The 72,089-nt window shown below is 39.3% G+C and overlaps 1 pseudogene; it reads right to left on the reverse strand.

Annotated features, from left to right (window-relative positions):
* Positions 1 to 21,208: 21,208 nt before the first annotated feature.
* On the reverse strand, positions 21,209 to 21,895 carry LOC145813244 (secreted RxLR effector protein 161 pseudogene; annotated as a pseudogene).
* Between the last annotated feature and the right edge of the window lie 50,194 nt (positions 21,896 to 72,089).

Genomic DNA, 72,089 nt, shown 5'->3' on the forward strand with positions numbered 1-72,089 from the left:
GACTCAAAAGAGAAAGAAAATGACGACCTAGACAGGACTGTGGCATCTGGGTTATCACCCCCAGGAATACCGGACTCAGACTCAGTTGAGCTGGAACCTGATTCCGACTCACAAGACTCGGTGGAATCAGATTCCGGCTCACTACCTGACCCGATGCTGCTTGATAAAAATCCTTCTTCATATTGCCAGACGAGAGTGGGTGCGATGGATGCATCCAAAATAGTTGCTGGTAGGCTCGCAGCCGTTTCATTCCCGATCATGCATACCGAGGAGTTATCCCCCAAGCACTTCTACTCGATCGGAGGATCTGATAGTAGACATGCCAGTGCTACCCCTATTTCATTTTCAGCGTCCTCAGACTGCGCTTCCTTACTTTCCTCAACCTCAGCTGATAGATCTGTTTGTCCTTTGGCAGTGTCATCCTCAGGTAACTGTAAATCAAAGAAGATCTCAAACCCCGGTACACGCTTGTTCTCCACGTTCAGCCACGGCTCTGGGAAGCCACAGAACGGAAAGTCCTCCCCCTCCCGAACGAAGCGTCCGTTTAGGGTACCCTGAATGGGCCTATGCATCAACTCAAAAGGCTTCCCGGCCTTCTTTGCTCTGGCTCTCCCAACCATCTCTTTACCTTTCCTTACCCAGTCCTCTTTGGTGGGCATATAACCCAAACCAAAGTGTGAGGGTTGTGTGGCACTTCGGCCAATGCTGCGACGCCTTTCCGGCCGCTCTTTCCCAATCCCGTCCCGGGGATGTGTTGAAGCTTGTTCATGAGGTAGACGGATTGAGCACTGACGTACACCCCCTCGTTCACTGCCATAATATTCTGCACCACTCGAGCCTCAGCCAAAGTGAACCCTGATAAGAACACATCCTCAGTGCCATGCTCGATTTCTAAGACTGGTGTGGACACTTCCCGCGGCGGATGGATTGATGAATTCCTGAAGACAATAGCCACCCCCTTCCCGTGAGGGTACTTCAGCATCTGATGTAAAGTGGAAGAGACTGCCTTTACTTGGTGCAACCACGGCCGCCCCAAGAGCAGATTGAAGGTTGCGGGAACGTCCAAGACATGGAATTCAATGTTGTGTTGTCTGGGACCAACCTGGGTCTGAATTTTGACAGTCCCCATCACTTCCCTGCTAGTATTATCATATGCTCGGATCACCTGAGCAGTCGGCACGAAGTCCGCGAGTTTCATCCCGATTGCATACGCTGTTCTGGCTGGGCAGACATTGATGGCGGACCCGGTATCAACAAGTACCACCGGTATCCATTTACCTCTACATTTCACGGAAATGTAGAGGGGTTTGTTTTGATTTGTGCCCTCAGGCGGTAGTTCTTTGTCTGAAAAATTTAATGCCGGGGGACCTCCTCCCGGAAAAACTAGGCCCACCAGCTGTTCGGGCGTGGTGTCTACAGAAAGCTTGGCTTTGTCCATGGCTGAAATGACAGCCTGTCTATGTACTCGAGAAGCCATAAGCAGCCCCCAGATGGAGATGTCTGCTTGTATCTTCTTCAATTGTCTCAATACGGCCTCATCCTCGAGTTGCTTTTCTTTTTGCTTCTCTGCCTCCCTATCTTTTCCAGACGCCTCTGGTTGATCTAGGTGTGGAGGCTTGAAGTACCGTCCACTCCTAGTCATGTGATCGACTTCGCCGATATACCAGGTATCATCTAGTTGGTTACCCCCCCAATCCTCATCTGTGCGGGCAAGACATAGATCATCGTCCTTCCACCACATTCCATCTGCAGCTGACAAGCACCTGTCCGGTTCTGGCATGACTGTTCCGATACTTGCAGTACCTTCTATTCCTATGCTCGCGGCATTCTCCGTTTCTGTACTTGCGGCGGTCTCAACCCCCACGTGGGCTTTTGCCTTCCTGATTCTCTCAGAATCTTCGAATCTTTCCTGTTCTGACTGTGTCAATGCAGTAGATTGTTCAAAAATCCTTGTACTCAAAATGCTTTAATCCCGAGCGAAACTCTTGACGCCGGCGCTCTCCGGCGACGTACTCTGTTCTTCGACCCTCCCGGCTGTTACTGACATTCCTGCCCCTGCCGAGCCTTGTCCTGACTGAAACTCTCCTACCACATCTGGCTGATCGTCCAACCATCCAGTGGCCTCTGTCGATTCCTCATAATCGAACCAGTTGACGGCCGAGTCTCCTGGATCTTGGTTACTGTAAAACTGGAGCTTGGCGAGGTCCTCTTCCACAGCCGTTAGATCATCTGTTCCTCGCCCCAGACTGTCCCCTTGGATCACACATAGCTCTCCTCTTGTTGGAAATTCCACATCTGGTCCATTCCGGCCTATTGGTGAAATGTAGTCACTCGGACTATATGTCTTTTCAACACAACCCCCAGATTTCGCAGACTCTGGCTCAACAATCCTCTTCTCCTTTGGGACCTCCTCCCTCCTGTCCTCGGCAACCACTACCGCTGGCTTGGGTCGAATTATGGAGATGTCCATCATGCACAAGTCGGTGCAATCGGGAAGGAACACCTCCGGCTTAGGCAGGTGAGAAGGTGTGATATAAATACTAGGATTGTAGGACACGACCCCAGTATGGATGAAATTGATTCTTTTGGGTGGTGGAGCTTGGTTATGCGTGGGGAGAGGATTTGTAGTAACATTGGGTTTCTCAGGAGGTAAAATCACCCCGTTATCAATGAGATCTTGGATCTCATGACGTAATCGGAAGCACAGATCGGTGTCATGACCGTGCTACTGGTGAAATGCACAATACTTGGCTGGGTTGTGGGTAGCGGGGAGTCTTTCTGGTAAGGGCCGCGGCTCTAGGGGCTTCAGATGCCTTTTCTGATTAGAACCCCCAAAGCTTTGGATAGGGGCATATAAAGCGGAGCGAAGGTTCTGGTGTTTTTGGGAGGGTATTTGGCTGTTTGTGGGTTGCTTTCGGACGCATCGGAGAATGGTGCGGCTGCCATAGTTCTCGGGGGAGGGTTGGTGGTGACCATACTCACTTCGGAGGTCCTGGTAGTTGTAGCGCCACTCAGGCCTGCATTAGTATTACGATTGAAAGTTCTTCGGGGTTGCTCCCGGTCATTATCAATCAAGCCTTGCTTTAAGGCATCCTCAATCTGCACCTCTATTTCATGCAGATCAGAAAAGGTAGGAAAGGGGAGTACAATCATCTTTTGCATTAACTTCGGCTGAAGATTGTGCACAATCATCCGAATCTGGTCTTTATTAGTGGGCCTTAAGGTCATCATCGAAGCCTTAGCCCGCCATCTGGTTACGAATTCTGAGAAGCTCTCTTTGGGTTCTTGCCTTGTTGTCTCGAGATCCTGGGTCGTGATCTCGATTTGCGTATTATATGAGTACTACAAGATGAAGGCCTTAGCCATCTCGTCCCAACTTCTCTTGACATCATCCTTCAATTTGGCATACCATATGGCTGCTACGCCCGACAGGGTCCGGCCAAATAGAGACAGCTTCTGCAGTCTAGTGAGGCCCATTGGCCTTAGGATGTCTAAAAACAGTCGCAGGTGCACCATGGGATCCCCGGATCTGTCAAAATGATCAATTTGTGGCATCTTAAACCGATCTGGCAGCGTCACGGCTGCGTCGGTGTATCCGTCTTCAATGTCCGGAATGGACTTCACACCTTGAGATTTCTTGAACAGCTTTTCAAGCTTGCTCATTTTTAATGCCATGGGGTCCACCTCGGACTCGATGGGAGAATCCGGTTGATTGATAGGAGTGGGTGCCTTGGATAGTTGAGGTAGAATCGGGGGCGGAGCCGGCCCCGTCGGGATGTCTGTATCTTCTTGGACATTCCGGGCATTCGGTGTTTCTTCAGGTATCGGAACCCTTAGTGGGGGAGGGACTTGCTGTGAAGCAGATGCTCCAGTTTGCTGCTGCAATCTCACGATTAACTCTGCTTGCTCATTCATAACTGTGGCCTGTTATTTGGCGAATTTTGCCTGTCGGACAGCATCCTGCTGCATCACTTTCATGCTTTCTTGGAGTTGGCGCACCATCTCCTCTAAACTAGCCATACTGTTCTGTTCTGACTGAATTATCGGTATATGTTCCCTTTCTGTGGGTGAAACGGAATCCTGATCCCTACTGTACACAGGTGGGGTAGATAAAGCCCTCTGTACTGACTGTTGAACTGATGCCCTCTGCCTAGCTGTCCTCCGTCTAGTAACCGAGGGTAGAGAGTGGTACACCGGTTGTCCGTCTACCAGATCTTCAGATCGATGGAGCCGACGACCTCTAATCCAGAGTGCTTGGGGAATATCTACCGGGTTGGAAGCAATGGTGCTAAACTACCTAGAAAAAAGATAAATAAAGCAGTAAATAAACAAACAATCGGACAGCACAACGGCGTAAAATAAACACATACAACGCACAGTTGGGTATTCATAATACACAGTTGGTAAGCCGAACACACTGTTCCTCGACACTGATCACTGTTCCCTAGAATCACTGTTCCCAAAACTGAACCTGATACCCGCAGATAACTGATTCTCATAAACTGATACTGATGCCCTCAGGTCTAATACTCAATCTTGCAAACTGATATGTACGTTCCTGTAAAGATATACTCTAAAAGCACATAGCAAGTAGAGAGAGCCAAAACACCCCTATGTTGGGGTAGGGTTTTCCTGTCCTATTTTGTCAGGAGCTAGGGTCCCACTATGCACGCAGCAGTTTTCAAACAACCTAACATCGGGTAAGCAGCCTGTCCTAGCTTGGAATGGTCACTATGGATCCGAATATGCACTAGCTCGAATGGTCGAAAAGGGTGCCCCGGTAGAACCGGGGTTTGTGTTCCCATACTGTCAGAGCCCATAACCGGTCAGCCTTATGGTCATGCCTTGACAAGACAAGCCTCCGGCAAACCGTTCAGGAATGGCAGATGGCAAACACTGTGTTCCTAGGCGCACCAATGCACATGCAATGCAAAGAAACACATAAGTGTAATCAAAACAGGATATCACGAGTTCGAGTCAAGCTCTCTAAATCCCCAGCAGAGTCGCCAGAAACTGTAGAGACGCCCGCGAGGGGCCCTCGCTACTACAGTTTGGACTCGATTTTGTGTCACGGTTCTTAATCTGAACCAAAGAGTCCAAATTTGGCAAATCGTTTTGAGAAAACAGATTTTTAGAAAAAGAAGTGCCAAACATGGACTGCTTTGCCAGATACAGAGTCGCCACCTAAATATTTTTTTATGGGGGAATTTAGGAAACCCTGACTCGGTGCCGAAGGCCACATGTCCGTCATCACCAGAGTTGCCTCGGCTCGGGAGCTAGGGTACGATTGGGGAAGGTCAGCTATGAGCACCCCCTCTCACCCGATCCGAAGATCGGCCTCTACTAACAGTGATATCCGTTTTTGAAAACGTTATGTGTTCTTAAACCGGTTATTAGCCTAGAATTACTATGTTATGCGCACAGCAAACAAGTATAGACTAGGTTGCCTAATTTGGGAATAAGCATTGCATATCCGTTTGTTTTGGAAAAATGTTTTGGAATTTGCTACTCGCAAGTAGGTTAAAAAACATGGATTTCAATGAGCTATTCTAACTCAGGCAACCCAACCTTCACCCACAGGCATTCAAATAGTTTATCACATAAGCATCTAGCCACATGGTAAACATGTTGTCATGATAGCATTCACACACATGCGAGGATGCTAAAGCATAAATACTTACATCGTACTCCGTGCCAAAACAATAAACTAGTTAGCCAACATGCATGGTCCTAGTTTATATCAAATTGACTAATGCAACACATACAGGATGCAATTAGAGTAGGCTCGGCTAACCTAAACATGGCATGTGAAAGTGCACAAGTAGCATGTATTCAAGTTAGATTTGAAATACTAATGCAGTTAGCATGATGCGCCGAGCCCGGTGCATGCAATACTGATGAATGATGCACGCATGCATAGCATAAGGTATGCTAAATTAAACATGTCCTATTACTAACCATCAAAGCAGGTAAATAAAAGGGAAGAAAGACGTGGGGTTGGAAGACATACACACACTCACGCACACTTATTACATAATTGCCCTCACTCGGAGGGTCCGAATAAATATTACAGTCCGAATAATAAACGCATAAATTATTACAGAATTTCTAATTAATTAACAGAATGAATGCAAAAAAGAAAGGTGGCCACAGCCCCCGCCTTGGGATGCGCGAATGATGCATGCTCGAACCCGTCTCGCCCGGAAAGTCCGTACCATACCACTGCCGCCTCTGTTTACACTGCCCTGCTTCTCTGAAAATTGCCAAAGTTCTGGAACAGGTCCCCTGAACACTGTGGAACACCATCGGCTGAAGGAAATGTCCACCGGCCATTGAAAATACCCATCAGCTGTTTATGAAGTTATCGGCCCAAGAAGGATTGCCGGTCGGCACTGAACACTGCCGGTCGGCAGAAACTTCCTGCAGAAGACAATTTTGACAGCAACAGAGGACAGACAGTATATGGCATGGGATTTCAGGCACATGTGAGCATGGTCATGTTCCCCATCATGTTTTGAACTCAGGGAAGCATGGCCCTCGATCCTCGAGCCATCAATTGTGCATGATAGCCTAAGAGATCAAGCTTGCCATTTGATGTAAAAATGCATGCAACACACAAGTGAGGACCAAAACCCTATCATGTCGAAGTCAAAGGGCCCCGGTGACCGAGAGTTAAGACGCGTTACATCACTTATGGTATGAACGCTCCTTAACCCTCACACTTGGTTTGACACCCCAAACCAAGTAATGCAATGCATGTTATGCAAACATGACTCAAAGATACAACATAAGATTAAGATGCAAGGCATGCCAAATGCCATGCAACTACCATGGCAAGTATGCAATGCTAGGCATGCAAGATGCAAATGCAATGCAAACATGGATGATTTGAGCAATAGGATCATCATGTTACAACACCTAATGAAGCAGTCATGCAACAAACATGAGACAAGCATGCAATGGTGGAGTTAAACCACAAAGGGGCAGACCTTAATCCACCCCAAAACAGTGGCCAAAAGTGCCCAAAATGGTGGACAAACACTCATGCCAACATGCAAGCCAATGGACCTAAGGCTAAGGCACAAAAGGGGGGGCACTTTACATCCACTAACATGACCATTCATGGCATGAATTAGACAAGCAAAAACAGAATCTTAGCATGTAAAAAAGGACTCCAAAACCCACTGATATGGCAGCTTAAGTGGCTCCAATGAGATGCATGCACCAAAACTCATTTTTAGGCATAAAAGGGCGCATCCTCAAAGCATGAAAGAGGTCACATATGCAAACATACAAACATGATTTATGGACTAAAATACGATCCTAAATGATGCCAAATCATGAGGATGGTCTAAGCTACGCATGTTAGAGGCCAATATACTCAAGGCTTACAAGCCAAAACACAAAGAGATGACACCAAACATGGCAAGCATGACTGAAACAGATGGCCAACAGGCCTTAAACATGGTAAAGTAATGCCAATACCTTCATGAAATTAGGCTAATACATGCAAGAATCATGACCTAAATACAAGATGCATTTCTAGGCCAAATAGAGGAATGTAAAGCAAGTATGTTAAGCATGCAAAAGGGCACAAATCCGACCAAAAACAGAGATAACATGTGACCTAGAGACACCCAAAAACCTCTGAAAAAGGGCCAAAATCAGTCAAGCATGCATGTTGCCCTTTAAGCTAAAAGGCAAGGAAATGAGGCAATGAAGGGAGAGGGGTGTCCCTCCCCTATACAAGACTTCAAACCACCTTCCTTACCACTGAAAATCCACTGGTTTTCAGTGGTGAGAAGACTAAGGCACTCAAGCAAACAAAGCCTCACCAAAGGAAGCACCAAAAAGGCCAAATAAGGCCTAAGAGGGTGAGTTTGAACTCAAACCACAAAACACCCTTAATGAAAGTTCTTAAGCATGAAAATATAAGCTTTTTTTTATGTTATGTACAAAGCCTAAATCAGCAAGCAAGACAGGTAAAAAAACTAGTGCAAGTTTGGGGAAACTAAAGCAAAGTGATTACCCTTGAAGAAACTTTGAAGAACAGATGATCCAGCCACCTTCTACTGATCAAAATCAGTCCAAAACCTCAAGAATCAACCCTCAAAGCCTCTCAATCTCGGAGCAAGGTGTAATGGTGTGTGTATTAGTGCAAAAGTAAGGTAAAAATGCACTTTTGGGCTACCAAACACACACTAAGGGAGAAGAGAGAGGGAAATATAGAGAGAGATGATATATCTAGCAGATATATGTATAAAAGCTCTGGTTTTTAGGTTTAAAACTCCCAACCTTTAACAATGGAGGAGGAGGGCTCTATATATAGCCTAAACAAATGGTTCTTGGCTTCTCCAAGAAGCCAAGTGAAAGGGGCAAAGGGTGCAAAGGAGTCTAGGCTTCTTGGAGAAGCTAAAACAGCTGGCCAAGCTTCTCCAAGAAGCTTAGCCAAGGGTTCATCCTTCTAGAAGGAACCAAGGGGTTCAAAGGCTCATACCAGCCAAAAACCGCACGGGGAGGAGTGCTGGTGCATTCCAGCTGGCACAGCTGGCATGCACCATGCCTCAAGGGTGCAAAGGAGTCACACCGGCCAGCAAAAGATGTCACCGGCAAAACAAGGTGCCGGTCGGCAGAATATAGTGCCGACCGGCCATTGATTTTAAGAGACCATGGCCGGTGGCACCCCTAAACAGCCGGTGGAATGTGGGGATGGCCAACAAGTCATTCTCCTCCCTTCAAGGCAAAAACACAAGTGTTTGGTGCCAAAGCCAAACACGGAACAGACAGGTCGAGAGATCCTGAGGCGAGGTGCGCGGCCAAGACTTCCGGGAACTCAAGACGAACACAAACATGGATAATCACCGAGTGTTCAAACGGTGACGTCCAAGTCTTGAGGACGGTCAAAAATGGGGTGTCTACAAGACCCTCGTTCACTTTGATATGCTTATCCACCATTTTTTAATGTTAATTGACTATATTATATTTATAATGTTTATAATTTTTGTAGTTTAATAGTCCAAGAGTTTCCATTGACGGGATTGTAGAGACAAACGCTAGTTGAGTTGGTGGGCTTCTCACCACACCACCATAATCTATCATCTTATCTCATTTATCTATTTATAATAAGAGGTCTTCCCTTTATATAGTTTTCTACCTGCTTAATTGATAGCTAGGATCAAATTGATCAAATAGATAACCTTCTAGAAATATTTTAAAATCTTTTTACATTTCTACTATATTCTAGTTTTTTTTTTTAATGCAACTATATTTTAGAGTTCTTTAAACTATTTTAGTACACAGTGGAGCTCTATAACATTTCCAAACTTTCTAGACATCTAGATATCTCCAAGTTTCTCCAATGTTTCGGATTCTTCTAGAATGTTCCAAAATCTTCTAGATTTCTTTAGAACTTTCTAAAATCTTATAAATTCATGTGGATATCTTCCCCCGTTTGCAGTAGTCTAATCACGGAAACGGTCCCATTATTTTCTATTGTAGAGACTAGATTGCAAATCATGTAGTTTGCAAATCATATGTCAAAAAATCCTTTATGGAATTGTATATTGTGATGTGATTGTTTACAATTTTTTTGACGTGATTTTGTCATATCGTAGAGCTCATTATCTAGACCACATTGTAAATGTTCATATTTTTTGATAATGTAAAGTTTCACATTATATTGTGCTAATGTGTAGATTACACAATGTGACTAGAGTATAGGGAAGTTTTCGTAACTTACAATCAACAAAACTAATTGGATTATAAGAAATAATTAGGATTAATTCAAACATAACTATTAGAAATAAAATTTTTATGAAAAAATTATCCAAAAAATTAAGTGTGAACACTTTTTTTTAAGAAAAATATATTAATTTATTCTAGGGAAAATTATGCATATAGTCCTTGTATTTTGATTTTTGTGTTATTTTGGTTCTTATAATTTCATTTGGCTTGATTTTGACCTTGAATTTATGACTTTATCTCAATTTAGTCCAATTGTTAACATTTTTTAATAAAAAATATACATATAAGTGACATATGTCATGTTTTTCAAGGCAAAATTATAAACTTGTTCAACACAGTGACTTAACTTCAATTAATTCAGTGATAATTTTTCATCAAAAACATTAACGACTTTGTCAATTAGACCAAATTGACACAAACTTTAAAATTAAAGGTCAAAATTGAGCTCAATATATAAAAGTGTATGGACAAAAATAACACAAGAGACAAAATTTAAGGACCATCAATATAATTTGACCTTTATTCTAGGTATAGCACAGTTAATGCTAGTTCAATTATTGTAAAAATTACATGATTATTTTATCTAAGCACATGATTATTTTATCTAAAAAAGACAGACAAAATAATCATATGCCTTAATTATTAACTGAAATACCAGATATCCAATAGGGGAAATGTACAAAATAATTTCTCTATAATCACACTTGGTCGAGGGTGCCACAAAGTGGAGTTGAACATCTACTATAACATATAAGAATTTTAGAAATTATCTTTTTATTTATTTTAAAAATTAAAAATTTTATTACAAAAAATATTAGGAGGCTAATTCCTACGGTAACAAGAGTCATCATTAAAAGGATGCTTCGAAAATTCAAAAAGACAAAAAGAAAAAAAAGACTTTCAGGAACTCCGGTCTCTTGGCAAAGGAAATTGACAAACAACCAACTTAGACGCAATCAATTAAAAAAGTTACATTTTTTTTTGAATTTTTTTTGTGTTTAGTGAATTTTTTCTTTTAAATTTGTATCATTTTTTTTCCCAGTTCATCTAGTGTAAAAGAATCTAAAAAAAAAATAAAAAGATGATTAAAAAAAAGTTCAGAGAAGACAACAAAATCAAAAAAGCCAACTTCGTATTTAGTAGACTTTTTTTCAATTTTTTTAATTCTTATTTATTTTTTTCAGTTCGTCTACTCCAGTAAAACCTAAAAGTTATTTTTTTTTTAAATTACTAAAGAAAACAAAAACAATTAACAAAAAGTCATTAAAAAATTCAATTTCAAATTATGCTTCTTGTTGCTATTTTATTTATTATTATAAAATGTAACGCCCTCAAAATAATACATAAAACCCATCACTTTAGACATGCATTGATATAAAAGAAACCAACCATTTCTATTCATCAGAGTAGTTCTTACAACAGTATTACATGTTAACAACAAAAGCAAATGCCCTATGGGCTTACAGCTTTCCAAGTCAGCACCTGGTTATACAAAAGAAGAGTACTAACTCTATACAAAGTAAGCCCTTGGCTTGATACACATGTAATACAAACAAAATAAACCAAAAAGGAGTCCTCAACTCTCATCATCATCCAAGCTATGTCCTTGGAGGTGGCATACTACCTGTACCTGAAAATAATGTCCCATATAGGGTGAGCCAACGCCCAGTAGAGATATGCTAAACATAGTATGGGCAGTAACTAAGACATTAGCAATTGATAAATGTTCTATTTCCATAAATCAATTCATAACCCATTTTCATTTCATGACCACTGTGTTCATGTTTCATTTCATTTTCCATTTCTTAACAATTTCACAATTTACATCAACGGCTCAGAACCTGACCAACCAATTATATGAGATGGTGACTCATATTAAACGTTTCCCATTTTACAATAGATAAACATACTAGTTGTATCAACATCTCAACAGATAAGCATATAAGCTGTATCCATATTTCAACAGATAAGCATATTAGCTATATCAATACTTCCAAAGATAAGCATATGAGCTGTATCAACACTTCCATAGATAAGCATATAAGCTATATCAACACGTTAACTGACAAGCATATGAGTTGTATTAGCGGAGTCCATCCCCTATCTCCTCCCAAACAACATCCGGTTTAGAGGTCCATCTCCTATCTTCCCCTAAACCGTGGAGTACATCCTCTATCTCCTCTCACACACACAACGTATACACACATAGGTCATATACACAATCAATCAATACATAACGTTAATGTTTTCTATCAACCGTCATACTCTATGACATATCCAATTGATTAGTTTTAGTTTGCCTAATCATCATGCATTGTCTACAACAATCAAAACTACCCTCTACCGGTAGCCCAAGCAATTATTTCTAAACAGATAATAAAAGCTCCAACAGATAAAATATCAATGTTTTCAAAAGTGAGCGATTAATAAATCCAACTCCACTATTCCACTATATAATGAGCCAATTTCATTATTTCCAACTCAATTCCATATAACCACACTTTTCCCAAATTAATCATACCAATTAATTTATATAACCAATTAGGGTTTTCTACCCCATTTCCCAATATTGACCCCATGGTCTATATATCAACAACCAATAACAATATCATTATTTTGAAACCCACAATACACATTTTTAGAATCAAAATAACAAAACCCTCTTTTAACATTTTGAAACCCTAAGTCCCAAAATTTACCCAACTTCAATACTTTATCAAAACAACCAAAATCTATGTCAAAGACCATAAGAGTGAGTAGGAATCCCTACCTCAAAAGTTGACACCTAACGAAGAAGATGAAGAAAATGGAAATGCTCCAAATCCCGAGATTCTTGGATCAAAAGATAGCCCTCGATGATCAACAACTTTTCTGTAAAGGCCAAAGGTGAGGAAACAACTCTTACTAGATCAATACCTAGAGACAAGGCAAGGTTCTAGAGAGAGAAGCTCTCAAATGGCATTTTGAAAAAGTAAGAGAGAGAGTGGAAGTGTAGAAAATGATTCAAAAATGCCTAGCTGCCCTCTGTTATACGACATTCCCGCTCGAGCGGAAAACACAACGCTCGAGCGTCAAGAACAAAAAACTAGGTACGCTCGAGCGCAAGAAGACCCGCTCGAGCTCCAAGACACAAGAATAAAGTACATCCGCTCGAGCGCAAAAACCAATCCGCTCGAGCGTAGATTTTCATCTCCTAGAACTTTTCAGAAAAAGAACTACCCGCTTGAGCTCCAACAAGCCCGCTCGAGCGCTACTCGCTCGAGCGCAGTAAACCCGCTCGAGCGTAGAAAACACACCTGCAGAAGTTTTGCAGGGACACAAAATACTAGAAGGGTGTAAACCACGCTCGAGCGCAGAATGACCCGCTCGAGCGGACCATACAAAAACTTATTAGCCAAAGTCACAAAATAATCCACTATGAAGACAAAAAAGAATTACACATTTAATTACCTAGCGAATTCATACCCGAATTGAACCAACCTTGACGTGCCTCTTCCACCACTGTCTTCAACTCGAATTTGTCTTGTCCAACGTTGAATCCACAATGCTGATGTCGAATCCACAACAATGAGCCACGTCGGAATCCATCAAAGTTTCAGGACCAAGTTCTACGTAATCCACAGGAGAACACATCTCTCTTTTATGAATTAAATAATAAAGACAAACCCCCTTGATTTGCATTTAAACACTCATAATCTCACTGAAACAAAAGAACGAATAAAATTATAAATGAAAGGAGTTTTGTCAAATATGATTGCCAATTATAAAAACCTAACACTTATCTTCAAATTATGCCTATGAAACCTTCAAAATGAAAGTTGTTGTGAACCCGTTTATTTCATTTTCATATTTAATGGTTTTTAGCAACCCTTTTTTTTTCCTTGTTGATTCTAAGTTTGTAATCATTTTTAAATATTGTTAGTGTTAGGAAAATTATCACTAAATTGGTTGAGACTAACTGAATTGAGTAAGTTTATCATTTTGCCCTTAAAAATATGGCACGTGACACTTATATGCATATTTTTTATAAAAAAAAAATATTGAGTTGTAATTAATTAAACCAAATTGAGACAAAATTATAAATTCAATGTCAAAATTGAACTAATTGAAAGTACATGAATTAAAATGACATAACGAGTAAAGTACAAAGACTCCCATCATAATTTATCATTTTCTAAAATATTACTTTAAAGATATTCAACTATGACTACTATATATTTAAGATTTTTTTTAAAACTTTAGGGTGAGAATAGCCCACACTAATCCCTCGATCCATCCGTCCCAATTAGATAATTTATAAGTAAATAATTATATTAAGGGTAAATTACACTGACACCCTCTCTATGACTTTGAAATAACACTATCATCCCTTTTATTTTTTGAAATACCACTAACCTACCTGTCAATTAACACTGTTAAAAATTAGTTAAAATTACTAAATTACCCTCATTTGACTTGGTCAAATTTTATGTAAATCAATTCAAATAAAAAACAACAATTCTATTTATACCGTCTGGGCGCAGCGCAGTTGGCGTAGGGGAAGGATCTCAAGTTGCTACTATACATGACACTTGGCGTAGGTTCGACTCCCCTCCGTTGCGCAAGTCCTGACTTAATTGAAGTTTGTATTGAGGGGTCGGTGCAAACTCCCAGGTTATAGTCTCTCGTTTGGAATGAACAACAGGATACCTTGATGATCTCAACATGAGCGCTGCCTTTGTAACGCTCTCAAAATAACAATATTAAACCCATCAGATAAGACATGCATTTACATATAAACTAACCACATTCTTTTATTCTTTAGAGTTCCATTACATAAGTATTACATGTTAACATCAAAACAAAATGCCCTACGGGCTTACAGCTTTCCAAGTTAACACTTGGTTACAACAAAAAGAGTACTAACTCATACACCTTAAGCCCTTGGCTTGTATTTACATGTAATACATCCAAAAGTAAAATGACAACATTATGTCCGCCTCAAGCCTCCCAAGCTATGTCCTTGGAGGTGGCATGCTTCCTGTACCTGAAAATGATATTCCCATATAGAGTGAGCCACAGCCCAGTAGAAATGCACTAAACCAACCATGAACAATGACTAAAAGATTAGCAATTGATAGATGGCTAACACAGATACATTCACATAAATTACACATTTATGTCATACAACTTATGAGTCTAAGTTACCTTTCTTTTTCCCTTTTTCAACAGATAAGCATGCTAGCTCTATCATCATTTCCACAGATATGTATAAAACTATATCTCACATTCAGATAAGCATAAAAGCTCTATCCACATTCTCAACAGATATGTATAACAACAATATCCCACATTCAGATAAGCATATAAGTTGTATCCACACTTTACTAAGATAAGCATATAAGCTCTATCTTCACTTCTCTAGACAAGCATATGAGCTGTGTCTACGGAGTTCATCCCCTATCTTCTCCCAACGCTATCCGGTTTAGAGGTACATCCCCTATCTTCCCCTAAACCGCGGAGTACATCCCCTATCTTTCCCTAAACCGCGGAGTACATCCCCTATCTCCTCCTCTACACATAACGTATATAAACACATTGGTTCTATATACAATCACCCAATACATACAGTTAATGTATTCTATCAACCGTCAAGTTCCATGACACATTTCATTGATTAGTTTCAGTTTGCCTAATCATCATGCATTGTCTACAACAATCACGACTATCCTCCACCGATAGCCCAAAGCAGTTATTTCTAAACAGAAAATAAATGCACAATGGATATTCAATCAACATTTCATTTCCTCATTTCTCACAATTAATTATCCCAATTAATTAAACAATGTAATTAGGTCGTTATCCATAATTACCATTTCAACCCTTAGGTCCCATTTTCATCAATGATTCAACATTTATTCCATTTCTCTATGCCTAACATGCATCTAGGTTTATTATGAATAAAACCCCCAACTTTTGTAAAATTGCACAAAAGCCCCAAACTTTCACAAAATTACCAAGCCAAGCCCAACATCTCAAAATACCAAAATTTAAAGACAAAATCCATAGAGAGGAGTAGGATATCCCTACCTCGAAGTTTAAGCCAAAAAGGAGATGAAGACTCGAAGATCAACTTGCTCCAAATCCAAACTTTTTCAGATTAAATCAAAGCTCTCAACGCCCTCTATCTTTTTAACAAAGGCTCTAGGCTAGATTCACACTCTAGGGAGATCAAATCTTAGAGAGAGAGTAAGTTTAGAGAGAGAGGGTGTCGAATATAGGGTTTGATCAAAGAAAGGAAGTGAAAAAGTGATGTTTAAAACGCTACTGTCCGCTGATATAAAACACGCTCGCTCGAGCGAAGACTTGGTCGCTCGAGCGACCAGACACAGAAAACTCTCGCTCGAGCCAAGAAGTTCTCGGTCGAGCGAAAAAAAACCCAGACCGCTCGAGCCAAGAAAAGCTCGCTCGAGCCAAGAAAGGCAACTCTCAGGTCCAGAACCAGACGCAACACTCGCTCGAGCGAAGCCACTCTGGCTCGACCCACCAGACACAACTCAACTCTCGCTCGAGCGACAAACTCCTGGCTCGAGCGAAGGACCAAAAATCTGGGCAGCAACACTAGGCTCCCAAACACAACCAACCTGAAACAAACCTGCCCAACACATCCTATAACTCAAATACGAAGTAAAAAGGATGCAACAAGATAATAAACAACAACCAACATCCACGGACACATGTTCGGATCACTGTACAACAAGGGTAAACCCGGGATCGCTATAGCCTTAGACCTGTGGGAAGATGTGAGGATTTCCCTGTAACAAAAAAAAAAAAAAAATTCTATTTATCATTTTAACTTTCTTCTCCAAATAAAATGAAATAAAGATTTATAACAGTAAACAACTATCATACCACTGAAACCACCATTAGCCACCATTAGATGGTAGCACCAGTTTTTACTTTCAAATGGCCGCCACCAAAAGAAGTAGATCAATTTATAGCCATAAACCCTTTTTCGCACAATTTTTTGGTTACACCATTTACGATTTTGCACAATTTTTGCAGTCAAATGACAGCCACCAAAAGCCAATCCAGTGTTGTCCTAATGGAAATTTAATTATGAAAAATTTCTTTTTGAAACTCTAATACCACAGTTGAAAAAGGGAGAGGGGTGTGTTACTAGTTGTGTTGGTACACAAATAGAGGAATAGATTGAATAAACACTCCTTTTATTCAATCAAACACTCACACAAATTATTCAAACAGAGAAAACTCTCTGTAAACCCACAATTCTCTCAACTCTCTTAGAAATCTACCAAACTGGAGATGTTATTGTTCTCTCACTCTCTATCTCACAATTAATACAACACATAGAGAAATCTCTCCCTTGATTTCTCTCTCACATAGAGGATCTGGCACTTCCTCTTATTGCCATATATGGTCTCACACCTTCTCATACATCCTATAATCCCAATATAACATATATTTATATACTTTACTAAAGTATGAACATGAGCTGGATATAGTCAATCAAACACGTTTGTCTTCTTTGCTTCGTTGCTACGCTTTGACCATAACAACATCCATGAAGCTTCTTCTCATAGAATTCAATTTGGTCTTCAACTTTTTTAATCTTCCAGTAACTTCATCAACCTTCTTTACCAAATTGAGTTTAGATTTCCAACACCTCTCCTCAAACTCAATTTGTTGGATTCTCTGCATGATACCTCATATCTACTTGTGGATGACTTCTTGTCTAGTCTTTGTAGTCAATTCTCTATTGACTTTATCTTTCTCGAGACAACCATCTGTTGTTCGGTATTGTCAACCACCTATTGACTTTTTCTCTCTTACAGATCAACCATCTGTTATTTGGTGTATGGAACAACTACCTGTTGTCCACTGTAGTCAACCACCCATTGACTTATGTCTCTTGAAACAACCACCCGTTGCTTGTCTCGTCCATGATATCTGGGATGTCTTCTATCACTTATCCGTAATGTCTTATTTGTTGTATTCTTTAACTCCCACTTCAAAGAATATTTTCTTTTCCTTTATTTCTTCAAATAAAATATGTAAATTTTTTTGTATGTAATTTGCACAATTTGATCGTAGGGATGTGTCTAGAATATTCCAAATAGTTAAAAAACAATATTGGATCGTTAAAATCAAACCTCAAATGGCTTAGATTTAGCCAAAATAGATCTAATGGTTCAGATCAACCAGTTGTAACTTAACCGTGATGCATTGGATAAGTCCTCTTGAATTTTCTGTAACTTCAAAATTCTGGGAAGACAACGAGTGTTGTGTATGCGTTGAACCTCTCAGTAACCATATGGGTTCATTCAGAGTCCGTTTGAGTGGTTTTTTATATCGCCGAAATCCTCTAGATGAGTACTTCACACTAGTATAGTCAAAACTAAATTTTGACGATCTCGAAAAATTTCAATTTCTGGATGTTGCAATTATTGGAACTTCGGTTACTTCTTGGCTTTTCTGGTTGATGGGTCTGGACTCCTTCGAAATCTGGACAATATTTGAAATCATTATGTTATTCTCTGTTTTTGTTGAAAATTGGCCCGAATTGGCTTTGCTAGCTTCTTCTCTAGATTGTTGTGGCTCTGATGACTTCTTCTCTAGATCATTGTGGCTCTGAAACCACTGATGGAAATTTAATTATGAAAAAATTCCTTTCGAAGCTCTGATTCCACTGTTAAAAGTGGAAGAGAGGTGTGTTACCAGTTGTGTTGGCATACAAAGAGATGAATAAATTGAATACACACTCCTTTTATTCAATCAAACACTCAAACAAATTATACAAACAGAGCAAACTCTCTCTAAACTCGCAATTCTCTCAACTCTCTTAGAAATCTCCTAAACTGGAGATGTTATTGTTCTCCCACTCTCTATCTCACAATCAATACAACACATAGGAAAATCTCTCCTGTGATCTCTCTCTCACATGGAGGATCTTACATATCCTATCATTTCTACATACGGTGAGAATCTCACACCTTCTCACACATCCTATAATCCTAATACAACATATATTTATAGACTTTACTCAAGCATGAACATAAGCTTGATACAGCCAATCAAACACGTTTTTCTTCTTTGCTTCATTGTTAAGCTTTGACCATGGTAACCTCCATGAAGCTTCTTCTCATAGAATTCAATTTGGTCTTCAATTTGCTTCATCTTCCATCAACTTCATCAACCTTCCTCAATCTTCAATACCAAATTGAGTTTGGATTTCTAACACGTCTTTCCACCTTTATAAAATGAACAAAAATTAAGAGCTTGTTTGAGAAGTATTATCGTAACACACTTTTTTTTTTTTTAATCTTTGTCTTTTTCGGGTTATATCACTTCTCTATTTTTTTGCACTTCCTTTTATAAAAAGTCAAAAAATATACTTATTTAGCGCTTCTCAAACAACCCATAAGTTTTACCTACTCTTTTCTTAAACTAACAAACCCACATACACAAGTGGACCCAAAGTTGTAAATCTCTCTCTAGCCCTACTTCAAGTTGTCATACATAGCTCTTCAACATTTTAATTCAAGTTCACCCAAATCCTCTTACAGAGGCATCTTGGTGATACAGAGGTGGTTAAGTAATGCCGAAATCGCTTCTTCCGAGCATCATTGTTCGGCATCAAGAACTAAATTAACAATAATTCCAGTGTAGTGTTTCAGTTCAGTTGTGGGCTAGAAAAGCAGAGGTCATTCAGTTATGGTTGTGGAAGGGGTTGGCGTGGTAGACATGGATATGTGGTGGTTCTAGAAGGCTGGTGTAGGGCAAGAAGGTAGTTAGAGAGGTTAAGGGACTTGCTTGGTTAGGGTTTATATTAGAGTTTGAGCATTTTTTTTAGAAATGATAGTTAGAGCATTTTAGAAAAAGAAACCCAAAGGTGTAGGGAGACGAGAAACGTCGTAGCCTACCGCCTGTGCTAGAGCATCCGCATCAGGCTTGCTATATTAGTTTTGGGGTTATATTAGTCAAACAAAGTTTAAAAGAACCCTTGCATCAAGCTTGCTATATTAGTTTTGGGGTTATATTAGTCAGACAAGGTCTAAAACAACCCTTGCATCAGGCTAGCTACAACAAAATAAATTTTGACATTGCTACAGTTCATCGCTTGATGTAGCAATGTACTCTTTACAAGTTATACACTATTTTATTATTTATTCTCAAGAAAAGAGAAAATTTCACAAAGTGGTCGACCACTCGGTTATCCACCTGATTGAGCACTTGGTCGACCACCTAATAAATAGAGAAATTGAGCAATTTTCACCAAGTGATTGACCACCTAGTTATTCACCCAGTCGACCACCTAATATCTCTCAAAATTGGATAATTTTCACCAAGTCGACCACCCAATAAAAATGAATATTTTATAAAATTAAATTTTAGAATAGAGAACCTAATGAAGTGTGTATGTTATATAAAAAAAAAAAAATCCCTACTACTTGAAATACAAAAGTAAATTTTAACTTATAATTTGACTTAAATTTGCTGAGTCTAATGCGGATGCTCTTAGGTTTGCAGTGTAAGATTTAATAATACATGTAACCATAATAATAATGCGGAATTAAATTTTACAAGATCTTGAATTCAATACAACTCAAGAATAAAACGAACATACCTTTGTTAGTCATTGAATTAGAGAAGTTGAGAAAATACCCCTAATAGTTGAACCTTTAATTCTTGGCTCACCTTCTTTTCTCTGTCTCTCTTAATTAGGATGATTATAAAACTTAGAGTGATGGAAAAATACTCATGATATAAAAGGGGAGTCACCCATCCTTATATAGAGAAGAGAAGAGGGCCAGATAAACTCTATCAAAAGAATTCTTATCCATCAAGGTTTCCTTCTTATCTTAGAAGAGTAATTATATTACAATTCTAATTACTGAACTTTATATCAAATATTGGCTTTATCTAATTGTGGAGTCCAAATAAATTTAAAACATGTAGATATATGTAGGCTATTGGGCCACACTAGAGAATAAATCCAACATTCTCCCACTTGGCCCATTAAGCTGATTATGATGCAATTATGAGTTTTTCCAAAAAATATGCAATTTATAAAAAAAAAATTGACTCATTGGATTCCACACTAAAAACTTTGACACGTGATCATGAATTTTAAAAATAGCCAATAAGTTTAGATATATTAGAAATTATAATACTATGATTACTTCAGATCACCAATGTGAGTCATAGCGGTTATATAACATTTATATCATATTTTCTTCTATGCACTACACCATCGATATCCTTCACCAACCCAGTCCATTATTGGAATATGTAATTATTTGCCTGAAAGGCTCCTATAATTTGTCTTGTTAAGACATTTCCTGTTTATCAATATTCAAATTAATGTGTACACACACTTTTAGAAACAAGAAAAATAGAAACAAAATTATTATTGCGCAAATAGTGTCAAATAAAAATAAGCACTCATGATTAACCATACAAATCAAGGGTTGCTTAAAAGACCCATCTCGATAATATGCTCTTTGTATGTCTTTGGTGGCAATCCCTTTGTGAATGGATCAGCAATCATAAGAGATGTTCTTAAGTTTTCAATTAACAGTTGTTGTTTCTGGACTCTTTTTCTAACAACTAAGTACTTTACTTCCATGTGTTTGGAACCACTGAAGTACTTTTCATTCTTAGAGAAGAAAACTACTACGGTATTGTCACAATATATCTTCAGCGGCCTGGCAATTGAGTCAACAACACCAAGTTCTGAGATGCAATTTCACAACCATAAAGCATGATTTGTAGCCTCAAAGCATGCCACAAACTCAGCCTCCATAGTAGATGAAGCGATAGTGGACTGGTTCACACTCTTCCATGAAATTGCTCCACTAGCTAGTAGAAAAACAAAACCTGATGTAGATTTTCTATTATCAAGGCAACCAGCAAAATCTGAGTCTAAGTATTCGATCACTTCCAACTGTTTTGATCTCCTATAAGTGAGTATATAGTCCTTTGTTCCCTGAAGATATCTTATAACCTTCTTCACTGCTTTCCAATATTCTATTCCAGGATTACTTTGGAATCTTCCCAACATTCCAACTATAAAACTAATATCTAGCCTGGTACATGTATGGGCATACATCAAGCTCCCTACTGCTGATGCATATGGAATGTCCTTCATTTGTTTTCTTTCCAAGTCATTCCTTGGACACTATTTTTCACTGAATTTATCACCCCTCATGATGGGTGCATCACCAGCTAAACAAAACTGCATATTGAATCTCTTCAAAACACGATCAATATATCCTTTCTGAGATAGTCCTAGCAATCCTCGAGATCGATCCCTAAAGATCTCTATGCCAATAACATAGTTTGCCTCACCCATATCAACCATTTTAAAGTTCTTGGAAAGATATTCCTTGGGTTCATGCAATAAGCCAAGATCATTACTAGCTAACAAAATGTCATCCACATATAGCACCAAAATAATGAACTTACTCCCACTAACCTTCAGATATATGCACTGATTAACTACATTTTCCTTAAATCCGAAGGAGGTAATGGTATTTAAGGTTTACTCATTCTCCTTACTAACTGAATCATTATTTCTGTGTCCACTCATTCTCCTGTGTTGAAATTGTTTACAGTCTTTTGTCTTAATATGTCCCTATTTTATCTGTGTCTTTCCACTTTGCTATTAGCCACCCATCCTTCGTCCCAAGTCCTAGGTAAGTCCTTTGGTTAGGCTGTGTTGGATCTTAGGGGTTCTTCGAACTGGGTATGTGTGAAAACATAGTATGTGAAAACATGATAAAATTAGACAATGTATTGAGCTCACTGTAAACTATTTCAAGATAAAATGAGTCGATTATTTAGAAGTAATTCTTCGGTTAGTTCTAGGTCAACAACTTTGCCTTCTATACCTAATCAAGGTTTAGTAATCAATGAAGAAGATATAAAAATACAAAATGATAAAATTGATTTAAGTTGGAATATACCACGTTCACCAATTAAAGAAATTTATAAAACTACTTTTATACAAAATACATTTAATGTTAATCTCCATGTTAAAACTTTAGAACAAATCTATGCTTTAGAGAAACCTAGAGAAACATGTCAATTATTTGATACTAATACTATTAAACGTCATTTGAAAACTGGTCGTAATTTTATTCATTTAGGGTTAATTCAAGTTGGAATCAAACTATTAACACAATAAGGTAAAAATACTTCTGTTTTACTATGCTTACAAGATGCTTGTTTTCTTGATTATAATGATAGCTTAATGGGTATAATGGAAACTGGTCTCCACAAAGGACCCGTTCATTTTAATTGTTTTCCTGATTTCACTCTTAGTCCTCATATACTAGATGCTTTAACTCTAAATATTCAATTACATGGCTCATTTACAAATATGAAAGAAAAGATTCATAATATTGCTTTAATTTATCGTGTTCATTACAAATGTATTAAAACCAATTTAAATGTTCAAGTCTTACATAAAAGTCCTAAAGACAAAACCTTACTAATCCAAAGTAGTAATAATGATATTAATATAAATATTCCTCAAATGATTGAATGGAAAAATATTACTTTCCTTGACCAATGGGTTACAGTTAATGAAAATTATAAACATAATCAAAGACAATCTACTTGTCAAGATATTCATGATATACAACAATTTATTGATAGATCTGTTAGGATTAAATTTAATCGATCTCAATCTTCTCGTCATAGTACTTTTAGCATACCTACTGATGTTGAAACTGAAGATGAAATATTTAATACACCTTTATTCAGAAAAAATAGTCAAATTCATATTGGTCAAACTTCCCATAGTAAAATGAAAGGCGTAGATAACTCCACCACTTCTCAAATTAGTAAACCTGTTTATTCAACACACACACATTTACCTGAAGATGACACTGAATCTCAAGATTCCCCAACCCAAACTGATTTCGAAGTTATACCTCCAATTAATCCTCAATTAATGATTATTAGTAAATCTTTTGCTCCCGATCTTGATAAATTACACATTGAATTTAAATCTAAAACTAATAAAATCAAACGTCATGCTTATCGACTTAAATATAATTCTAATCAACAATCCATAATCACTTGAAAATGATACAAATTTATGACTAAACATAATATTGAAATTCCTTTCTTTGAATATTTAGAAGATCATTACAAAGAAGTTAAAACAATCACAAAACATAAATGGAACACTTCTCCTAATACTACTGTTCGTTCTAGTCATCCTCCTTTATCCACTATACTCATTGAACATCAAGGATTTACTATTCAGGCCTCTCCCTTTAAGTTAACTAGCACTGACCCTGAAATCAAAAAAGTTATTGAACAAAATAATTATACTAACCAATGTTTAAAAACGATTGGTAAACAATTAGATAAGATAGAAACCAACTTAGAAATTATTCAGCTAACCATACCTCTTATAGTAAACAAACTTTAGACCAACCACTATTAAATTTATCTAGTAATCGGTCTAAACGAGACAGTCTAATAACTAAAGATAATTCTACTGTCAAAGTTATAGAACAATTATTTTCTAAATTAACTACTGAACAGGCTTCTCCTTTTACTGAAAAAGGTCTTACTGTTTTAAATCAACAACCTACTCTAGAACCTATTTCTACTCAAACAGAACCTGATACAACTGATAATGAAATTAATATCTTAGCCCAACAATTTCAATCGACTAATCTTAATAAACTTCCTTATCCTAAACCAACTCCAACCACTCTTACCAAAAATTGGTATTCTCGACCCACACCACCTGATCTCCACTATGAAGAAACTAATCTTAATAATCAATTTTCTATATCTGCTAAAAAACTATACGAATGGAACATCGATGGTCTTAGTGAAGATCAAATCCTTCAAAAATTAAAGCATTTATCTATGGTTGCAAATAGTTATCTTGGTAATTACCTTGATTATACTCAACCTGAAATTGTCTCATTGATAACCTCTGGTTTTATTGGTATGCTCAAATCTTAGTGGGAAAAATATCTTACTGACGAACAAAGAGAATCCATTTTACATGCAAGTCAAAAAGATGAAAATGATTTACCTATATTTGATGAAAATATTGGCCATTATATACCTGATGGTATTAATACTTTAATCTATACCATAGTCCGACATTTCATAGGTACCCCTACTAATATTTATTCTCGCATACATGATCAACTTAGTAATCTTACTTATCCTACATTAAGTGATTTTAGATGGTATGAAAATGTCTTTACTTCTAGAGTTATGTTAAGAGAAGAGTGTACTAAATCATTTTGGAAAGAAAAATTTATTAATGGATTACCTAGTCTCTTTGCCCACAAAATTAGGGATGTACTTAGTCAACCTACAGGTGTTATTGAACATGATAATCTAACTTATAGTGATATTATTAGTACTATAAAAAAAAGGCTTAAAAATGTGTATTGATCTTAAACTTAGTCAAAAAGCTGCTAAAGATAAACATAAAACTAAATATGAGTTAGGTAACTTTTGCGAACAATATGGTTTACCTCCTGTAGCACCTTCTCGCCGTGAAAAACATAAATACAATAAACATAAGTCTTCTTCAAAATATTCTACTAAATATAGAAAGAATTATTCACCTTCCAAATCAACTGATAAATTTTATACTAAACCCAAAAAGAAATATTATAAGAAATCACATCCAAAATCTAAATATACTAAAGATATTACTTGTTATAATTGTGGTAAAAATGGTCATTATTCTAATAAATGCAAAGAAAAACAAAAATTAAAAGAAAAAGTTAATCAACTCCAAATCAATGATGAATGAAAAAATCAATTATTTGAAACCTTCTAATTAAACCAATTTGCTAGTAATTCTAATAATAATTCTAGTAATTCTCAAGATACATCTTCTGATTACCATTCATCTAGTAATAATTCTGATAATAATATTGAATTAGGATGTAATGATGTTTACTGTAAACCAATTAAACAACTCGTTGTCCTTACCAAACAACATCAAGAAGAAACTGCCCTTATTGAATTAATTAGTCGATTAAAGGATCCAGAATTAAAACAAAAATATACTACTAAATTAAAATCTTTATTAACTGATAAGAAATTGAAACCTAACAAACCAATTATTAATCTATCTAAAACTTTGGAATGATTTAAAAATAAATCAAAAGAAATTACTCTTCAAGATTTACAAAATAAAGATAAATTCTTAGAAGACGAAATTACTGTTCTAAAAATTAATAAAAGTTTAGATAATTTCCAGGCAAATGATGCCATTTCCCCAAAAGAATCTGATAGTGAATCTGAACATACTAATCCTAATAATCTTTTATTTGATAATCAATCCACTCATTCCTCTGATCATGAAAACAAAAGATTAAATCTTCTCAATAAAATACATATTCAAAAATGGTACTCCAAAATTAAACTAGTAATTAATGATTTTGAATTCGAAGTTATTGCTCTTATTGATACTGGTGCTGATCTTAATTGTATTCAAGAAGGATTAATTCCAACTAAATATTATGAGAAAACTAGTGAAAAATTAACTTCTACTAATGGTAGTCAAATGCATATTAAATATAAATTACCAAAAGTCCATATTTGCCAGAACAATGTTTGTTTTAAAACATCTTTTGTTTTAGTTCGAAATATGACTGATAAAGTTATTTTAAGAACACCATTTATATTTTTGCTATATCCATTTACTACTTCCAATCAGGGAATAACTACTCAAGCCCTTGGCCATACAATTGCTTTTAAATTTTTATCTCCTCCTGAAGGTTTTGAATAAAATCAATTAAAAGATTGTTCTATTTCCCAAACTATTAATCGTTTAACTTGCCAATTAAAATATCTCAAAGAAGAAGTTAATTATAAAAGAATTGAATAACAATTAACTGACCCTATTCTTATATCTCAAATTGAAGAATTTAAATTAAAATTAGAAACAACTGTTTGTTCAACTCTACCCACTGTTTTTTGGCATAGAAAAAAATATGTAGTTACACTTCCATATATTAAAAATTTTAATGAACGGAAAATTCCTAATAAATCCAGACCTATTCAAATGAATCATGAATTAGTTGAAATGTGTAAAAAAGAAATTCATGAATTATTAAAAATTAAAATTATTAGTCATAGCAAGTTACCTTGGTCTTGCCTCGCCTTTTATGTTAATAAAAATGCTGAATTAGAACGAGGTATCACTCGCCTAGTTATTAATTATAAACCATTAAATAAAGTTTTAGAATGGATTAGATATCCAATTCCTAATAAAAAAGACTTAATTAAAAGACTTAGTCAAGTTGTCATTTTTAGTAAATTTGATTTAAAAAGTGACTTTTGGCAAATCCAAATTCATCCTAAAGATAGATACAAAACTACTTTTACTACACCCTTTGGTCACTATGAATGGAATGTCATGCCTTTTGGATTAAAAATTGCACCTAGTGAATTTTAAAATATAATGAATGATATTTTCAATCCATTTAGTCATTTTTCCATAGTTTATATAGATGATATTTTCATTTTTTCAAAATCAATTAGTGAACATTAGAAACATCTTACTGCTTTCTTTTATACTATTAAAAGTCATGGTCTAGTCATATTTGCTCCTAAGATTAAATTGTTCCAAACTAAAGTCAGATTTTTAGGATATGATATTCACCAGAATACAATTCTACCAATTAGTCACTCTATTGAATTTGTTTTTAAATTTCCTGATGAAATCCTAGAGAAAACCCAGTTACAACGTTTTCTAAGATCGCTTAACTATATCACTGAATTTTATAAAGACCTTAGGAAAACTTGTCAACCGTTATTTGATCGATTAAAGGACAATTCTTCTTCTTGGTCTCCTACTCATACTGCTATTGTTAAACAATATGTCAAGTCTCTTCCTTTGCTTGGTATTCCTACTGAAAGTTCCTTTAAAATTATTCAAACTGATGCCTCTAATATTGGTTATGGTGGCATTCTTCTCCAAAAAATCACTTATCAGTCATCTGAACAAATTGTTCGATTTCATTCTGGTGTCTGGAATAAAGCACAAAAGAATTATAGTACTATTAAACAAAAAAATTTATCTACTGTTTTATGTATTAGTATATTTCAAGGTGATATTTTGAAATCAAAAATATTTACTTCGTGTTGATTGTAAATCTGCTAAGTATGTTTTAGAAAAAGATGTTCAAAATCTTGCTAGTAAGTAAATTTTTGCCCGTTGGCAATCTATATTAAGTATTTTTTATTTTGAGATTGAATATATTCCTGATTATCAAAATTCTATTCCTGATTTTCTTACCAGAGAATTTTTACAGGGTGGATAATGCCTATTCCCTCTATTTCATACCATAAACAAAAAATTAAACACTACAAATCCCTAATTAAGCGTACTGCTTCTCGCCTTACTTTTCTCAAATCAACCTATTCACCCACTAAACGTTCTCAATATATTCAGTTCCATCGGATTAAAGCTCAACGCCAGCAACTTTCTCATTATATTAATTGTTTATATTCACATACTGATCAATTAGATATCCTTTGTGGATACTAATTTCATTTATCTATTTCATAGATGTCTTGTCCCAGGCCTCCTTCTAAAGCCTTGGTCCCATCTAGTCAACCTTTTATTTCGCCTCCTTTAGAGTTAGTCACCAAATATCACCCGGTTGAATTGGTTAACCGTTACCAAATTCTTGGTAACATTCCTAAGCCTAGCTATACACCTGCTTTGGCTACTGATCCCTTTACTTCATCTAGTCAAGCAGTCACTCCTTACCCTCCTAACCCTATTAAATCTGCTCAGTCTGATTATGTTAAATCTACTACTACTAATCTCTTTTTCAAAGAACCTAGTCACCCAAAGAGTCATACTGTTCATAATCTGGTAAAATCTTATTTCCCTCTTGGATGGCATTCCGTTCCTCTCCATCCAGGAAAGACTATAGCGACCCCGGTCTTTTCTCTTTAAATTATTGTATCCGGACTTAGGTTCCGAGGATCCTGTCATTACTTATTGGTTGTTGTTGTCCTTTAATCTCTTTGTATTTGAAGTATAGGTTGTGTTGGGCGGGTCTGTTACAGGTTGGTTGATTTTAGATACCAATAGGTGATGCCCAGATTTTGGCCTTTACGCTCGAGCGGAAGTTTTAACGCTCGAGCGGTCCCTTCGTTGTTGCTTCTACGCTCGAGCGGGAATTTTTACGCTCGAGCGTGATTTTCCATCTCCCAGTATTTTGCTCTGCAGTTCTTCCGCTCGAGCGATAGTTTTTACGCTCGAGCGTGATCCCTTGTTTTTGCTCCTCCGCTCGAGCGGGGAGTTTGACGCTCGAGCGGGTGCCAGCGCCTGCAAAACTTCTGGAAGGGTGCAATCGACGCTCGAGCGGTTTTCTTCACGCTCGAGCATGATTCTGTGTCTTACGCTCGAGCGGGGCTTTCTACGCTCGAGCGTAGAGTCGATTATATCAGTCCGTGATTTCACTTTTTGGATCACTTTTTGACCTACTTTTCCTTCATAACCCTCTAAAAACCGCCCCTGGAGTGTTTTTATCTCTCTCTCTCCCTCTACACACCTTCTCTCCTTCGATTGATCTACTTAGAGTGAGTTTCTACCTTAGATCCTTTATTAAAAAGTTAGAGTGGGTTGAGGGCTTCGTTTTAATCTGAGAAACTTGGGATTTGGAGCACGTTGGTCTTTGGTCTTCATCTCCATCTTCTCAATACGGGTTATTTTCTTCGAGGTAGGGATTTTCCTACTCCAATTTATATGTTTTGTTCTAAGTTTGGTATTTTGATAGGTTGGGGACACTTTGAAAATTTTGGGAACAAAACCCTAGTTGAATTGCTAAATTGATTTGAGTAATTAATTTAAGGAAATTGGGCAATTTGGTTAAATCCATGAAATTGGGGAATTTATTGATTAAACGGTGTAGTTGGATAATATAAATCACTCGCCTATTGAATTGTTGGTATATTTATTTTTCGAGTCTAGAAATAACTGTTTTGGGCTATCGGTGGAGGATAGTCGTGCTTGTTGTAGATATTGCATGCGGATTAGGGAAAATTGAAACTAATCAATTTGTTTAAGACATAAATTTAGACTATCGAATGAATACAGAAATTACATGTATTGATTGAGCATTGCATATGCATATTGTTTGGGAGGAGATAGGGGATGTACTCCACGGTTTAGGGGAAGATAGGGGATGGACCTCTAAACCGGATTTTTGTTTGGGAGGAGATAGGGGATGGACTCCATTAGCACCATTTTTATGTGTGCTTATTATATTGAAGTGTTTTTACATGATTATTGGTACAGCACTAAAATGTGTATCAAATGGGAAGTATGAAGTGTTTTGATATGAGCATGAGTCTCGTTTGTTTTGTTGATATTGGAAGTAATGTGAATATGATATACAATTCACTGTTGTAAGTTGGCCAGGTTCTGAGCCATGTTGATAATAATGGAAAGTGAAATGTGTCTTAGACATTAGTGTCATGAGACTGTTTAATGGTAAAATTGGTTATCTTAGTTAACCATCTATTGAATGCTATAGCTTTATTCAATGCTTATATTTGGTTTAGTATTTTTCTACTGGGCTGTGGCTCACCCTTTATGGGAACATCATTTTCAGGTTCAGGTGATAAGCTACCTCCACGGACTTAGCCTGGAAGGATTTGATGTTTGGGATTTTGAAGACTTGTCTTTAGTTATATGTTTTATTTTGTTATTTTTGAGATTTCATGTAAACATTCAAGCCTAGGGCTTAACTTGTAAATGAGTTAGTACTCATCTTTTTTTTGTGTCCAAGTGTTAGCTTGGAAAGATGTAAGCCCTTAGGGCATTTATTTTGATGTTGCAGGATGTTACATATGATGTCTTTCAATAAGAATACTCAGTTTCTTTTATAAATGCATGTTAATGTTATGGTTATTATGGGTTTATTTTGAGGGCGTGACAACTTGGTATCAGAGCGTACCGGGTTCGAATACTTTGGGTACGTGGGAAGTGATTAGTATCACAATGGGTTCGTCTCGCTTGATAGAGACTTAGATGTACTGTTATGTGCTTATATGATAGCATGTTTATGTGATTATGTGGGTATGGAACGTAGTTTCTAGGATGTTAATTGGACCCTTGAGTTTCTAGTAGTCTTGTTGGAAAGGCACTTGATCAATGCTGTTTCCAACCGGAACTATAGTAACGCTTCGGGACTATTATTATCCAGGAATGAAATTCGTAGGTGCTTATGTGATTATGTGCTTACGTGGAATGAATTATTTTTGTCCAATGCATTAGGACGCGAGTGTTTAGTTTCGGCACATTTATTAATGTGCTAACGTCTTTGTTTGTTTCCTTTATTAGGATGTCAGGGCGAGGACGAGGACGCGGTAGGCGTGGTAGGCCGGGTAGGCAGGAGGTACCGGTGCCAGAGGAGATTCCGGCAGTTCATGAGGGAATTGGCCAGGCCAATGTGGCCGAGCCAGTAGGCCAGCAGGCTATGGGCGCTTTAGCCCGAGAGATAGCAGGGGCATTCAGGGAGTCAGTAGGCATTCTTAGGGCTGAGAATCAAGCCCAGGTTGTTGTTGCGGATGCAGGACCTTCCTTTCTGAAGAGGGAGTTCTTCCGGTCTAATCCGGATGAATTTGTGGGTGATCCTAAAGAGCCGCTTAAGGCAGACGAATGGCTCGAACAGACAACGAAGACGTTTGAGATGCTTGGCATCGAAGACGAGGGGTTGAAGGTGACCTTGGCATCATTCCAGTTGAAGGGGGATGCGGGTCAGTGGTGGAAATTCACTAAGGGGCGTATAGGAGGTACATGGGAGGCTTTTGTGAATGCTTTCCAGGAGAAGTTCTTATCTCCAGCAGTTAGGGAGAAGCTGAGAGACCAGTTCTGCCAGCTTAAGCAGTCGAGTTCTTCAGTGGCCGAGTTTGAGGCTGCATTTACTAGTTTATCCAGGTTTGCACCTGAATTGGTGGCGTCTGAGGAACGCCGTTGTATTGAGTTTGAGAGGAAGTTGAGGCGTGGCCTCAAGCTGAGAGTTGGGGGAACTATGATTCGGGATTATGGGCGTTTGGTTGATGCTGCAGCCCACATGGAAATCATGATGCAGGAGGAGGAGGAAGGACAGAAGGGCTCCAAGAGGAGTCAGGATGGTCAGAGTGATGGTAGGAGACAGAAGGGTTTTAATCCCCAACAGTCTCAGAGTAGCTTTTCTAGATCGACTTTTCCTGTACCGAGTGCTAGTTCGGGGAAAGGCAGTCAAGGAGGCATTACCTGCTTCAAGTGTGGCCAGCTGGGCCACAAGTCTCCAGTTTGTCCTCAGAGGGGAGGAGTGCAGAGAGCAGCATCATCTTCGGCTCGATCTCAGAGCCAGAGTCAGGGTAGAGGCCAGCCACTCTCGTGTTATCAGTGTGGTCAGCCAGGGCATATGAAGAGGTATTGCCCGCAGTTGGGTGGCACACCTGGTGCATCTGGTTTGAGGCAGATTCAGGGTCAACAGCCAGCTCAGTCGGGTCAGGCCTCGAGAGCCAATCAGGGGGCTTCATCGTCTCAGTCGGTGCAACAATCTTATGCTCCTAGGGGTGAACAGGTTGATCAGAGGTCATCTGGACGCGTGTATGCTGTTACCGCGCAGGATCTTGTACCGGCTCCATCTGTTGTGAGAGGTACTTTCTTGTTTTGCAACTCGGTTGCTAATGTTTTGATTGATACGGGTGCATCTCATTCCTTTGTGTCTGCTGCATTTGCATCTGTTTTGGAGTTGGAGTTAGCACAGTTAGCATCTCCTATTTGTGTAGTGTCGCCTCTTGGGGGTGAATTGATTTTGAAACACGGTGTTAGGGGTTGTGATATAGAGGTTGATTACCATAGAATCCCATTTTCCTTTGTAGTTATGCCTATGAGAGGTTTCGATGTTATTTTGGGTATGGACTGGTTATCGTCATACCGGGCAGTTATTGATTGCTACCGCCAGAGGGTCACTTGTTGTACTGTGAATGGTGAGTGTTTTCATTTTCTGGGGGACCGTGTTGGTAGTGTTTTGCCACCGGGGTATGTTCCGCGAGGACGGAGTGAGCTTAGTGGTCTACTTGCTAACCTTTCGATTAGTGAGTACGGTGAGACTCAGATTGCGTTGCCAAGGGTGGTGTGTGAGTACTCGGATGTTTTTCCCGAGGATCTTGTTGGTTTGCCACCGCATCGAGAGATCGAATTCTCTATTGACTTAGTGCCCGGCACGGCGCCGATTTCTATGGCACCCTATCGTTTTGCCCCAGCTGAGTTAGTTGAGTTGAAGATCCAACTCCAGGAGTTGCTAGATAAAGGCTTTATACGTCCTAGTGTTTCGCCTTGGGGAGCACCGGCCCTCTTTGTTAAAAAGAAAGGTGGCGCTTTGAGACTTTGTATAGATTACCGGAAATTGAATCGGGCTACGGTTAAGAATAAGTACCCTATGCCCCGTATAGATGATCTGTTCGATCAGTTGAAAGGTTCCCGCTGTTTCTCGAAGATAGACTTGAGATCAGGTTATCATCAGTTGAGAGTCAGGGAGGAGGATATTCCTAAGACGGCATTCCGTACGCGGTATGGCCACTATGAGTTTTTGGTGATGCCATTTGGGCTCACCAATGCACCGGCAGTATTTATGGATTTGATGAACCGGATATTCCGGGAATTTCTAGATCGTTTTGTAGTCGTCTTCGTGGACGACATCCTTATCTATTCACCTTCAGAGGAAGAGCACGAGGAACACTTGAGGGTGGTGCTTGATTTACTTAGAGCCCATCAGCTTTATGCTAAGTTTGGGAAGTGTGAGTTCTGGCTAGAGGAGGTGAAGTTCTTAGGCCATGTAGTTTCTAGGGAAGGGGTGTCTGTTGATACATCCAAGACAGAGGCAGTGCAAGATTGGGTACAGCCTAAGAGTGTGTTTGAGATCCGCAGTTTTCTGGGATTAGCTGGGTATTATCGTCGGTTTGTAAGAGATTTCTCCAGATTAGCTTCGCCTTTGACTAGATTGACTCGGAAGGGAGTCAAATTTGCTTGGAGTGAGACTTGTGAAAAGTCGTTCCAGGAGTTGAAAGTTAGACTGACCACTGCTCCAGTCTTGATTATTCCGGAGAGAGGGTTGGGTTATGCAGTCTATTGTGACGCCTCACGAGAGGGTCTTGGTTGTGTGTTGATGCAAGAGGGGAAAGTGGTTGCCTATGGCTCACGTCAGTTGAAAGTTCACGAGAAGAATTACCCTACGCATGATTTAGAGTTAGCAGCTGTGATATTTGCCTTGAAGATTTGGAGACATTATCTTTACGGTGAGAGGTCCGAGGTATTCTCGGATCATAAGAGTCTGAAATATCTGTTCACACAGAAAGACTTGAACTTGAGGCAGAGGAGGTGGATGGAATTTATTGAGGATTATGACTTTGAATTGCATTATCATCCGGGAAAGGCCAATGTGGTGGCCGACGCCCTTAGCAGGAAACCTGTTGGTGACATAGCTGGTATAGCCATCCGAGAGTGGAAGATGTTAGGTGCACTTGGAGAGTTTGATTTGCTTCTGGGCGAATCCGTTGAGGCTGCGGCCTTGTTTTCTGTTGTTGCGCAACCTACACTTGTGACTCGAGTGTTAGAGGCTCAGAGGGGCGACCTTGAGGTAGAATCCCTCCGTGAGAAGATTTCTGGTGGGAAGGTTGAGAAAGGTTTGACGGTGTATCCCGACCTGAGTGTGAGATACCGAGACCGTCTGTTTGTGCCGGAGTCTCATCGAGAGGAGGTACTCCGAGAGTTTCATCATTCACGCCTTGCGGTGCATCCGGGAGGTACTAAGATGTATCGGGATTTGGGTCGCCAGTTTTGGTGGCGGGGTATGAAGAGAGATGTGGCAGCTTTCGTATCTAAGTGCCTTACTTGTCAGCAAGTGAAGGCCGAACATCAGAGGCCAGCGGGTTTGTTGCAACCCTTGCCTATTGCCGAGTGGAAGTGGGAGCATGTCACTATGGACTTCGTTGTAGGTCTTCCGAGGACTCAGCGGGGCAGTGATGCTATTTGGGTGGTTGTAGACAGGTTGACTAAGTCGGCGCACTTCATTCCTATGCGCGTTAGAGATTCAGTAGATCATCTTGCCGACTTGTATATTCGGGACATAGTGAGGTTGCACGGGGTTCCAGTGACGATCGTCTCCGATAGGGACCCTCGTTTTACTGCCAGATTATGGCAGAGCTTGCAGAGCGCCTTAGGTACTAAGTTGACCTTTAGCACAGCTTATCATCCTCAGACTGATGGGCAGTCTGAGCGTACTATTCAGATCCTTGAAGATATGCTTCGGGGTTGTGTTCTTGACTTTAGCGGGTCGTGGGAGAGGCACTTGCCATTAGTGGAGTTTGCCTACAACAACAGCTTCCAGTCTAGTATCGGTATGGCACCGTTTGAGGCCTTATACGGCCGACCGTGTAGGTCTCCTGTTTGTTGGGCCGAGGTGGGTGATGCACCTCTGTTGGGTCCGGAGTTAGTGAGGGAAACGACGGAGAAGGTTGAGCTTATCCGTAAGAGGCTTGTTACAGCCCAGAGTCGTCGGAAATCTTATGCCGACCGTAGGAGGAGACCTTTGGTGTTTGAGGTGAGTGATCATGTCTTTTTGAAAATATCACCAAGACGGGGATTGATGAGGCTTGGGAAGAGCGGGAAGTTGTCCCCTCGATTCATTGGTCCTTTTGAGATCCTTGAGAGGATTGGCGAGACTGCTTATCGTTTAGCTTTGCCGCCGCAGTTGTCCGGAGTACATGACGTGTTTCATGTGAGTATGCTTCGGAAGTATGAGCCGGATCCATCACATGTATTGAATTGGACCGATTTAGTAGTTGATGAGGATGTCTCGTATGAGGAGAGACCGGTTCGGGTCTTGGATAAACGGGATCAAGTCTTGCGAGGCAAGACCATTCCTTTGGTGAAAGTTTTGTGGAAACATCACGGGGTGGAGGAAGCCACATGGGAACGTGAGTTGGAGGTCCGCGAGAAATATCCGGACATGTTTATTGATTTGTAATCTTGTAGTTAGATTTTGTAATATTGTCAAACTTTAAAGCTTTTCATATATGTCTTAAGCTGTAAAACATTTAGAATGTTTTGGTTAATGGAAATATTTTGGAACTTGCCTCGAAATGGAAGTTTAATGGAACATTGTATATATTGAATATATTGAAAATTGTTGAAATTGAAAGAAAATTGCATAGTGTTAATGCAGGTTGAAATATATAGTTGTTTTGCATATTGTGGCATGCCTCTTTGTTAAGAGATGGAATGGCCGGTGTTGGGTCAAGTTGTTTATTAGTGAGTTATCATATTGTTGGAATTTGAGAAAAACTTGTTTTCGAAACCTTGTGCTTAATTTCGGGGACGAAATTCTTTTAAGGAGGGGAGGTTATAGCGACCCCGGTCTTTTCTCTTTAAATTATTGTATCCGGACTTAGGTTCCGAGGATCCTGTCATTACTTATTGGTTGTTGTTGTCCTTTAATCTCTTTGTATTTGAAGTATAGGTTGTGTTGGGCGGGTCTGTTACAGGTTGGTTGATTTTAGATACCAATAGGTGATGCCCAGATTTTGGCCTTTACGCTCGAGCGGAAGTTTTAACGCTCGAGCGGTCCCTTCGTTGTTGCTTCTACGCTCGAGCGGGAATCTTTACGCTCGAGCGTGATTTTCCATCTCCCAGTATTTTGCTCTGCAGTTCTTCCGCTCGAGCGATAGTTTTTACGCTCGAGCGTGATCCCTTGTTTTTGCTCCTCCGCTCGAGCGGGGAGTTTGACGCTCGAGCGGGTGCCAGCGCCTGCAAAACTTCTGGAAGGGTGCAATCGACGCTCGAGCGGTTTTCTTCACGCTCGAGCATGATTCTGTGTCTTACGCTCGAGCGGGGCTTTCTACGCTCGAGCGTAGAGTCGATTATATCAGTCCGTGATTTCACTTTTTGGATCACTTTTTGACCTACTTTTCCTGCATAACCCTCTAAAAACCGCCCCTGGAGTGTTTTTATCTCTCTCTCTCCCTCTACACACCTTCTCTCCTTCGATTGATCTACTTAGAGTGAGTTTCTACCTTAGATCCTTTATTAAAAAGTTAGAGTGGGTTGAGGGCTTCGTTTTAATCTGAGAAACTTGGGATTTGGAGCACGTTGGTCTTTGGTCTTCATCTCCATCTTCTCAATACGGGTTATTTTCTTCGAGGTAGGGATTTTCCTACTCCAATTTATATGTTTTGTTCTAAGTTTGGTATTTTGATAGGTTGGGGACACTTTGAAAATTTTGGGAACAAAACCCTAGTTGAATTGCTAAATTGATTTGAGTAATTAATTTAAGGAAATTGGGCAATTTGGTTAAATCCATGAAATTGGAGAATTTATTGATTAAACGGTGTAGTTGGATAATATAAATCACTCGCCTATTGAATTGTTGGTATATTTATTTTTCGAGTCTAGAAATAACTGTTTTGGGCTATCGGTGGAGGATAGTCGTGCTTGTTGTAGATATTGCATGCGGATTAGGGAAAATTGAAACTAATCAATTTGTTTAAGACATAAATTTAGACTATCGAATGAATACAGAAATTACATGTATTGATTGAGCATTGCATATGCATATTGTTTGGGAGGAGATAGGGGATGTACTCCACGGTTTAGGGGAAGATAGGGGATGGACCTCTAAACCGGATTTTTGTTTGGGAGGAGATAGGGGATGGACTCCATTAGCACCATTTTTATGTGTGCTTATTATATTGAAGTGTTTTTACATGATTATTGGTACAGCACTAAAATGTGTATCAAATGGGAAGTATGAAGTGTTTTGATATGAGCATGAGTCTCGTTTGTTTTGTTGATATTGGAAGTAATGTGAATATGATATACAATTCACTGTTGTAAGTTGGCCAGGTTCTGAGCCATGTTGATAATAATGGAAAGTGAAATGTGTCTTAGACATTAGTGTCATGAGACTGTTTAATGGTAAAATTGGTTATCTTAGTTAACCATCTATTGAATGCTATAGCTTTATTCAATGCTTATATTTGGTTTAGTATTTTTCTACTGGGCTGTGGCTCACCCTTTATGGGAACATCATTTTCAGGTTCAGGTGATAAGCTACCTCCACGGACTTAGCCTGGAAGGATTTGATGTTTGGGATTTTGAAGACTTGTCTTTAGTTATATGTTTTATTTTGTTATTTTTGAGATTTCATGTAAACATTCAAGCCTAGGGCTTAACTTGTAAATGAGTTAGTACTCATCTTTTTTTTGTGTCCAAGTGTTAGCTTGGAAAGATGTAAGCCCTTAGGGCATTTATTTTGATGTTGCAGGATGTTACATATGATGTCTTTCAATAAGAATACTCAGTTTCTTTTATAAATGCATGTTAATGTTATGGTTATTATGGGTTTATTTTGAGGGCGTGACAAAGACAATTACCTTTTATAAAGATATCCTATTCAACCACTAGTCTATTGTGATTAAACCCATTTATGATCGTACTTACACAAGTAAAATTGTGTATCATTCACTCTATATTCACAACTTTGTTTCTTTGGATGATTGGGGTTCTCTTTACCAACTAAGAGATTTGCTTGGTCATTCAATTCAATACAGTTACTATGATTACATTGATGCTTGGTTCAAAGTTTTCTTGTATCAAAATGAATCAAATAGTCACTCTTGGTTTCTCCAGTTTGATCAAAAGTTCAAATCTGAATTACCTACTTGGTTTCTGCGAAGGTGGATTCAGAAATCTTCCCCTCAGTCATTATGGAACAAGTCAACTATTTTTCCACTATTTTCTCATTCACTCCTCAGCAAAGGAAATTCCCTCCATTGCTTATTTTATATCCAAATACAAAATCCCTTGGATATTCAAATGGAAATATGGTATTTCTGATGATGTTATTTACCGGCAACACATGGTTAAATGGTGGGGTAATTTTAAGATTCCACGCATTGTTGAAATTGTTCAAACTGAATTCCCAATCAATATTCATGCCCCTACACCTACTATGATTAAAGCTCAGCAGAACCCTACTGCTCCATTAACATAAAGTAGACAACTTTCTCCAGTCAATCTTGGAAGCCCAACATCCAGTTCTTCCAAGCCCAAGTCATCCAAATCAAAGATTAAATCCAAGACAGCAAAGCCCAGTACTGACCATCCCAAGTCAAAGGATAAGTCCAAATCAAAGGTTAAGCCCAAGTCCAAGTCATCCAAAGATGGCTCGTCTCCTCATGGCCCAAGCCAAGTCAAACTCAGATAAACAGCAGTTCAGAAGATGGTTCAGACAGTTCAAACTCTTCTGCAGGTTCAACTACTCAAAATCCATATAAACCCGAGTTTCAAGATGCTCAGGACCCATATGCTTAATTCAGTCATTGGATTCTATATAGCTATAATTATTAGCTTCAATCAATACTAGCCTTTTGAGAAAAGCTGTTGATATATATATCTATATTGATTCCCTTAGTCACATGCCTCCAAGCAATGAATAGTGAAAAGTCAACATTACTATATCAATTTTACTGTTCACTATTCATCAAAAAGTCAACATTACTATTCATCATTTATCATGATTCATCCAATCGACAAATTCAGCATAGTAAAAAGCAGCCATCAACTTTAGTCACTCACAAAAAACAGCAAACAGCTCCCATGTGCTCCTGATGCTCCTTTCAAGTCAGAATCATTCACTCACAAGGCTAACAGTAGTCCCTTTTAATTATAAAAGAGCCTTTTCAGTCAAGAATAAGGCAGAGTTAGAAAAAATTGAGAGTGCTCATTCCTCAAGAAAAACTATCTCTGTAATTTATTTTCTATGTATTTCAAAGCAATTCTTGGCAGCTACTTCTATTAAACAATTGTAAGTTTGTTTTATTATTTATTTAAACTTTTTCTGTAATTTATTTTCTAATTTAGTGCTATTTCCACCTTCTTCCTTATACTTCTTATTTTCTTTTTCTTTTCTGTCTTCCGTTCCCTTTCGGTATCATACCATTACCTAGAAGTTTGTTTAAAGCCATATATGGATTTCTTTAATTTGCAAGCTAAATGTTCTTTACATTTCTTTGTAAATCCTTCTGGCTGCTCTATATAAATTTCTTCATCCAAATTCCCATTTAGAAAAGCAGTTTTCACATCCATTTGATAATGAGCTACCAATGCTAGGATGATTCTAAGCGAGTCCTTCTTAGATACTGGAGAGAAGGTCTCTGTATAGTCTATGCCTTCTTTTTTAGTAAAACCCTTGGCAACAAGTTTGGCTTTAAATCGTTCGATATTGCCTTTTGCGTCGCGCTTGGTCTTGAAGACCCATTTACACCCGACCTTTTTACAATTATTAGGCAATTCGACGAGATCCCAAACACCATTATGTTCCATGGATTTTAACTCTTCATTTATAGCATTGGCCCATTTAGTAGAATCATCACTATTCATGGCCTGTGAAAATGAGACTGGATCTTTGTTAATCTCAATATCAAAATTAGATTCCTGTAGATACACCATGTAATCATCTGGAATGGCAGGCTTTCTTTCCCTCTGAGATCTTCTTAGAACTGCTAGTTGTGGTGGTTTTACAATATTTTCAATGATGGTATTTTCATGAAATGGTGAAACATGAGGTGGTGAAGGATTTTCATTATATTTTTCGTTTCCCTCAGCCTGTGGAATAGTCTGAGGAACAACAATTTTCGATAAGGGTCAAATGTTGGCACATCCACCATAATTTCCTCGAAATTCATAGGAATCTAGCATTACCAGTCTCCACTATCCTCGTACTGTGGTTAGGACAATAAAATTTGTATCCTTTAGACTTGTCTGGATAACCAATGAAATATCCAGATATTATTCTTGAGTCCAACTTTTTCTCTTGTGGGTTGAAGATTCTTGCCTCTGCTAGACAACCCCAAATATGTAAGTGTCTCAAACTAGGTTTCCTACCAGTCCATAATTCAAAAGGAATTGTTGGGACCGTCTTACTAGGAACCCTATTTAAGATATACATTGCAGTCTTTAAAGTTTCACCCCACAGTGAAATGGGTACAATTGAGTAACTTAACATACTCCTAACCATATATTTAAGTGTACAATTACACCTTTCAGCAACTCCATTCTGTTGTGGCATATCAGGCATTGTATATTGAGCACGAATGCCTTTCTTTTCTAAGAATTTGGCAAATGGGCCAGGATTTTGGCCTGACTTATCATATTTACCATAATATTCACCACCCCTATTTGATCTCACTATTTCAACCTTTACATCTAATTATCTCTCAACTTCAGTTATGTACACCTTAAGGATGTCAACAGCTTTAGACTTTTCATGAATTAGATACACATATCCATAACGTAAGAAATCATCTATAAATATGACAAAATATTTTTCACCACTAAGACATGGGATGTTGAGTGGCCCGCAAATATCTGTATGAATTATCTCAAGAAGCTCATTACTTCTTGTGGCACCTTTCTTAGTGTGTTTGGTTTGCTTTCTTTTGATGCAATCCACACATATCTCAAAATCAGTGAAGTCTAGGTTTTCCAACATCCCATTCTTTACCAATTTTTCAATTCTATTTCTAGAGATATGCCCCAACCATCTATGCCGCAAGATTGAGGATTTTTCATTAATTAAACCACGTTTTAAACCAATATTCGAATGCAGAGTTACTAATGATTGTGCAAACTCATGATTTAAGGAAATTTTATATAAATCATTACATAAATTACCAAAACCAATCATTATTGAATTAAACATTAATTTAAGTTTTCCACAACTAAATAAAACTGAATATCCAACATGATCTAATTTGGATAACGAAACTAAATTCCTAGAAATTGAAGGAACATAAAAAGTGTTCTAAATCCATCTGATGACCCGCCTCTAAGATCAGTTGATAGGTTCCTACAACTATGACTTTAGCTTTGAGACGGTTCCCCATATAGACAAATCTTTCACTTTCCTTCGGTTTTCTAGTTGAGAGGTATCCCTACATGGAATTTGTAATGTGGGTCGTGGCCCCAGAGTCAATCCACCAAGTATTAGAAGGTGCTTCAGCAAGATTTGATTCATAACAAACAAAAGAAAATTTCTTACATTTCTTTTCAAACCAAGCCTTTCGCTTGCTGCAGTCTTTCTTCACATGTCCATTCTTGCCACAAAAGTAGCTTGACAGTGAAACCATTCTGAGCCTGATTTTCTTTCCCAGGCCCATTCTTTTTCTTAGGTAGATTTTTCTTTAATTTTACAAAATTACCTTTCTTTTCCTTTATAGCTCCATGAGTTACAGCCAATGCAAGAAAAAGAAAGGTAATTTTGGTGTTATAGTTTTTCTTCACAGTTTAAACTTTCCTTTATAGCACTTTAAACTTTCCTTTATAGTCTTTCTTCACAGTTTAACGTCCTTCCTCCCTCAACCTCACTTCCTCCTGAACACACATATTGGTCAGCTTATTCAAACTCCACTCATCTTTATTGGTGTTATAGTGAATTTTGAATGTGCCGAACTTTGATGGAAGTGAGTTGAGAATAAATTGCACGAGGAAAGTTTCATCAACTTGCATCCCTAAAGGTTTAAGCTTTGTCAGCCATATTGAGGATGTGATCCTGAACTCCTTTGTTGTCATCATATTTCATTGTTGTCAATTCATCCATAATAGTGCCAGTAAGTAGAGAGACGCCCGATGCAAGAAAGTGCAATGAGGTGGGAACTGTCACTAAAATAAGATAAAACATATGACGCCCCAAAATTTACTCTAAGAGTTAGGGTAACGTCACTGAAGAGTCCTTTAGTCAATAACTAAGTAAGATCCTAGGAAAGTCAGAGGAGTCAATATAGCCTCCCTTCTAAGTCCAACTATAGCGATTCCGGTTGTCCCTTTACTGTTCTGTTGTATTCCGGACTCGGTTCCGTGAAGTTGGTAGTTGTATCTATCTTGTTGTCATCCTTTAATTTCGCTTGATTGAGTTTTAGGATGTATTGGGCAGAGTTATTACAGGTTAGTTAGGCCTTGGTTTCAATTCTTTGTTGCCCAGTTTTCTGGAGGTCCGCCCAAGCGGGTCTTCTTGCGCTCGAGCGGAGATTTCACGCTCCCTGTATTTTGGTGCTCTGCAGAACTTCTGCAAACATGTTTTTCACGCTCGAGCAGATTTCTTTGCGCTCGAGCGGTGGCGCTCAAGCGGGTACTCTAGCGCTCGAGCGGGTAGTACCTTTTTGGTGTAAATTCTGGGAGGGGGAAATCTACGCTCGAGTGGACTGGTTTTCGCGCTCGAGCGGATGTGCTTTATTCTTGTGTCTTGGTGCTTGAGCGTACCTAGTTTTTTTTCTTGACGCTCGAGCGTTATGTTCTCCGCTCGAGCGGGAATGTCGTATATCAGTTGGCAGCTGGGCGTTTTAAATTCACTTTTTACTTTCTCTCTCTCTCTCTTACTTTCTAAAAAGCCATTTTGAGAGTTCCTCTCTCTAGAAACTCCCTTCTCTCTAGGGTTTGATCTAGTTAGAGTGTTTCCTTTTCCTTCGACCTTTGTAAAAGTTGGGTTGATCGTCGAGGGCTACACATTGATCCGAGAATATTGAGTTTTGGAGCACGTTGAGTTTCTTCATCTTCTTTCCTTGAGCTCCGAATTTGAGGAAGGGATTCCTACTCACTCTTATGGGTTTTAACCTAGATTTTGAGCTTATTGTTTAAATGGTTGATTTTGGGACTTAGGGTTTCAAAATGTGTTAAAGAGGGTTTTGTGATTTTGGGCTCATAATATGTATTTTGGGTTTCAAAATGATGATATAGTTGTTGGTTGGTGATATTTGAACCTTTGAGTTGATATTGAGAGTTGGGGGTAAAAGACCTAATTTGTTGTTTAAAATTAATTGGCATAATTAATTTGGAAAAATTGTAGCTATATGAAATTGAGTTGGAAATAATGAAATTGGTTCATTATATGGTAGAATAGTGGAGTTAGATTTATTAATCGCTCACTTTTAAAAACATTGATATTTTATCTGTTGGAGCTTTTATTATCCGTTTAGAAATAATTGCTTGGACTACTGGTGGAGGGTAGTTTTGATTGTTGTAGACAATGCATGATGATTAGGCAAACTAAAACTAATCAATTGGATAAGTCATAGAGTATAACGGTTGGTAGAATACATTAACGTTATGATTGGTTGATTGCGTATTTGACCTTTGTGTATATACGTTGTGTGAGTATGAGGAGATAGGGGATGTACTCCACGGTTTAGGGGAAGATAGGGGATGGACCTCTAAACCGGATGTTGTTTGAGAGGAGATAGGGGATGGACTCCACTGATACAGCTCATATGCTTGTCAGATAATGTGTTGATATAGCTCATATGCTTATCTTTGGAAGTGTTGATACAGCTCATATGCTTATCTTTGGAAGTGTTAATATAGCTAATATGCATATCTGTCGAAATGTGGATACAGCTTGTATGCTTATTTGTTGAGATGTTGATACAACTAGTATGTTTATCTATTGTAAAATGGGAAATGTTTAATATGAGTCACTGTCTCATATAGGTGGTTGGCCAGGTTCTGAGCCGTTGATGTAGATTGTGAAATTGATAAGAAATGGAAATTGAAATGAAACATGAACATAGTAGTCATGAAATGGAAATGGGTTATGAATTGGTTTATGGAAATTGAACATTTATCAATTGCTAATGTCTTAGTCATTGCTCATACTGTGTTTAGCATATCTCTACTGGGCGTTGGCTCACCCTTTATGGGACATTATTTTCAGGTGCAGGTAGTATGCCACCTCCAAGGACATAGCTTGGATGATGATGAGAGTTGAAGACTCTTTTTTGTTCATTTTGTTTGTATTACATGTATATCAAGCCAAGGGCTTATTTTGTATAGAGTTAGTACTCTTCTTTTGTGTAACTAGGTGTTGACTTGGAAAGCTGTAAGCCCATAGGGCATTTGCTTTTGTTGTTAACATGTAATACAGTTGTAAGAATTACTCTGATGAATATAAATGGTTGGCTTCTTTTATAACAATGCATGTCTAAAGTGATGGGTTTTATGTATTATTTTTTGAGGGCGTTACAACTTGGTATCAGAGCGTATCGGGTTTGAATACTTTAGGTACGTGGGAAGTGATTAGGATCACAATGGGTTTGTCTCGCTTGATAGAGACTTAGATGTAGTGTCATATGCTATGTGCTTAATTGATAACATGCTTATGTGACTATGTGGGTATGGAATGTAGTTTCTAGGATGTTGATTGGATCCTTGGGTTTTTAGGAGTCTTGTTGGAAAAACACTTGATCAATGCTGTTTCTAACCGGAACTCTAGTAACGCCTCGAGACTATCATTATCCAGAAACGAAATTCGTAAGTACTTATGTGTTTATGTGCTTACGTGGAGTGAATTACAGTTGTCCATGTATTAGGACGCGAGTGTTTAGTTTTGGCACATTTATAAATGTGCTAACGTTCTTCGTTACCTTTATTAGGATGTCAGGACGAGGACGTGGTAGACAAGGCAGACGTGGTAGGCAGGAGATGCCTTTACCGGATGATATTCCGGCACAGCAGGAGGGGGTTGGCCAGGCCAATGTGGCCGAGCCAGCAGGTCAGGAGGCTATGGGCACTTTAGCCCGAGGGATAGCCGATGCTTTGAGGGAGTCTGTGGGTATTTTCCGAGCTGAGAATCCAGTTCAAGCTCCAGTTCAGGCCCAGGTTGTTGAGACAGGGCCTTCCTTCTTGAAGAGGGAATTCTTCCGATCCAATCCGGACGAGTTTGTTGGGGATCCGAGGGAGCCACTTAAGGCTGACGAGTGGTTGGAACAGATGGAGAAGACGTTCGAGATGCTTGGCATCGAGGACGGGACTTTGAAGGTGACCTTGGCATCCTTCCAATTGAAGGGAGATGCGGGTCAATGGTGGAAGTACGAGAAGGGCAGTGTTGGTGGTGCATGGGAGGCGTTTGTGAATGCTTTCCAGGAGAAGTTTTTATCTTCAGCTACTAGGGAGAAGCTGAGGGAACAGTTTTGCCAGCTTAAACAGCAGGGCTTGTCCGTGGCCGAGTTGAGGCTACTTTTACTAGTCTGTCTAGGTTTGCACCTGAACTGGTGGCGTCCGAGGAATGCCGTTGTTTTGAGTTTGAGTGGAAGTTGAGGCGTGGACTCAAGTTGAGGGTTGGAGGGTCCTTTATCCGAGAGTACAGACGTTTGGTTGATGCTGCTGCTCATATGGAGATTATGAGGCAGGAAGAGGATGAAGGGCAGAGAGGCTCCAAGAGGAGCCAAGCTGGTCAGGGTGACGGCAGGAGACAGAGGGGTTCTAACCCTCAGCAGTCTCAGGGAGGTTTGGCTAGATCGACCTTTCCAGTGCCGAGTGCGGGCTCTGGAAGAGGTAGTCAGGGAGGCTTGACTTGTTTTGCGTGTGGCCAACTGGGTCACAAGTCTTCGGTTTGCCCGCAGAAGGGAGGGGGTCAGCGAGCTGCTTCTTCTTCAGCTAGACCTCAGGGTCAGAGTCAGGGCAGGGGCCAGCCTTTGTCTTGCTATCAGTGTGGTCAGCCTGAGCACCTGAAGAGGTTTTGCCCACAGTTGAGTGCCACTTCAGGAGCATTTGGTTCTAGGTAGACGCAGAGTTATCGGCCAGCTCAGTCTGTGCGGACCTCGAGGGCCAATCCGGGAGCTTCGTCATCCCAGTCAGTGCAGCAGTCTTTTGCTCCTAGAGGTGAGCAGGTAGATCAGGGGCCTACAGGGCGCGTGTATGCTGTTACCGCGCAGGATCTTGTACCTGCTCCGTCAGTTGTGAGAGGTACCTTCTTATTTTGCAACTCGGTTGCTAATGTATTGATTGATACGGGTGCATCTCATTCTTTTGTGTCTGCTGCATTTGCATCTGTTTTGGAATTGGAGTTGGCACAGTTAGCATCTCCTATATGTGTAGTATCGCCTGTTGGTGGTGAGTTGATCTTGAAACAAGGTGTTAGAGGTTGTGATATAGAGGTCGCCGACTATAGGCTTCCTTTTCCTTTTGTTGCCATGCCCATGAAAGGTTTTGATGTTATTTTGGGTATGGACTGGCTATCGTCATACCGGGCTGTTATTGATTGCTACCGCCAGAGGGTCACGGTTTGTACCTTGAACGGAGAGTGTTTCCATTTCTTGGGGGATCGGATTGGTAGTGTGTTGCCACCGATGTATAATCCGCGAGGGCGGAATAAGCATAGTGGTCTACTTGCTAGCTTTATGAGGGGTGAGTGTGATGAGACTCAGATTGTATTGCCAAGGGTGGTTTGTGAGTATTCAGATATTTTTCCCGAGGATCTCGTTAGTTTACCACTTCACCGAAAGATAGAGTTCTCTATTGACTTAGAGCCCGGCACAGCGCCGATTTCTATGGCACCTTATCGTTTTGCCCCAGGAATTGCTAGATAAGGGTGTTGTTCGCCCTAGTGTTTTGCCGTGGGGAGCACCGGCCCTCTTTGCTAAAAAGAAAGATGGTGCCTTGAGATTGTGTATAGACTACCGGAAATTGAATCGGGCTACGGTCAAGAATAAGTACCCTATGCCCCGTATAGATGATCTGTTTGACCAGTTGAAGGGTTCCCGTTGTTTCTCTAAGATAGACTTGAGATCGAGTTACCACCAGTTGAGGGTCAGGGAGGAAGATATTCCGAAGACGGCATTCCGTACGCGATATGGCCACTATGAGTTCCTGGTGATGCCGTTTGGGCTCACCAATGCACCGGCAGTCTTTATGGATTTGATGAACCGGATCTTCCGGGAATTCTTAGACCGTTTTGTAGTCGTTTTCGTGGACGACATTCTTATCTATTCACCTTCTGAGGAGGAGCACGAGGAACACTTGAGAGTGGTGCTTGAGTTGCTTAGAGCCCATAAGCTGTATGCCAAATTTGGGAAGTGTGAGTTCTGGCTAGGAGAGGTCAAATTCTTAGGCCATGTGGTATCCGGGGAAGGGGTGTCTGTTGATACATCCAAGGTGGAGGCAGTGCAAGATTGGGCACAGCCTAAGAGCGTTTTTGAGATCCGCAGTTTTCTGGGATTAGCTGGGTATTACCGTCAGTTTGTGAAAGATTTCTCCAGGTTAGCTTCGCCGTTGACTAGATTGACGCGAAAAGGGGTCAAGTTTGTGTGGAGTGAGACTTGCGAAAAGTCGTTCCAAGAGTTGAAGGTTAGATTGACCGCCGCTCCAGTTTTGATTATTCTAGAGAGAGGGTTAGGTTATGCAGTCTATTGTGATGCCTCACGAGAGGGTTTAGGTTGTGTGTTGATGCAAGAGGGGAAAGTGGTAGTTTATGGCTCACGTCAGTTGAAAATACACGAGAAGAATTACCCTACACACAACCTAGAGTTAGCAGCAGTGATCTTTGCCTTGAAGATTTGGAGGCACTACCTTTATGGTGAGAGGTTCGAGATGTTCTCGGACCACAAGAGTTTGAAATATCTGTTTACACAGAGGGACTTGAATTTGAGGCAGAGGAGATGGATAGAGTTCATTGAGGACTATGATTTTGAGTTGCACTATCACCCGGGAAAGGCCAATGTTGTGGCCGATGCCCTTAGTAGGAAATCCATTAGTGATGTAGCTTGTATAGCCATCCGGGAATGGGAGATGTTAGGTACACTTGGCGAGTTTGATTTGCTTCTGGGCGAATCTGTTGAGGCTGCGGCCTTGTTTTCTGTTGTTGCACAGCCTACACTTGTGACTCGAGTGTTAGAGGCATAGAGAGGTGACCTTGAGGTAGAGTCCTTCCGAGAGAAGATCTCCAGTGGAAAAGTTGAGAAGGGTTTGACGGCGTATCCCAACCAGAGTGTGAGATACCGAGACCGTTTATTTGTGCCGGAGTCTTGCCGAGAGGAAGTACTCCGAGAGTTCCATCATTCACGCCTTGCGGTGCATCCGGGAGGCATTAAGATGTATCGGGATTTGGGTCGCCAGTTTTGGTGGCGGGGTATGAAGAGAGATGTGGCTGTGTTCGTATCGAAGTGCCTTACTTGCCAGCAAGTGAAGGCCTAGTATCAGAGGCCGGCGAGTTTGTTGCAACCCTTGCCTATTGCCGAGTGAAAGTGGAAGCATGTCACTATGGACTTCGTTGTAGGTCTTCCGAGGACTCAACGGGGTAGTGATGCCATTTGGGTGGTTGTAGACCGGTTGACTAAGTCGGCGCACTTCATTCCTATGCGCGTGAGAGATTCGATAGATCATCTCACCGACTTGTATATTCGGGACATAGTGAGATTGCATGGGGTCCCAGTGACAATCGTCTCAGATAGAGATCCTCGTTTTACTGCTAGGTTGTAGCAGAGTTTGCAGAGTGCCTTGGGCACTAAGTTGACCTTTAGTACAGCTTATCATCCTCAGACAGACGGGCAGTCCGAGCGTACTATTCAGATCCTTGAGGATATGCTTCGAGGTTGTGTCCTTGACTTTAGTAGGACGTGGGAGAGGCACTTGCCCTTGGTGGAGTTTGCCTACAACAACAGTTTTCAATCTAGCATCGGTATGGCACCGTTTGAGGCCTTGTATGGCCGAGCGTGTAGGTCTCCAGTGTGTTGGGCCGAGGTGGGTGATGCACCTTTTGTTGGGTCCAGAGTTGGTTAGGGAGACGACGGAGAAAGTTGAGCTTATTCGTAGGAGGCTTGTTACAGCCCAGAGTCGCCAAAAGAGTTATGCTGACCGTAGGAGGAGGCCTTTGGCGTTTGAGGTAGGTGATCATGTCTTCTTGAAAATATCACCTAGGCGAGGTTTGATGAGGTTCGGGAAGAGTGGGAAGTTATCCCCTCGGTTTATTGGTCCCTTTGAGATCCTTGAGAGGGTAGGCGAGGTTGCTTATCGTTTAGCTTTACCGCCGCAGTTGTCCGGAGTGCATGACATGTTTCATGTGAGTATGCTTCGGAAGTATGAGCCGGATCCATCGCATGTGTTAGATTGGACCGACTTGGAGGTAGATGAGGATGCCTCGTATGAGGAGAGACCGGTTCGGGTCTTGGATAGGCGGGATCAAGTCCTGCGTGGCAAGACCATTCCTTTGGTGAAGGTTTTGTGGAAACATCACGAAGTGGAGGAAGCCACTTGGGAACGTGAGTTGGAAGTCCGCGAGAAATATCCGGACTTGTTTGTTGATGTGTAACCATGTATTGGTAATTTTGTAATATCGTTGAACTTTAAGAACATTATATGTGTCTTAAGTTATAAAACATTGTGAATGTTTTGGTTAATGGAAATTTGTTATAACATTGCATATGTTCAAAGTATTGTGGAAATGCAGGCATGATGTTAATGTTGCATGTATTATGGAATTGTGGAAAATGAGTTGAAATTGGTAAATTTCAAAAGAATGCAGGTTGTTATGAATAATGTGATATGCCTCTTGAAAAGAGATGGGATTGACCGGTAATGGGTCGGGTTGTTTAATATTATGCTGTAATATTGTTGAGAATGGAGAAAACTTGTTTTTGAAAAACTTGTGTTTAATTTCGGGGACAAAATTCTTTAAGGGGGGGAGGTTATAGCGATCCCGGTTGTCCTTTTACTGTTCTGTTGTATTCCAGACTCGGTTCCGTGAAGTTGGTAGTTGTGTCTATCTTGTTGTCATCCTTTAATTCCGCTTGATTGAGTTTTAGGATGTATTGGGCAGAGTTGTTACAGGTTGGTTAGGCCTTGGTTTCAATTCTTTGTTGCCCAGTTTTCTGGAGGTCCGCTCGAGCAGGTCTTCTTGCGCTCGAGCGGAGATTTCACGCTCCCTGTATTTTGGTGCTCTGCAGAACTTCTGCAAGCATGTTTTTCACGCTCAAGCAAGTTTCTTTGCGCTCGAGCGGTGGCGCTCGAGCGGGTACTCTAGCGCTCGAGCGGGTAGTACCTTTTTGGTGTAAGTTCTGGGAGGGAAAAATCTACGCTCGAGCGGATGTGCTTTATTCTTGTGTCTTGGCGCTCGAGCAGGTCTTCTTGCGCTCGAGCGTACCTAGTTTTTGTTCTTGACGCTCGAGCGTTGTGTTCTCCGCTCGAGCGGGAATGTTGTATATCAGTTGGCAGCTGGGCGTTTTAAATTCACTTTTTACTTTCTCTCTCTCTCTCTTACTTTCTAAAAAGCCATTTTGAAAGTTCCTCTCTCTAGAAACTCCCTTCTCTCTAGGGTTTGATCTAGTTAGAGTGTTTCCTTTTCCTTTGGCCTTTGTAAAAGCTGGGTTGATCGTCGAGGGCTACACATTGATCCGAGAATATTGAGTTTTGGAGCACGTTGAGTTTCTTCATCTTCTTTCCTTGAGCCCCGAATTTGAGGTAGGGATTCCTACTTACTCTTATGGGTTTTAACCTAGATTTTGAGCTTATTGTTTAAATGGTTGATTTTGGGACTTAGGGTTTCAAAATGTGTTAAAGAGGGTTTTGTGATTTTGGGCTCATAATATGTATTTTGGGTTTCAAAATGATGATATAGTTGTTGGTTGGTGATATTTGAACCTTTGAGTTGATATTGAGAGTTGGGGGTAAAAGCCCTAATTTGTTGTTTAAAATTAATTGGTATAATTAATTTGGGAAAATTGTAGCTATATGGAATTGAGTTGGAAATAATGAAATTGGTTCATTATATGGTAGAATAGTGGAGTTAGATTTATTAATCGCTCACTTTTGAAAACATTGATATTTTATCTGTTGGAGCTTTTATTATCTGTTTAGAAATAATTGCTTGGACTACCGGTGGAGGGTAGTTTTGATTGTTGTAGACAATGCATGATGATTAGGCAAATTAAAACTAATCAATTGGATAAGTCATAGAGTATGACGGTTGGTAGAATACATTAACGTTATGTATTGGTTGATTGCGTATATGACCTTTGTGTATATACGTTGTGTGAGTGGGAGGAGATATGTGATGTACTCCACGGTTTAGGGGAAGATAGGGGATGGACCTCTAAACCGGATGTTGTTTGGGAGGAGATAGGGGATGGACTCCACTGATACAGCTCATATGCTTGTCAGATAATGTGTTGATATAGCTCATATGCTTATCTTTGGAAGTGTTGATCCAGCTCATATGCTTATCTTTGGAAGTGTTGATATAGCTAATATGCATATCTGTTGAAACGTGGATACAGCTTGTATGCTTATCTGTTGAGATATTGATACAACTAGTATGTTTATCTATTGTAAAATGGGAAATGTTTAATATGAGTCACTGTCTCATATAGGTGGTTGGCCAGGTTCTGAGCCGTTGATGTAGATTGTGAAATTGATAAGAAATGGAAATTGAAATGAAACATGAACATAGTGGTCATGAAATGGAAATGAGTTATGAATTGGTTTATGGAAATTGAACATTCATCAATTGCTGATGTCTTAGTCATTGCTCGTACTGTGTTTAGCATATCTCTACTGGGCGTTGGCTCACCCTTTATGGGACATTATTTTCAGGTGCAGGTAGTATGCCACCTCCAAGGACATAGCTTGGATGATGATGAGAGTTGAAGACTCTTTTTTGTTCATTTTGTTTGTATTACATGTATATCAAGCTAAGGGCTTATTTTGTATAGAGTTAGTACTCTTCTTTTATGTAACCAGGTGTTGACTTGGAAAGCTGTAAGCCCATAGGGCATTTGCTATTGTTGTTAACATGTAATACAATTGTAAGAATTACTCTGATGAATATAAATGGTTGGCTTCTTTTATAACAATGCATGTCTAAAGTGATGGGTTTTATGTATTATTTTTTGAGGGCGTTACACCAACCACCTTAGATAGCAAGCTATCTTTTTGACAGATCTTAAGAGGTATTAACATAAGGTCTCATAAGTAACACCGAAATAGGCATAAACAATATACCATAACCAATGTACATATTAAAGCTTTGAAAATTATAATGACAAACTACTGATATCACATAAGTCTTTCCTTTGGGCAAAACGTAGGTATATCTATTGTCCACTCGTCAAGAATCACTTATGTAGGTTTAATGTAATTTATGCAACTTTTTAGCTAGTCATGTTACCTTTGGATATTCAATTCTAATCTGTCAAATTACATAAGTTACATTACCCTACCCAGTTCATAATTATTTGAAAGTGACTCTCCTTTGGGTTAGTCTCAATCTCCTAAATTATAACTGCAATTGAGAATATTATCCACCTTAATGTTACCCTTTTAACAATTCTTTTATGTAGTTCTATATTCATAAGTTTTACAAATCTAGACCACTTTGGCAGCTACTAAATTAGTAAACCTTATGAATACGGAACTAATCAACAATATTCTCTATTCATTAATTTGAGTTAGTTAATTATCATTAATTCAATCACTATTTTCTATGATTTCTAGAATTTTTTTTATGTGATTGCAATTACCAATATGGTAATAATAATAACTCTGGACGAACAAGAATATATATATATATATATATATATATATACATATTAAATTATGCAATATGACAATCATGAATATCTCATATAATGGTCAATAAGAATTACACCTAATATGAATTAACCACTTCCATATTTAATATTTAATGTCATAAAATTATATCATGATATCAAATTTAAATCATGAAAATATATAAATATCAACAATAATAGACAATAAGTGTACTAATTAGACAAGGTGAAAACATAATTATCTAACTGTTGGCTTTTTGGCTTTTCGAAGGGTATTTTTGTGAATGTGAGCGTGCCAGCAAGGATCAATCAGTCCTTACAGAAATTATAATTGCCAACCAATTATCAGACGATTGTGTTTTAGTTCTTTTCAGCCTCAATGAAGAGGACTTTTACTGGTGGCTTGACTTAGGAGAAATTAAGAGAAATAACAGTAATATGAAGAACAATTGAAGTATTTCATAAAAATGAACACTTACAATGGTCCGAACTCAGCCTCGGAGAGGTTTACAACAGCAATCTACTTGAATCTACTTGAAGCTACTCCTATGAATCGAAGTGCAGTGCGAGTATTTAAAGTGCAGGTATTTAAAGAACAGGTATTTAAGGACTGGAAATGTAGATGACTGGAAAGAAAATATATGAAGTAAATGACTGGTTTGTATGATCTGAGTCCGTCCCTCTTTCTGGGGGCTACCCTGCTATTTATACTCGTCAGTGATGACCTTCGAACTGCACTTCGAACTGTCGAACTGCTCCTCCATGATAGCTGGTCATGCTTCCTTACAAGTAGCTCCATTACGCCATTACTGGCAGTTGAGCTTCCCTCTTGTACTTAGATTTGAATATGAGTAACCGTTTGAAGACACGTCATCTTGCATCCCGTTTATTTGATCTAGTGTTACTCGGATCATGTGAGGACCAATGTTTATTGTCACGTGTACGATCAGGATTAAAGGCTTGAATAACCTTCCTTTATTACCCTTACTATGCCACGTGTTGAACTGTAACTGGCTTTTACAAAATATGTAGCCAACATTACCCCCCGCACTAATATACCCAATACTTGGTGATATTAGTGGATTGCAGTTTTCCCGCGCTTCCAGAACGTGTATGGAGTCCATATTCTGGAAACACAACCGTCATCCATTTGGAGATCATTTACATTAACTCGTCGAACATCCCAATACCTTAGTATTCGAACAGGCTATGGCTGCATCAACTTCCCTTTCTATTGATCAAGCATATGAAGAGCCTTTGAGTGATGTTGTTCCCCCTCGAAAGAACCTCCATGCATTCATTAGCCACCTTTACCCGCCCTTCTATATTCAGGTAATGGAGGCTTTTGTAGATTATAAACCTCTGGATTATGAACACATTGCTTTTAATCCCTTGGTTTACAAACTTACAGATACAAAGAATTCTTCCCCTAAGCTCCCTTTGTATTCTGACCGAACTACCCTCGAGCCTTTGCTTCGACAAGTTGAAAATATGGATCTAGGAAACTCTTCTTTACAGACCTCTGCATGGGATGAAATCTGTGACCTCTTCATCCTCTGGAGCTTCTGGCTGGACAAGCTGGTCCACTCCTGAGACTTATGATCTAAGGGAGCGAATCAATCACCATTTTGTTGAGTTTACTGACCCCTTGGAGTTTCCCTCCTACGCTCGAAGCTCAGTGGTCTACCCTTACGTGCCCATTGACCTTCGACGTAGCTTGGAGGAGAATCTGCTTGTGGCTTGGTATACTTCTTCCATGCCTACGAAGATAATGCATCCTGCCCAACGTTCAGAAGAAGCACAAGGGTATGCCCCTTCATTTTTAGCCAAAAAGGCGAAGATTTGTTCTTCTGATTGGCTTGACTATATTAATGCTTTTGCTCCTTCTGTTCCCGTGCCATTTCCCATAATAGAAGCATCCACACCTTCCTCTGCATCTGCATCCTCTGAGATAGAAACAACTGCTCCTTCCCCTTCGTCTTTTGAAGCAGAATCATCTTCTCCTTCTCCTCCTCCCATCCTTTCCTGGACAGAAAAACTAAGACTTGCCCTTCCAATGGACAAAGTCTTTCCACCTTACCAACCTCCGTCACCCCCTTCTCCAGCCGAGCGAAAGCAAGCTCAACTTTTACTTGCGGCTTTCTCCCACCTGCCCTTCAATGTTCTTGAGGATGATATTCCTCTTAAGAATTTTCAATGGGCTTGTGATATCCTCACTAGGGGTCATGTCCTCAACCCTCTTGCTCACGCAGAGCTCCATTTGTTTTTGGACCAACTCCCAGTGCTCCTCTACTGGCATCAGAATTCTAAGATCACCATCCAAAATCTGGATGAACTTTTATCTCTCCGAATTCATGCCCAATATGAAGCAGAGAATCTCATCGAAGAGCTCGATGACTTCAGGAATAAAGATTCTACGTACTGGGATGGTTTGGTTATAGATGACTTGGAACAAAAATCGAGGGAAGAGGCCTTCGAAGCAAAGGCTGAAGAACTCTATTATGAAGTGAGGGCTCATCAGCTTATGCAATCGACTTTAGAAGAAATAGAAGAAATAATAAAGAAAGAACAGAAATTTATTGACCATTGCTGGACAAAATTTCATGACCTTGTTATTTATTCTATTCCTTATTTTTATGAGCTTGAATTTGTACCGAGATAGAGTTACTTAATGTAATAAACAAAGTCTTTCTGTACTTAACACTGTTTGACTCTGTTTTCTTTTTATCTCTAAAAGCTAACTCATAACTTTGAATTGAACAATTTCATCCTTCGAATCAACTGTTTAATGAAGTACTAAAAGAACCAATCATGTCTTCTTCCAATTCATGGAGTAAAATTGACAATTCTGGCAGATATCATTTTAGTACTTTGATTTCAATGACTTTATATTAACTGTAACCAATATATGGTCATAGTTGATATAGCCAATCAATTTGAAACTGATCTCTTTTGGCTTCGAAGGGCAAACTATGGCAATTCCTTCTTGCTCAAACCAATAACTGGTTTTGGATGTTCCGAACAGTGCCCTTTTTTCCTTAAAGAGTCCTAGGGCTTGCTTCGAATGTTATCACTTCGAACAGGTCTTTAGATTTTTTGAAGTAGACCAATGCTTTGAATATTCAGACATTTTTAAGCATGCAGTATGCTTCGAAGTCGGCTCCTGCATTTCGAAGCCGTTTTTGTTTGAAATTTTAGCGCGAAAATGTGGCTTCGAAGCTGGCATCAATGTGCTTTTCCCTCCAGAAATTATCGATGTTGAAAGAGATTCCTTGTTTTCGCACGTTTTAGTACTTAATGACTTACGAGATGTATCCCCGCACACAAAAGTTATTTAAAACCTTTTCACTCTGTGCCCCGGAATTGCTTACACATTCAAATCCCCTTTAGATTTCCATTTCTCTCTACTCCCTTCTATATTTTCCGAAAACTCACTATCAATGGCTTCTTCCCCATCAAAAGTTCCGACCATAGAGCGCGTAAGCTCATCTGTGGCTTTGAAGCGGCTTATTGATGCTGAATGTGAGAAATACAAGGGTGATGAGAAAAGTGCTATCGATGGGCGTTTCTTTATCCCTCGTCGCCATGTGCAGCGAGAGTACGTGCTAGGACCCATTTTCAAGGAGATCCCTTCCGAGCTTCCCGCCCTATATCCTCGCTTGGAGAATCAATGCCTTCTGTATGAAGGTGGTCTCGACTGGCAAGGCTGGAAAGTCAATCGTCCTCACCGATGCTGGCCCACGATGAGACCAGAGTGGCAAGAATGGTACGACCGAGTTGTCCCTGCTAGGACATTGGACCTTCAAGAACTCTGCCTTCTTGATGCTCTTCGACTATCTAGGGTAACTATCTCAGAAGACCCTTTTCTAATCCCCGCTGCTTTATGTTTCTGGAACCCTATTTTCAATTTCTTTCAGTTTAGGTGTGGGATGATGGCTCCCACTGTTCTTGATATTTGCCACCTATTAGGAGTATCCCCCATTGGTACCCCCATCACACCAGATTTTCCTGACTTAGTAGTCCCTTTCTCCCTCCCCTCTCTTAATGTATCTTACAGTGATTTTGTTAGAGTCGAGAACAAAAGAATGGGTCCAGTAACTGATAGGGAATTCTTTTCCTTTTTATTATATTGGCTTTGCAAATTTCTTTTCTGCACCTCCTCCCAAAGAATCATGCTCGAATTTGCTCCTCTTGCCAAAGCCTTGGTTTTGCAGAAAAGAATAGCCTTAGCCCCATACATTCTGGGTCATGTATATAGAGTTTGTTCCCTCTTTTGTGAGAAACCCCTAGATGCCAATCAAGGGGGACCATTTTGGATTCTTCAGCTTTGGCTCTTTGCCTATTTTTCTGAACTACAATCCAAATGTCTTAAATTTTCTGGGCTACACTCCCTCACTCATGGCATAAAACTGGCCAATGCTTCACTTTATCCAGCTACTTTTGCCTTTTATTTCTCCTTCTTTCATCAACTACCAGCTGCTCTTCCTGATCATCGTTTCCGTCCCTTCGAAGCTAGCATAGGTCCAACCTGGTTAAATCACTTCCTTAGTGATAGGCTCTGTGCTTTGCCTATTCATAAAGATATGTGGGCTTCCCTACTGATCCCTAGGGAACTGTTTATTGGGACCACCAACCCCAGAGCCTATAAATGCATAGCTGAGCCTTATTGTCCTGCTCAATTTGCTAGACAATTTGGCCTCACACAAGGAGTTCCAATACCTCTTTGCAGCAACACCAATCTGAGTCTTACTAAGAGGGATTTGAAGGTTCGAAAATCGAGATTAGAAGAGGCAACCTTCAAGTTTATGGATGATTTGGCCAGTTTTGAGTTCACCCCTTTCTCCCCTCATGGTACTGAATTGAAGAGATATCAAAATTGGTGGGTGAGCAACATGGAAGTTTATTTGGCCATCTCCTCTCAAAACCTATTGGAGGTGCTGGATGTGCCCAAGCCCAAAGAAGCTGAGACTGTCATTTCTTCCACTATTCCAATTACAGTAACTGCTACAACTCAGTTTACTTCTGTTGCTTCAATTCCTCCCAGAGTCACTCGAAGTATGTACCCCTTTCTCCTTTTCTCTAACCTCTTCATATAATGCTTGCTATCTTATCTCTAATCCTTCTTTTATGAAGGTGGTCAACAACAAAAGAAGAAGAGACTCCTTGAGCTAGAAAGGGAAAAAACTGAACTTCCAGAGATGGAGGAAGAAGAAAACGATCAAGAACAGGAGTCTCCCTTGAAAAGAAACAAAAGAGAACCTCAATTGGCTCAAGAGGGGATAGCCGCTAGGGAAGAAGAGGAGAAGCTCACTTTTGAAGAGTCTGGACCCCAACCTAAAAAGGTCGAGAAGACAATGGAGGAGCGAATGATACCAACTCAAAGGAAAAGGAGAAGAAAAATTACCGTTTCTCCTTCCGATTTTACCGAAGATTCTGATTCCGAGACAATTGCTCAAGTAATAGAAAAGAGGAGGAAGATCACTGTTTTAGCTACCAGCTCGTTTGAAGATCCCATCCATGAGGTTGTAGAACAAGAATATCCCAAAGCCATAGTTGTTCTTGAAAGAGCTGAGGAGAGGCAGCAGCAACAATTCCTTGGGACAAGTAAGTTTCTGCATGCCTTTATTCTTTTCTTGTCGACTCTTCAAGACTAAGACTTGACATTACCTCACATTTTCTTCTTTTTACAGCAACGACCACTGCATTAATCTTCCCAACGGAAACTTCCCCAATTTCAGTCGAAGTTGATCAGATGCAACGCGTGAAAACCATTCAAATCACGCTCCCACTTCCTAAGCCTATATTCGATACATCTTTACCGAGGCCGAGTATCCCTGCATCTCTTTTCCTTGGCTTAGAGCCATACCTCCCTTTCTTGACTCTTGATTTGCCTCAGTTTGTTTCTTCGATCCTCACTCTTCCTCCTACTGCTACTTCATCTCGCATGGCAGTTGATTCTCCTTCAGGGGATGCCGATAATTTTCCAATTCATGACTCATCACCAATGCCTACTTCCAGCCCTTCCTCACTTGATTTGCTGGTGGCCAAGACCATAGAGGCTGCCAAAGATGCTCCATCTGTTTCTCCCGTCCCTATGCAGCCCTTTGTGTCTTCCACCACAACACTCTCTATGCCCTTCATGTCAAGGGATGAGGTAGACATTTTTGAAGGAAGACTAGCTAGTCTTTTTGACATACCTTCTACCTCTCCTACTTCTACTACCGAAGCTGAGCCATTAGCCTTGGCTAACTCCCTTTTGGAAATCTTCGAGAGTTCTCCTTCCTCCAGCAACAAGCCTTTTGTACCTTTAGTAGATTTGGACACATGCTTGCAACTGTTGACTTCCTTTTCGAGGATCCCCTTCGAGGCTCTACAAAGGCCTATCATCAGGAATGGGTTCCTTCAATGCTGTAACATTGCTGAGCAGTCTGCCATGAGTGTTTCAAGTCATCTATCTCAGGCTGCAGCTACTATTGATTTTTATCTCAACATTTGCCATGCTGCTAAAGCTGCGGATGATAAGCTGGTTAAGGACCAGAGTTTTGTTTCTCAGGTGCATACTGAAGTATCAACTCTGAAAGAACAACACTCTTCTGCCTCCCACTTTCGAGTCCAACTTCTGGAGAAGAAAGCTCAGCTCGAAGAGGAGTTAGCTGCAATAAACCAAGCCTTGGTTCGAACTGATAAGAAATTGCACATCACCAATCAAGGACTGGCTGATCGAAAAGAAAACATGGCTGCAGCTATTCAATTATTTCCTTCCCTTAGTAATAGGAAAGCTATTGTACAAAAACAATTAAAGCATTGTAATGATTTTTGGGCCAATTTGTGGCATAATGTACTTGATTCTTTATGAAAGCACACTATTTTGAATATAATTTGAACAAGCTTGTGTTTTTGCATATGGTGTTTACTCTATCCCTTGTGTCTCCCAAACGGTTGGAAAATAAGGTTTTAGATATCTGCCATTAATCTTTTTGGGATGTACATAACCATTCAAATTTCTTAAATGGTATGCTCCAAAAGGCAGAACCCTATGAATTTGATATGGTCCTTCCCAATTAGGTGACCATTTGCCAAACTTATGGCTTTTAATCCCAATTGGGAGTATTGTCTTCCATACCAAATCACCTTCATCAAAGCCAATGTGTTTGACTTTCTTATTATAATTCTTGGCTGCTTTCTTCTTTTGGAAAAGAATGCTATTTAATGCCAAAATTCTGGCTTCATCTATGCCTTCTAATTCTAAGCACATACTTTGATGGTATTGTTCAGGATTCAATTGATCTTGACATCTTACTCTCAAAGATTTAACATTAATCTCTACTGGTAAGACTGCATCATGTCCATACACCAAGGCATAAGGAGTGACCCCTGTGCTTGACCTCGGTGAGGTTCTATATGCCCACAGAACATCCAACAATAGGTTATGCCAATCCCTGGGATTGTCATCCACAACCTTTTGTATTCCTTTTTTCAAGGACTTATTGGATGACTCAGCTTGACCATTAGCTTGTGCATAATAGGGTGTGGAATTAACAAGGCTAATTCCAAATTCTGCCGCAAAAGCCTTCACCATCTTCCCATCAAACACAGTTCCATTATCAACTGTTATGGTTTGCGGGATTCCAAATCTATGGATCAAATCTTTAATAAAACCAATAACCTCTGTTTGGTCTACAGCCTTGTATGGCTTAGCTTCGACCCATTTAGTGAAGTAGTCAGTGGCCACTAGAATGAAACAATGATGTTTCGAAGAAGGTGGGTGTATTTTTCCCATCATATCCATGGCCCACCCTCTGAATGGCCAAGGCTTCACTACTGCATGTAGGTCAGTTATGGGCACGTGCCTTATTGTGCCATGCTTTTGACATGCCTGACACCCCTTTGCATATTCTATGCAGTCTTTAAGAATGGTTGGCCAATAATAGGAATGCCTTCGAAGCAACCATCTCATTTTTACACCAGGTTGATGAGCACCACAGATGCCTTCATGAACCTCAGCCATGGCTGTTAATGCTTCTTTTGGGCCTAGACATTCCAACAATAAGCCATCTCCCCCCCTTTTGTAGAGAGTATTACCATATATCATATATTGCATAGACTGCAATTTAACTTTTCTACTGGCCTTCGAAGATGGGCCAACCAAGTACTGCATTATTGGATGCCTCCAATCTTGTTCTTGTAAGTCATTATGATTGACTTCCAAGATCACATTCCTTTTATTCAAAGGTTGAATTAATCTCTGATATGTTGTTTGGCTTATGTCCCTTTGGGTATTATCCCTTCTCTTGAAGTTCGAAGCCTTTTGAGCCACATCATTGGCTCTATTGTTCAAGAATCTTGGAACATGGGTTACATTTGCTATTTGAAACTGAGAAAGCAAATGTAATGCAACAACATAATATGGCAAGATACTTATGCTTTGACACTTGAAAATTCCTTTCACTTGGTTAATCACCAATTGAGAATCCCCAAATATGTCAACTGCATGTACTTGTAATCCAATAAGAATCTCTAGTCCCACAATTAAGGCTTCATATTCAGCCTGGTTATTGGAACAGGTAGCTTCATCCACTCTAAAACCATGGGTAGTTTCTGTCCCCTGTGGAGACTTGATTACAATACCAATTCCAATTAACCCATTTGCTTTCGATCCATCGAACCACATTTGCCATGGCTCAACACTGGTCATACCAAGTTCCATTATCTCCTGGCTCTCAGTTTGAGATGGATGGTCTGCCAAGAAATTGGCTAAAACCTGCCCTTTTACTGCCCTTTGAGGGACATATTCTAGATGAAATTCTGATAAGGCAAGTATCCATTTGCCAATTCTTCCCCTCAACATTGGTCTAGATAACATATATTTAACCAAATCTGTGGTTGCAATTACCAAGATAGTTGTAGGCAAAAGATAATATCTTAATTTTATTGCAGCAAAATACAAAGCAAGACACAGCTTTTCAACAGCTGAATATTTACATTCACACGAACTTAAAAACCTACTAAGGTAATAAATAGCTTGCTCCTTGCCTTCTTCATTGTCTTGGGCTAAGAAAGCTCCCAATGAATCCTCTGCTGCAGCTATGTATAACTTCAAGGGCTTGTTCCCCTTTGGTGGCATCAGCACTGGAGGTTTAGCCAAGTAGGCCTTGATACCTTCGAAAGCAATCTGATGCTCTGCTGTCCACACAAACTCCTCTTCATCTTTCAGCCTTAACAAGGAAGAAAATATTTTAGTTTTCCCTGCAGTGTTAGAAATGAACCTTCGAAGAAAGTTAACCTGCCCAAGGAACCTTTGTAATTCTTTCTTACTTGATGGGGGTTTGGCTTCGATGATTGCTTTGGCTTTATTCTGATCAATCTGTATTCCTTTCTTGTGAACAACATAGCCCAAGAAATTTCCAGATGATACCCCAAAAGCACATTTAAGAGGATTGAGCTTTAACTTGAACTTCCTCATCCTTTCAAAAGCTGCTTCTAAGTGAAACAGGTGCTCTTTCATGGATTGGGATTTAACTACAATATCATCAATATAACATTCCAGATATCCTCCAATAAGATCATGAAAGATAGTGTTCATGGCTCTTTGGTATGTAGCTCCAGCATTCTTTAGACCAAATGGCATTTTAACCCACTCAAAGGTGCCAATATTCCCAGGACATCTGAATGCTGTCTTGTGGATATCTTCCTCTGCAATGCATATTTGGTTGTAGCCGGAATGCCCATCCATCATTGACAAGACTTGGTGACCTGCTGAACTATCTACCAGCAAGTCCACTATAGGCATAGGGTACTCATCTTTGGGAGTTGCTAGATTTAAATTTCTGAAATCGATACATACCCTCATTTTGCCATTCTTCTTGACTACAGGCACAATATTAGATAGCCACTCAACATACCTGGCTGTTCTAATAAAACCTGCCTTGAGGAGTCTAAGGATCTCTTCCTTGACCTTCTGAATTACTTCTGGACTCATCCTTCTTGGTTTCTGCTTATATGGCCTGAAATTAGGCTTCATAGGGAGCCTATGTTCCACTAATGACCTGTCCAATCCTGGTAGTTCATTATAAGACCATGCAAAGCAATCTTTGTATTTCTTCAGAACAACCAAAAGCTGGTTTCTGTCCAGAGCATTCAAACAAGCACTTACATAAGTGGGCTGTTGTACAGAACCTTCTCCTAGATTTACTTCTTCTAAAGGGTCTTGTGCATGAGAACTCCCTCTCGTTTCTGCTGCCTTTGAAGTGATCTTCGAGCTTGGTTCTGCCCCTAAGTTCTTCAGTTCAATATCTCTGCCCTCCTCCTCATAGACAAAATCTGTCCACAAGGCTTCCTCTTCCTGTATTTCTTGGACTTTTGTTTCAATGTCCAAGGCACAGTACTTACCAAGAGTCAAGACTCTAGCCTGTTGCTGCTGCTGTTTGCAGCCAATTATCATGGCCTCTCTCTCTTGCTCCTGAACTTTCTGGACTATTGCTTTTATGTCCAATGCTGAAAACTTGATCAAAGCCAAGGACTTGGCTTCTGGTGGTTCCTCTCTTTGCCTATAACCAGGCATTATTGTCATCTCTAAGGACAACCTCTTCACCAGCACTTTTTTGGACTAAGTGCTTCAGGTGTGTCACCTCCTCATCAGCCGTCACTTCGGCTGAATTGTCATCTTTCATCAGTATACTGAGAGGTGTCACTCCCTCAATATACAATTTAGCCTCCGCAAAGTCTGCACAGGCTATGAAGGGTTGAGGATCTGCGTCGATCTCCTCTGTCTCTTCATTGCCCAAGGCCATCATGATTTTCTGATGTAAAGAAGAAGGCACACACTTGTTAGTGTGGATCCAGTCCCTTCCAAGCAAAGCATTGTATTTAGCATTACTGTCGATTACGAAAAATGCTGTCATACAATCCCTGGTTCCCACACTTAAATTAATGGGTAGAATCCCCTGAGCCATTTGTTTATCTCCAGCAAAACCAGCAATGGTTGTGCTGGTTGGTATCAACCTGGGATTCTTTTTCCCTAGTTTCTTCAAAGAAGATTTCGGGAGTAGGTTCACTGCTGCCCCATTGTCTACTAGGACTCGGTTCAGCTGTACCCCATCAAAGAAAGCCTTGATGTACAAGGGCCTGACGTGCTGTGTCATCGAATCCGAGGGGTACTCAAATGGATATGATAGATTGATGCTTACCACCTCTTCACTCTCATATCCATCTTCCATCGGGATGACCATTTCGAAGTTATCTTGCACCATACTTGCTTGTGAATCTTCACTGGAGATCTGAACTGGGTCAGCTTCCTGCCCCTCTTGATTCTCATCTCCAGCTTGAAATTCTTGTGGCAGTATGTGTACCATGTTTACTGATACTGGGGGAAACGAGCCAAACTGGATGGCTGGCTGTACTTGTTTCCCCTCTTGGTTACTTTGGTTGACTCCCTCAGAAACATCCTGCATGATGCATTCTGGTATTTCATCACTAACTGATCCCTTCGAAGGATCTTTCTCAACTGGCTCTTTAGTCAGAAACGTTTGCTCAGCCATGAAGGCTTCAAACATCTCTTCCTCCACAACCTCTTTCTTCTGACTCACGCTAATCTCTTCTTCAGTCTCGCTATCTGTTTCCATCAGAGCTTTCTCCAACCCTACCAAACTGGCCTTTTCTCTGGTTTTCAGTTCAGAATGAACCTTGGCCAACTGTTCTCGGCTGCAGACCACTGTGCTCTGTGGAACTGGCTTTGGAGCATGGTCTGATTTTAGGTTCTTCCTCCCTTCCGTTTTGACTGATGAAGAATTTTCTCCACCTTCCTTCAGATCCTTTTGGTACTGGGTGTACCTGCGCTGAATTTTTCTCCTCTGTGATCTTGAGATGACTGGGATCATGTCGGGTTCCCTCGTCTTTGGGTGTTTAAGCAATACCCAGTTGTTCGGAGCCACCATAGGAGGCTTGATCATCCTGCCTTGGTTTACAGTATCTCCATAAGCACGTACCTCCCTAGGTTTGTTTTGCATTACAAACCAATCCGGGACCCCAGGTACCCATGAGCTTACTGATTCAGAAGCTGACCTGCCTTTTTCCACCTTCGAAGCCATCTTCGAAACTGGCCGTGAAGGTAAGTGCTTGGTTTTGTCCTCATGTTTTGAATCTGATTCAGACCTTCGATAAGGGTGACCATTTTCTGTCCTGCGTGAAACTGATCTAGGGAGCCAATCTCTGGCTTTGATTCCATGGACTGAACTCCTCTCCAGCTTTCTTTCAGAATGGCTACTCTCCATTCTATAATAGTTATGTGGTCTGGATTCATGCAAGAGTTCCTTGCCTTTGTCATGCATTCTGTTTACCACAGGCTCAACCACTGGTGGTCTCTGCCTATCACTAGCCGGATACGGCCTTTTGTTGTAAGCATTGGTTGATTTAGGACGTCTCTGAACATCCCTGTAGTATTGCTTCCCATCAGTTGGAAGCCCCTTCAACCACTTGTAACTGAGTCTGCACCTGGGGCACATTCTCTGCATCACTGCTGCTTCTAAAGAATCATCATCCAGTGACTCTTCATCAGAACGTTCCATCTGGTGTGAGGAACCTTGTTCAATAACTGGTGGTCTTCTAGTATTCTTCTTGACGTTGGTTTGATTAGCAACATGCATCTGCACATTGACTTCCTCCAATTCTGTCAAGGACAAGTTCTGGAAATCTGATGTAATGACATTGGCTGCTGCCTCTCCAACTTCTGGAAAGGGATCACTGTCAATTCCCATGGCTTTTTCTGTTTTAGCTGAGAACTTCAAACTTCCTTTCCGAATCTGTTCTTGGATCCTGTCTCGAAAAACAATGCAGTTTTTAGTCGAGTGAGACCAAGAATTATGCCATTTACAGTATACTTTTCCTTTCAGTTCATCCGGAGATGGTAGTTTTACTCCTTTAGGCAACTTAAGGAAATTAGCCGCGAGCAAATGATCAAAGATGTCATCTGCTTTTGTTAAATCGAAAGAGTATTTTCTGTGAAAGTCTTTCTTTTTAAACTGCTGGTCTATAGTTGTATCCTTACGAATTAATGCTTCACAGATTACAGGTTCTTTGCCTACAATCTCTGCTGCATCTATTTCATAATTAGGATCTCTATAATATGTCTTATATGATGCATTATTTCGATCTTGTTCCTCTTCTAATAATGTTTCATATCGAGACACCTTATAGGTCAGTTCAACCAAATCTCTGAATTCAGTTGAATCAAACTTCTTTCGAAGCCTGAATTCTAAACCATTTTGAGCCAATCTGACGAATTCTGGCTCTGGCAGGATGACTCTACATTTATTTCGAGCCCTTTTAAATCTGGCAATAAACTGAGTAGCCTTTTCTTCAGGCCTTTGACTCAACCTAGCCAAATCTGCCATAGATACTTCTAGTTCTGATTGGAAGAATTGGGCATGAAATGCCTCTTCCATTTGTTGCCAATTTTGAATGGAGCCAGGTGTAAGGTTGATGTACCATACAAATGCTCCTCCCGTTAGGGAATTTGGAAATAATCTCAGTTTCATATAATCATGGTTAGTGAATTCACCGCATTGAGCAGCAAATCTAGCAATATGTTCTATCGTTGATTGATTTCCAGTCCCATAAAAAAGGGCAAAATCTGGTATCCTGAATCCCCTTGGGTATTCATGTACCCTATCTACCCATTCTGGGTATGGTTTTCTGTATATAGGAGTCTGGACCCCCCGAGCCATTGGTCCACATATCTCCCTAACAATATCAACAATCTGGTCTCTAGGGACCATATTTTGTGCCTGCTGAACCACTACTGGAGGAGCAAACACAGGATTTGGTGGATAAACTTGTGCTTGTGGTCCTCTTGGTCCATAAGGTGGTAAATTTGGGGTTGGTTGTCCTTGCGGTGCAGGTTGCTGTTGAGGGTATGGGTAACCCCTTTGAGCATGACCTGCGAAAGGACCTGCAACAGGTGCTAGGACAGGTGTCGTGTCTCTACCATTTGTAGGAAAACCCTCCAACCCCCCGGGTGTAAATTCGAATAAGGGATTGGTGTACCCTCTTGTGCCAAGTATGGCTTCGAACATAGGATTTGTAACCATTCTTACACCAGTTTCTTGTACTTGGCCAGATCCACCAACTTGTGTGGCTTCATTATTAAGTACTGAGGTATTTTGGCCTGCTATAGGCCTTGAAATGGGTTCATACCAAGACTGAGGTGATGGTCTTTCAAAGTTTTGGGTACTAGTTTGACCATTAGTATGTCCATTAACTTGCATAGGCTGTTTTTCTCTAGCCAATCTTTGTTGGGGGACATTTACAACTTCCTCCGTTTGTCTTGTGTTTGTTGGTTGGTGGTTATTCATTCGATCCAAAAAGGATGTTGCCCACCTTTCCATTGTGTTCATTAGTTGTTGTCCCATGGCATTCACTAAACCATCCCATGGATTTGTTGGCATAGTGGACGGTCCAATTCCTTGGTTTTGTCCAATAATATGAACATATGGTTCTTGTCCAGAAGTACTGGTCTGCTCGACCATGGGTTCTGACAATATAGGAGTTTCCACAGGATGTGTTACCACATTATCCTCTGGATTTGGTATTTCTACCTCTCCTTCCACGCCTTCTTCGAAGCGTTCATTTTCTCCTTGTCGTCTTCTTCTAGCCATTTTTAATTAAGTCCCACCGGGCGTGCCAAAAATATATGTTGGCTTTTTGGCTTTTTGAAGGGTATTTTTGTGAATGTGAGCGTGCCAGCAAGGATCAATCAGTCCTTACAGAAATTATAATTGCCAACCAATTATCAGACGATTGTGTTTTAGTTCTTTTCAGCCTCAATGAAGAGGACTTTTACTGGTGGCTTGACTTAGGAGAAATTAAGAGAAATAACAGTAATATGAAGAACAATTGAAGTATTTCATAAAAATGAACACTTACAATGGTCCGAACTCAGCCTCGGAGAGGTTTACAACAGCAATCTACTTGAATCTACTTGAAGCTACTCCTATGAATCGAAGTGCAGTGCGAGTATTTAAAGTGTAGGTATTTAAAGAACAGGTATTTAAGGACTGGAAATGTAGATGACTGGAAAGAAAATATATGAAGTAAATGACTGGTTTGTATGATCTGAGTCCGTCCCTCTTTCTGGGGGCTACCCTGCTATTTATACTCGTCAGTGATGACCTTCGAACTGCACTTCGAACTGTCGAACTGCTCCTCCATGATCGCTGGTCATGCTTCCTTACAAGTAGCTCCATTACGCCATTACTGGCAGTTGAGCTTCCCTCTTGTACTTAGATTTGAATATGAGTAACCGTTTGAAGACACGTCATCTTGCATCCCGTTTATTTGATCTAGTGTTACTCGGATCATGTGAGGACCAATGTTTATTGTCACGTGTACGATCAGGATTAAAGGCTTGAATAACCTTCCTTTATTACCCTTACTATGCCACGTGTCGAACTGTAACTGGCTTTTACAAAATATGTAGCCAACACTAACATAATATAGTCAAATAAATATATTTATTTAATAGACCGAACGATTCAACAAATTCTAAAATTACTTTTAGTTTATGCACTTTGTCATAATGACAGATAATATAAATATTACACTCAATTCAGTGTTATATTATAATGATTATAAAAATTATTATGCTAAAATTAATAATAAATCAAAACTTGCATATTACACATTGAATTGAGTGATACAAGCCACGTCCTTGCCATTCCAAATATTATCAGGCCACGTCCCTACCAATATGATAATACAAGCCACGTCCTTGCCATTCTGATACCACATGGTTCATAAGTTTTATGAATAATAATAATAATAATATTAATAAGTATATTATTATTCCAAGGTATATTGATTTACAAAACTATGGCTCTGATACTATATGTAAGATTTAATAATATATGTAACCATAATAATAATGCGGAATTAAACTTTACTAGATCTTGAATTCAATACAACTCAAGAATAAAACAAACATACCTTTGTCAGCCATTGAATTAGAGAAGTTGAGAAAATACCCCTAATAGTTGAACCTTTAATTCTTGACTCACCTTCTTCTCTCTGTCTCTCTTAATTAGGATGACTATAAAATTTAGAGTGATGGAAAAATACTCATGATATAAAAGAGAAGTCACCTATCTTTATATAGAGGAGAGAAGAAGGCCAGATAAACTCTATCAGAAGAATTCCTATCCATTAAAATTTCCTTCTTATCTTAAAAGAGTAATTATATTGAAATTCTAATTACTGAACTTTATATCAAATATTGACTTTATCTAATTGTAGAGTCCAAATAAATTTAAAACATATAGATATATGTAGGCTATTGGGACACACTACAAAATAAATCCAACATGCAGAGGTTAAAAATATGTTTAGAGAAGAAGAGATGGTGTTTGGTAGTGAGGATAATAATAGAGTATGGATATTTGGTTGTGGACATAGTGTATTCTCGTTAGAATCAAGAATAAAAAGGGTAAAATTAGTATTTAGAGAAAAACACTTGCTAACAATATCAACATCCTTCAGTCAACAAACGGTTGACTGACCGGAGGGGTGATTTTGTTACTCAAAAATTTAAAGTAGAGGAGGGCAATGAAATTTCAAAAAATAGAGGAGATAATAGTGTGATTTCAAAAAATAAAAAGGGTGTAATTTACCCTTATATTAAACTTAGCATCTAACTATATAAAAAATTCAACAATACTCCTCCACAAGCATACAAAAATTTAACAATCCTAATGTCATCCACCTAGTCACCTTGACATAAAATATTGGTGTTTTTTTATATACAAAAAAAAAAAGAAAAAAAAAAAAAAGAAGAAAAAGTAAAATTAATAAATAAAAGTAGAAGAAGGAAGGCCAATGATCAAACTGTCAACGCATGCTTGTCGCCAAAACCCCACGCGCGAGTCTCAGTTTATCACCATAATCCAAAACTAGAGATTAATTTGCTGACAACCACGAAGTTTCTCATCAACCTCACTTACCTAGGCTATATTATTATTATTATGGCTCTTTATCAATTTTTTAAAAAAAATTAAAATGGTTATCCTTTCAAAATTATTCAATTGAAAGATATTTCAATTTTGATATTACAAAATATCTTTCTTTTTTTTAAAAAAAAAAAAATTTAAAGTTATAGATCTATAATTTTGAGAGATTCTATGGTGTGCACTTCTTTAAGAGTGTATACCATATGTACCCTATTACAAAATGTGTAATTTTATTTTAAAATTTCATAATATCAACCATAAATATGCAATCTCCCTACAAATTGACATAACAAAAAATGTAATGACTAAGTCACAAACTTTTATAATATCAATCACAAATTTTTGAAGATTTTTTATACCAATTCATAGTGAGATTACGTATTTTATGATTGATATTATCAAATTTGTAGTAAAAGTTATATATTTTTATGATATAGTGCATCCAATTTCCCTAATTCTGATACGTCATTATATATATATATATATATATATATATTTTTTATATATATAATTAGGGCGGTATGATATTTAGGGGTCGAGCAGAGATCTCAATTGAGATTTTACTGAAAAATATATCTATATCTATATATATAAAAGCCATTTAGCTGCTTGAAGTTCGTCTTTTCTTTCCGATTTTGTCATTTCATTTTGAATAATTTACTAATGGTGGCCTATATGTTGAGTGAGTTTTTTTTTCGTAATTACGTAAATATTCTTGGTCAATTATGCAATAGGTTTTTCCGTAATTATGCAAACATGCTTGGTCAATTATGAAACATAAATCTTTTATTTTTTAACAAATCACAAATACACCCATAAGATTTGTTTAAAATATGAGTCAATCTTATAATACAAGAAATTATTACTATCATTTGTTATAAATTTTAATTTAACACAATACTCTGGGAAAAAAAACCCTCTCAGATGTAATAATAAATTATCAAAATTGTTTATTAAAAAATATTTCTCATATCATTAAAAATCGGTACTTGACTTAATGATTTATTTATTAGCAAAATGATTAACTGAAAAATATTTTTCATATCATTAAAAATTGTTAATTTACCTAATGATTTACTTATTAAAAAAATTGTTAATTTGTTATGCGAGTATAATTTATGTATTAATAAAATTAGTCCTTTGTATATGTATATATATATACATATATTTCTGCTTCTTTATTAGTTTAGTGAATTATCTTAGTATTTTATATTTATCTGTTGAGAAAAACAACACACCATAATTTATTTTTATTTTTTTTAAAATTCGGAAGGAATACATCATTAGATGTATAAGGCCATCTCCAATGTTTAACCAAATTCATCACCAAATTTGAATTTGGTGAAAAAGGACACCTTTTTTTTTCTTTTTTTTTTTTTTGTCTTCAACGATTTTATCAAAACGGTATCAAATTGAGAACGTCTCAAAATTTTCACCAAACTAAGGACCTGGGCCAGATTTCAGCAGTTTATTGTGCGTGGACGTTGGGGGTGGGTCCCACTGAACAACTGGCCAGATGTTTGGCCAGTTGTCCTCCCGGTTGTCTGGCTAATAAACAAAATGATGAGCAGCAGCCATGATTTGGATTACGGACTGGCTTGCAAAGTTGGTTGCTTTTTGTGGCACCAAGACGAAATTCCTTACCAACATTGATCCATGGATAGCAGAGGCAAATACATTACATATAGATTTAAATTTGTACCAAAATTAGCCATTTATTTAGCAGGGTGCAACTCTAATAAGGTTACCATTGGTTTTGCAGAGGATTTGACAAAGTTACCGTTGTTGTGGTCTATAAAATAAGACTCTACCAGTCTTTTAATTTCACAATATCATTACAATCTCTCTTTTCTTTGTCATTGTTAATTTCAATTGTCACTTTTTGTTTTATTTGTCTTCTCATTGTGTGATTTTCAATCTATATTATTTCTTCAATTTTTCACTTTTTTCTCCACCTTTTTTTTTGTT

The sequence above is a fragment of the Camellia sinensis genome, chromosome 15, assembly GCF_055761805.1.
Source record: "Camellia sinensis isolate YWXY chromosome 15, ASM5576180v1, whole genome shotgun sequence".
NCBI classification, from domain to species: domain Eukaryota; kingdom Viridiplantae; phylum Streptophyta; class Magnoliopsida; order Ericales; family Theaceae; genus Camellia; species Camellia sinensis.